This window comes from Astyanax mexicanus, chromosome 7 (assembly GCF_023375975.1).
Source record: "Astyanax mexicanus isolate ESR-SI-001 chromosome 7, AstMex3_surface, whole genome shotgun sequence".
In the NCBI taxonomy this organism is placed as follows: Eukaryota; Metazoa; Chordata; class Actinopteri; order Characiformes; family Acestrorhamphidae; genus Astyanax; species Astyanax mexicanus.
The window spans coordinates 8,544,597-8,616,685 of NC_064414.1; positions in this window are offsets into that span (position 1 = coordinate 8,544,597).

The window sequence follows — 72,089 nt, forward strand, 5'->3', positions numbered from 1 at the left end:
TATAAAAAACATACAGAAGTTTTGAGTTTGCTGTTCTTAAGAAGCATTACTTGATGTGAATCATGCCTCACACAAATAAGTTCGCAGAAGACCTACGTTCAAGAATTGTTAACTTGAACTGGATGAAGCTGGAAAGGGTTACAAAAGTAACTCTAAAAGCTTTGATGTTCACGTGTCCACGGTAAGACAGACGGTCTACAAATAGAGAAAGTTCAGCACTGTAGCTACTCTCCCTAGGCGTGGTAAAGTCCTGTAAAGATGACTGCAAGAGCACAGCACAGAATGATCAATGAGGTGAGGAAGAATCCTAGGTTTTCAGTTAAAGACTTACAGAAATCTCTGGCACATGCTAACAGTTTTGTTGACAAATTTACAATAAGGAAAACATTCAATAAGAATAGATTTTAATCGGAGGAAATCCCTGCTGTCCAAAAAAAACATTGCTGCAAGTTTGAATTTTGTGAAAGAGCACCTGATTTTCCACAGCAGTACTGGCTAAATATACTGTGGAGAGATGAAACCAATTTGAGTTGTTTGGAAGGAACATACAATGCTATATGTGGAGAAAAAAGGCACAGCACACCATCATCAAAACCTCATCCCAACTGTGAAACATGGTGGAGGGGGCATCATGGTTTGAGTCTGTTTGCTGCCTCAGGGTCTGGACGGATTGCCATCATCAATGGAAAAATGAATTCCCAAGTTTACCAGTACATTTTGCAGGAAAACTTAAGAACATCTGTCCACCAACTAAAGCTCAACAGAGGAAGGATGATGGAACAGAACAATGACCCAAAACATAGAAGTAAATCAACAACCGAACGGCTTCAACAGAAGAAAATAGTCCTGACCTCCTAAACCCAATTGAGATGCTGTTGTGACATCATGACCTCAAGAGAGCGATTCACACCAATTATCCCAAGAATATTATTGCTGAACTGAAACAGTTTTGTGCAGAGGAATGGTCCAAAATTCTACAGGAAACGTTTGGTTGAGGTTTGTGCTGGCAAAGGAGGGTCAACCAGTTATTAAATCCAAATATTTACATACTTTTTTCTACCCCTCACTGTGAATGTTGCGTTCAATAAAACCTTGCAAACATATAATTTTTTGTGTGTTATTAGTTTAAACAGACGGTGTTTGTCTATTGTTGTGACTTAGATGCAGATCAGAATACATTTAATGACCAATTTATGCAGAAATCCAAGTATAATCCCAAAGGGTTCACATTTTTTCACACTTTTTCTTGCAAATGTATGACTTTAAAAATCATTGTATTGTACCCAGAGCATTAACTGCTACTGGCTGAGAGACAGAATGCCCTCACACAGTACACACTGTGCAGAAGCAGCAGCATCAGCAAGGGGGGGTGGGGGGTGGGGGGTGGGGTGTTATACAGTGACTGCAGCTCGCTGCATTTATTACTTTCTTTCACATTAACTATTTTAATATACATTACTGATTGAAATGGGAAGTACATAATCAAATTAATCAGATGAAAGAATATTCTGCAGCACATTATGCATATGCAAATCGGTTTTGTAAATAGAGGCCATGGGGAGGGGGTAGATATTATATAGTGCTTGCCCCTCCCATCCCCCTGGCCCTCCCTTGACAATGGTGACAAGTGTATACAGGGTACCTACACATTTGAAATTTCACAGTTCCATACATTTTCCAGTCCCTAATTTTCAGACTTCGATTGATACGCCTAGTGTTGGAAACAAATATTTATCCATACAATATTTAAAAATGTCCTTACCTTTCTAGATCTGGAAATGTATATTTTTTTTTAAAGGAACACAACAATACTTTACCTTCTAAAGGAGATAAACAACTAATCTGGAAACTTTTAATACATTTGCTTTCAAATTTCCTACATAATTTCCCACCACTTTCCTCTGTCTGGGTCACTTTGGGCACAAGATAATGGTCTGTTTTTTTTCATCATTTATTTATATTTTTTTCCCATTTGCTCCGCAAATTACTAGGCCAGTTGTGCTCTCTCAGGGCTCTAGTAGCTGATGGCAAGCTACATAAACCGGATTCGAACCGGCAATCTCCTGATCATAGTTACAGCGCTTATCCTGCTGGACCATTTGCAGCCCCTATCCATCTATTTTTTTTAATGCTATTTTAACTTGTATGTAAAACTAACCACGATATAGCAAAGTAATAAATGAAACTGTTTTAAAAAAGTTGCACAAGTGTTCTAATCATGCAGCTCTGGAATTGTGCAGTGAGCACTGCGTACACATCATTACTTACTTTCTTACTATAGGGCCAATAAATTGGAGCTTTCTGAAGTGAGGAGAACAATTAGATGAGGTGAGCTAACTTTGGCCCAATGAGAAGGAAACATAATTCTGAACAGATTTCGCTCATTCAAACAGCCAGAAAATGTTTTTAAAAAGCTCCGTTACTCTACATAATAGGTTGACTGAACTATAATGAATGATAATGAAAAAAAAGAATTAAAACAAAAAGCTTTTCTGGCGTCCTTTAGTTTCCGCCTGTTCTCTTTTTTCCGCCCATTCCTGGGCTCCCGATCTCCTTATATGGGCGTTTTTTTCCCCAACCGTGTCCCAATTCACTGCATTGGAGCGTGACCCTGACTTTGCATTTACACTGCTCCGTCGCGTCAACGCACATGATCGCACTGCCCCCCTACAACTGGTCACATGTGGGCGTTACAAAGGCGTTCCCTGCGTCGTCCAATTAAATCGTTTTAATAAATGGGAAATGCTTTTATACAAGCTATTACTATTTCCTACAAAGTAATACATATAAATGTGTATTTATAGATATAAACATTTGATTAAGCTTCATTACACTGTCTAGTGAGCAGTATATAAGCTAACAAAAGCAACATTTTCCTTATAAAATAAAATATAAATATTTTAAAAACCCACCAGCGACCCCAACAATCACAGCAGCCTTTCTCCTCGCTGACAGGTTTTGTGGTGCGCTATCTAATGGCTTGGAAAATATCTGGCCCGCTGGCAAACTTAATTGCAGACCCCTGATATAGTAGTTTAAATCGGCATTTTATGGGCCCGATCTAATTGGAATATATTTTTTCCTTTGTCATATGAGTTCACTTCATGCGTTCCAAGTTGAACCAAGGAACCAAGTTCGGCCGCAACCCGAGACCGCTAGCAAGGGGTCTTGCTGACCGGGTAAGCAGTAGCGTGGCACCACGGGTAGAGGCGTGGTTATGGGTGTGGAAATGCAACACTTTCTGCACTGTTTCAGGGCAGCAGCGAGCTGTTCTGGTGCTCTGGAAACAATTGAACCCAATGGGGTTCAGTGTGCAGCGGTGCAGCTACTGTGTGCACTCTGAAAGCGCTTTCACACACCATTGCTGCTTCTCTGAGGCAGAATTTTACCACCTACCTGCTAAATACAGCAATTTGTGTTTAACAAAAAAAGTTTCTGCTAAAGCACTGCCTGAAAAAAAAACACTACTCAGCAGATTAAGAGATTCTAATTTTAAAAAGCATTGCAACTCCACTGAGATATTATAATACAATTAAAAAAGTTTACTATAGCCAGTTTGCAAAGTGTACCAGATGAAACATTTACATTATTTACTGCTTAACTAGTCTTTCTCCGTAACGGGCTGAATGTAAAAGAGTAAACTGAATTACAGGGAAAACAAAGCTTAAGAAGAATGTCTCCTTCTTCCTTTTTACAAATTTCACATTGATGTTGTGACTAAACACTAAATAAAAATCCAATTTAACAAATATATATTTATATACAGTGGTGCTTAAAAGTTCATTATCAGATTTTCATGTATGTCCTAAAAGTAGATAAAGAGAACCCAGTTGAACAAATGAGACGCAAAAATTTATACGTATTTGGGTGGCAAAAGTATGTGATCCTTTGGTTGGCATGGAGGAATTTTAACCCATTCCTATGTAAAAACAGCTTCAACTCTTGGATTTTGGTGGGTTTTCTTACATTACATTTCTGTTGGATTACAGTCAGGACTTTGACTTGATATTTAGAGCTTGTGTGAAAATCTGATGATGTTTTAGGTCATATTTATGCATAAATATTACACATTAAACATATGAAACAGTTCACAAACTTTCAGGCATCACTGTATTTTTGTTATATCTTTTATTTTACATTTAAATCTCCATTATTATAATGTTTGGTAACACTTGGATGGTCCATTTGACGGCCTCATTGATGCTCAATTGACATTCAACTAACTTCCAACTGAATTGTCTATTAACTGCAACTTAACCCTATGTTGAATGTAAATGATTCAAAATAGAACATTACCCTACACCCAACCCTAACCTTAACCCTTAATCAACCCAACAATTTAACCCTACACCTAACCTTAACCTAAGCTTACAATCTAACCCTAAAACTAATGCTAAAATGTTAAGATTAGAGTTTTGGTTAGAGTTGGATGTTGGGTTTCATTTGATAGAGAATTATTTAATTTCACCTTTCAGTTCAATTGCATTTAATGGACATGCAGTTGAATGTAGGTTGAATATCAGTTGAGCATCATTAAATGGACCATCCAAGTAAAGTGTTACCAAATGTTACAGTGAAGAATTAAAAATGTGATCAATTGTGATCAATTGTTGTCACAGCTAATTGTGAATAGTAATCTACAACCTTATGTTGAAGTAAACACAGGAAATAAAACTCTTCTTCAGTCCTCACTGAGATACCATCACAGTCCGTAAGGGAGTCCACGATGATGAATTCAGTTACAGTCTTCTGTTTACCCTTCTGAGCTCTGGACTGTCGATTTTGTGCCGTCAATCTCCCTCAGCTCTCTCAGGACACACGTCTAGATTAACACTTCCCTCCCTAAAGCTCCTCCAATCATTCTCAGACTTTCCCAGCTTCATTACTCTACTGGACTGCATCTCAATGAAGGCTTTAGTGTACAGGCATGCTGAGGCATGAATTATAAAAAACATGACTGGACTTTCAGCTGCTGGATTAATGGTGTCGCTGGAGGAAATGGGTGGAGATTTCGAGGAAACTGCCTGGACTGAGTGGGTGGCTAGTTAAACATAAAACACAATTATTTTCAGTAATTTCTTTTCTAAAAAAAAAATAATCCACTTTAAACCAGGGTTCTTCAATTTTGTTCCTGTTGCTCCTTGGCTTGCACATACAGGGGTTGGACAATGAAACTGAAACACCTGTCATTTTAATGTGGTTGGTTTCATGGCTAAATTGGAGCAGCCTGGTGACCAATCTTCATTAATTGCACATTATTGCACCAGTAAGAGCAGTAAGAGTGTGAAGGTTCAATTAGCAGCGTAAGAGCACAGTTTTGCTCAAAATATTGTAATGCACACAACATTATGGGTGACATACCAGAGTTCAAAAGAGGACAAATTGTTGGTGCACGTCTTGCTGGTGCATCTGTGACCAAGACAGCAAGTCTTTCTGATGCATCAAGAGCCACGGTATCCAGGGTAATCTCAGCATACTACCAAGAAGGACCAACCACATCCAACAGGATTAACTGTGGAGGCTGTAAGAGGAAGCTGTCTGAAAGGGATGTTCGGGTGCTAACCCGGATTGTATCCAAAAAACATAAACCCATGGCTGAACAAATCACGGCAGAATTGATGTGATAAGGGTGCCCATACTTTTGCACCGGTCAAATTTTGGTTTAATGCATATTGCACATTTTCTGTTAGTACAATAAACCTCATTTCAATCCTGAAATATTACTGTGTCCATCAGTTATTAGATATATCAAACTGAAATGGCTGTTGCAAACACCCAAATATTTAGAACTAAAAATGATTAAGACTAATAGGGGTGCCCAAACATTTTCATATGACTGTATGATATCTTCTCCAATAATAACAAACACTATATTAGTCTGGATTGAAATTGTACGGCCTGCTCTCAGTCCACTGCAGCCTGAGGGGGTTAATATGATCCGTGTTGGTTGGAGTGTGTATCTGGTGCGGTGGTGTAGAGACTGTGGGCTGAATAATTAGCATTTGCTAATGGAATCTAATGGAACAGCGTTACACAGTGGTTTGGCTCTGATGGACTGCTGTGGGTTTCCCTTACTCTGGCAAAGCATTACAGCAAAAGTGATTGGTCAGACTGTGGTCAGAGATCCCTGCATTGCACCAGCCATAACACGTGCGCACACACACACACACACACACACACACACACACACACACACACACACACACACACACACACACACACACCATGCTCACCTCATCAGTGAATTCTGGGTAGATCCCAGTTGGCGCCAATTATGCAGTCCATAGAACATGAGATAAGCATACTGTAATATTAAATAACATAAATTTGAGTTTTTTTTTGTTCTAATTATATTATTCTGGCTCTTTAGGGCCCACAGTGTAAATGCACAAAGTATATCTTATGAATATCTCATGTCTCAAGTCTAATATAGGATGGGTGGTCCTGAAAGTGGGTCAGGTTCACATCAGTTTACTTTTAGAAAATTAGACTGCAAACATGGATTTGAATATGAGCTTAAAGGAGAAATCTGGTGTAAAATGGATTTGGGTTGTAGTGAAACATGATAACTACAAAATTTTGTTGAATAGTCCACCTCCATTCACTCTCAATTTTCCAAAATTCTGCACTTTTAGCCGATGCTCCCATCAGATTACAATGTTATTAATAGGGGCATAGCATTGTCCATGCAAAGAAATGGCTATTTTTACAGAATTAAAAAGCTCAAAATAGCTCCACACTTCATTGGTAGAATTCTGAGGCCCCTGACTTTTCAAAATGAGGCACTGAAAGCTTTGAACGTGCATAGATAGATGATTAAAAACAGTGTTTATACACACAGTAGCACTTTGTGGAGCCTTCAAAAGAAGTTGCGATGAAGCATGTCAAGAATGTTGATTTATCTTGACTTTAATTCAAGGTGCTCTGTGTATAAACAGCGTTTTTAATGAGCCACAAACCTGTCTTCACTTCTGGATGTCCGGAACCATTTTTTATTTTTTTTTGCAAAAGGACGGTATGGATGTGGTGATTGACATCACCCACCCAGAGAGAGCAAGGCCAGTTGTGCTGTCTCGGGGCTTTGGCAGCTGATGGCAAGCTGCATCATAGTGGCAGCACCTTAGTCCACTGGACCGCAGAGAGACCCCTTTTCTGCTTTCTCAATATACATAAAATGTATGTAAAATAAAAATGATCTGTAATTAAACATGCAGCTGTTGCTGCTGGTAATTTGACTGAGAGTTGTTTTAGGAATGTTCTTCCTCGATTCCTGTCTGTGATTCCTTCTAATGCCCATAAAATGTTTTTCCTTGTGAATAATGGTTCCTCTGTGTCTATGCCTTGTCTAGGATCTGAGGATAGTTCTCCTTTTAAGTCTTGGTTCCTCTCTGTGTGTTTTTGTTTTGCACTCAAATGATAGTATTGTTTGTCTGATGGATTTTACATAGTAAAAAAAAAGCTGGAATAACACTAATTATATTCAGTGTTTGGGTTTAGTGTTGCTGATTGGATCATAAACAGCCACAGCAACTTAAGAAGAGTATAGAATGAGGGAATGGGCTCTATGTGTAGCACCAGGTGGTACGTGCAGGATTTGTCATCTTCCTGTATCATGTTACTTACATAGTAACAGGTGATGAACTGTATATTAGCAAAAAATATCCAATATGGAAAAAATGACATATCTATCAATATATATAATATTTATCAATATATATGAAATACATATGCCCGTATCTCTATTGTGTATCAGCCTGTAGTCTAAGGCAGTGAGAGTGCTATTTGCGCCCTTTATTTAGGTTTTATATTAACCTTTAGAATAACTTTTCATTGAGAACACGGGTTCCACTATACCAACATCTGTTAATGTCAGAAAAGCTAGACAGGACAGTTATTAAATGTATTTAGCTATAATATTTGCTTCAGTGTAAAGGTATTGGTATGTATGCTTATTGTAGCTTATTGTAGCAGTTGTGTCCAAGATCTTGGCTTATTTTTATTTATAATTAAAGCTTATTGAAACAATGCCACAGTAAATAAAGCTAAAGGTGGTCCAACTAAATATTAGAGTGTGTGACCTTTTTTTTTTTTTGGTGGTAATTTTTTTTTTTTTGGCCAGGCAGTGTATATTAGAGCTAATCCTGCCTCCATGCTCAGTGACCTCAGTTTGGGATATTGACCGTGACCTTCAAAAACGACCAAAGAAATGAAAGGTGCCGCCTCTGGGTCGCTTCACTGGTCTTTATCAGCACTTTAATGTGCGAACGCATGACTGGCTTTTAGATTTGATATAACCTGGTGGGCGCCACTCTCTCAGGCTCAACTCATGGCTGAAGGATTAAACTAAAATCACCTTCCCCTTCTCACTCTGGGGAAACACACGAGGGGACACCGTTGCCTTTTTAACGCCAGGGCCCTGTCAGCAGGCGAAGCCAGCGGAGGGTGAAGGAGCTCTTGGGCAAAACACTTTGTCATACCGTTTAACACACGACTTCACCTCCACCCAGCTTCGGCCAGCCTGTTCCTCAATTACCCCTTACCTCAACATCATTAACCCATACCCCCTCACAATCGATTCCGTAATTAACCTTCAGAAGTCATCATTACCGGCATATGGAGGTAAATAGAATTATGGAACTATTGTAATTCACTGTGTAAAAGCCTTTTCCTAGAAGCACATATCTAAGAAAAGTTGAGAACCTTTCATTTCATTTTATTAGTGTAGATTGTGTCCAGGATCAGGTTTTCACTGTATGAATTAGAGCCAGCCGTGCCCCGTCCGGCTCTCAGGGACAGGAAACAACCGCATTACCTCATGCTGGTCAAATGCTAATGCATTAATTCATACATCAATATGCGAGTACAGGAGACAACAGGGAGACAGACGGGGAATATAATTAGTCATTTTCTTGGTGTCATCATCTAGGTGACGTATGCTAAGGCCTTTTTTTTCAGATGCCTCAGACTGCAAACCAGCGACTTTCATCTAATTAATTAAGCAGAATTATCTAATAATTAAATTATCTAATAATTAAAACAGATTATTAATTGTTGATTGTAAATGTCACACCTTAGCCTGTGTCTGTCCTGTGTTTTTTCCTCTTTTGGTTCTATGTGCTTTTGCTCTCTGTTTTCCTGTGTCAGGGACAGACAAGGATGAGACTTGTGCGGATACAAGTTAAAGGCTTTATTAAAAAAACCAGTAGGAATCCAGATAAGCAGATACAATACCAGAGATATATAACGTAGGGAAACCATACAATAAACGAGAGACAGTCCAGAGTTCACACACAGGCAAAAACAGTCCAGGTCATACATGGAAATCCAATACACAGGCGTAGGCAAAAATCAAAGTCGGAAAAACACGAAAACAAGATCATACACGGAATAACAACAGAAGGCAAGAGAAACGCTTTGTAATGCAGGACGAACCAAACAATTACTCGGCGAGGTGTGAGCGTGAGCATGGTCCTTATATACTAAGGGGTAATCAATACTCGGGACTTCCTGGAGGTGTCATGTGATCGGGAGTGAGTGTGATGTCATGGTGTGGTGCGTTCTGGGTATTGTAGTCGGAAGCTTGGAAATCGCAGGTAGAGCTGAGTGTGGGGGGGGGACAGGTGTGCTTTCAGCACCAGACATGACATCCTGTCTTGTGTTCCCAGAAGAATTTGCTTCTTCTTTGGTCATTGAATTTGATTATTCTATTTAGTCTAACTTTCTCAGGTGTGTAAAAAATCAAGCACCTTCCCAACTAACAATTTTGCTGGGTAGGACCGTTTATTTCCTTTTCTTAAAACGCTTGTTATGTGACATGTTCTGCATGTTCTTAAAATATATTTATTTAAAGTAACGTACCTGTAACATCGCTTGTGTCTATGTTTTTATTTTTTAATTCTGGGAATGTTACTTTCAATGCTTCCATAATGTTAGTATTTGTCTATCTGGGAACGTTACGTTCGCTCATTGTTCATTTTGAGATATTTTTTTTGCTCATCACAGTTGAACAAATTGGTCATCTGAGTTACTGCAGCCTTTCTGTGAGCTCTAACCAGTCTGACCATGCTCTGTTGTCCATCTCTCTTCAACAAGGTGTTCCTGTTTGCGGAACTTCCACTCGCTGGATGTGTTTTCCTTAACCAATCCCAAGTGATGAGTAGTTTAAAATATACTCAAATCAAAAGATCAGATTTTGGGCTGTATCATATGTAGAGTAATAGTGACGGAAAGCTGAGGGGGAATGATATTTCAGTTAAAGGGGTCCACTCTGCCACACCCACTCTGTATTCATTTCAGGCCCTTCAGTTCCGGACGAAAATATTTTGCTGCAAAATGTCAAACCAGGTGAAGCGTGGAAATCCATTATGACTTAAATCAGCTGATCAATGTTGTGTCCAATGGAAATCTGGCCTGACACCAGAGGACCTGAGATGATCCCAAACCACAGTGCAGTGACAGGGATGTTCTTGTCCTAAGAGCAAGCTAAGCGGGCGAGAGAGAGAGAGAGAGAGAGAGAGGGAGAGAGAGAGAGAGAGAGGAAACTGGACCTCGCTGTGCTGTCTCAGGTTTCTGTAGATTAAAGGATGCAGAGTCTCATCTCTCCTGTATGGTTTCCTTACTCATCGTTTCACTTTGAGCAAAACTGCAACATCATACAGCCTCAGATGCTCCAGCTGCGTCTACTTTACTGCAGAATCAGAGAGAAATCAGAGAGGCTGCTCACATTCCTCCCATCTCATATTTCAGAACGGAGCGGTATATGTAATTAGTCCTGAGGGATCTGTTGTCAGGATTAAAAAGGACTTTTATGCATCTCACCTAAAGAAAACTGTACTGAATTAATAGAGTATCAAAGTTAACTATTTCAACTCAAATATATCCTAACAGATCCTTTTTAACTCTTTTATAGAATGTTGAATAATTTACAGTATACACTTTAAGATAAGGTAACATCACTACTTCCTCAAATAGCATTAGTGGTATTAGTGGAGGCACAGTGGCTTAGTGGTTAGCACCTTCGCCTCCCAGCACTGGGGTCTTGGGTTCAAGTCCCTATCTGGGTGGAGTTTCCATGTTCTCCCCGTGTCTGCGTGGGTTTTCTTCCGGGGACTCCGGTTTCCTCCCACAGTCCAAAAACATGGAGATCAGGTAAATTGGATACTCTAAATTGTCCAGAAACATTGAATACTCTAAAAATTGATCTGGTGTGTAAAGTGTGTGGTATGTATGTAGGTTTGTGTGTGTGTTAGTGTGTGTGTAAATGTGTGTGTATGACTGTGTGCCCAGATACGGATTGGCACTCTGTCCTGGGCGTATGCTGTAGTGCCCGATGCAGTCCTCCAGGTGGATGGTGGTTTCCGGTTGAGAGTACGCTGTGCGCTATTGGCTGCCGCTTCTCTCAGGTGTGTGGATGAATGTTGATGTGTAATGTGCTTGTGTGTAAAAAACGTGTAAATTGTAAAGCGTCCTTGGGTTTCTAGAAAGGCGCTTTATAAGTTGAACTTCATTCATTCATTCATGCATTCCTAGGGCATTATAAACATGGCTATAAATATTTATAAAAATGCATAACCCATTACAGCAATGTTTATTAAGCATTAAGACTTGTGATCATAGTACATTATAAGCTGTGCTAATAACATATATATGTTATATATAAAAAAAAATATATATATATATATATATATATATATATATATATATATATATAAATATCGTTAATAATCTAGTGCCACAAAGAAAGTCTGTCACTTTACTTAGAGCACAAAGACCTGTTATAATACATTATAAGTGATTATAACTAATATTATATTCAAGAATGGTTAAAAATACGTTTATAGGATTATTCAGGGTGTGTTTATAAGTTGAAAGCTTTTTTAGTCGTAATACAGTCTGCGAGCTGAGACTGACTTTCTTGGTATTGACGTATAACATACAGCTTATAAACACAGCTATTAATGCATTATAATCACAGTTAAAAACAGTTATAAACATGGCTATGATAAATTATACATTTTTATAAATATGTCTAGCCATGTTTATAATGCCTTATGAATGCATTATAATGTGTTATAAGTATGTTTATAGAGTCTTATAGAGATGACATTCATAGAAATTGTTACCAAAGATTTCTTTAACTAAATACAATTGATCAAACCCCATGCTACCCATTTAAGGTCTTTTGTGCACATTCCTGATATTGAACTCGGTCAGTGTCGTGTGACCTGGCCAGTCACAGCTCTAATTGGTCGGCTGGGCTTTGTGTTCCCGCCCACAAATTCCCGCCTTCATGGTTTAATCTGCAGAGCGACACAGAGCCATTGATACGCGCACGCAGAAGTATAAACAGGACTCTCGCTGGATACGCATAGGCTACAGGGTAGGTTCAGTGCAGAAGTATAAATTGGCTTTTAATCTTTATTATTTTCATTAAGTTAGTTTTTCCAATTTTCAGAAAATGGGGGACACACCCAGTATGGAATGAGATTGTGCCAAAAGCCAATGGAAAAGAAGCTGTCAATGGCAACAAGGCTAAACTTTATTCTAAGTTGATTCAATTGAAAAAATGTTCACCTAATTTATAATACTTGAGTAATGTTTGGAAATATCCAATTTTACATAAAACTAACATAATTTGTTCGAGTTCAAACTAATTGTGGGTTACCAGTGTGTTTTTTCAATCTGAATTTTTTGGAAAAAGAAAAAAAAATGACCTTTACTAATTTCTTTATTTTTAAAGACATTATTCAGTTCTTTAATCATTTATAGATATTAATTTCTGAATAATTCATAGGTACTGAACAGTTCATAGTAGATATATATATATATATATATATATATATATATATATATATATATATATATATATATATATATATATATATATATATATAAAAGTAATTATTATTATTTAAAATGTATATTTAATATATTTAATTTCTGAATTACATGGTTAATGTTTAATTGACACTAATTAAAACATTACTAAACATTACTAAATGTTAATGCTTAAGAATATTGTAAATAATTATGAGACTTTAGTAATAATGAGATATCGATATTACTGAATTATTAATTAATATACTGTGAAGTACTGTGAAGTGTTGCCAATTATACATTATAGATAATGAATAACTAATTGTGAATACTGATTAATTGGACTCTTTGAAATGACAGAAATATAAGTTATTATTAGTAGATTGTAAAAAATGTATTGTCATTGCATTGTCATTATTGAGTAATGCCTAGCAATTAATAAGATTCACATTAATTTTGAATAATCTGTGTAATAAGGTTAATAGCTAAGTAATAATCCTGTGATTAGTGAGGCTAAATAAAGCTTAATTTCAGCAGATGAGTTTTTCACTGAGTGAGTAAGTGTATTGTGTAGGGTTGGGTGTATTGATGGTGTGTGACAGATCTGGCAGTGTTTTAATTACACTGAGGCTAAATGATTCAGCAGTGTTTTAATGAACTCAGCGATTCTCAGTCCTGAAGACGACTGGAGAACTTCACTCTGCTCCACTGAATGAGCGGTGAGGGTGTGAGGAGCTGGGTTAGGTCAGATTAGGAGTGTTACAGCAGGGACAGGCACTGCTGGTTCCAAAATATGATCCTGAAGAGGAGAACTGCTAGGACAGATGTTTATATATATATATATATATATATATATATATATATATATATATATATATATATATATATATATATATATTATGCAGTGGCATGATGTAATTTTCATGATTTACCGTTAAATATATCATATAGCAGATAAACTCTTCCTATAGCTTCCAATAATGACTCACTGATTCTTGAACAACTGCTGATTTTGACTAAAATCCATGTGATCCTCAACTTTAACAACATTCCCAGTACCTGCACTGATCACACAGCCCCACAGCATGATGATAGAACCACCACCAAATTTTACCACCACAAAAGGCTTCTTCTGCATTCATTACTCTCCCATACAGCCTCTCCTTGTGCAAAGTGCGCTGAATAGTGAATAGTGAACAATGCACAGTGACTCCATCTGCAGCAAGATGATGCTGTAGGTCTTTGGAGCTCTGGAGGTCTGTGGTCTGTTGACTACGACTGCTCTCACCATCCTTCTCCTCTTATTATCTGAGATTTTTCTTGGTCTGTCTCTTCAGGTCTTAACTAGAACTGTGCCTGTGGTTCTTCCATTTCCTCACTATTTTCCTCACAGTGGAAACTGACAGCTGAAATTTCTCTCATCTTTGTGTTCCAGTATTTAGTGCTAAAGGTATTCAAATCAATAAAAGTATAAGGGAGCCCAAATTTGTGCACCTGCCTAATTTTGTTTAAAGAATTATTGCACACTTTCTGTAAATCCTATAAACTTCATTTTATTACCTAAATATCACTGTGTGCCTGAAAGCTTGAAACATCTGGCCCATGAGGTTGTTTAAACTGTAATTAACGCCCATTCTTGGGCTCCCTATCTCTTTATAAGGGCATTTTTTCCCGGACGTGTCCCAATTCACTCTTCTTGGGTTTACCTGCTTTGAGATCAACTCTTCTGCAATTGGGTTCAACAACCCTCTGGGCTGGAGAGCCACTAGTCTGTGGCACTTCATCCCATTACACTTCATTTTCCAAATCAGATTTTTTTTTTGTTGCCTGCCACGTAATGGATTGGACAATTTCTGGCCCGCAGCCAAACTTAATTGCAGATCTCTGTCATATACAATATATTTAACTGAAACTGCTGGTCCAAACAACAAAAGATTTATAAAAAAATATCCTGAAAAAAATTATTATGGGTGCCCAAATATTTTCATACCACTGTACTCTGCACATGCTCAGTTTGACACTTAAGTTGAACAGGGTCTATGGAGCAATTATTCAGGGGTTCTGAGCTGTTATCTCTGTTTTCGCATACAATTTAGAATTGAAAGTTTTAGGTCTAATTTATTACTTCAGCTTATTTACATAAATTCGAGTCATCCATGCTTACAGTGAATAAAATTTTTATATGAAATTCAAAAGGCACGTTATGTTCTGATCTGTAGAAGAGATGAAGAGATAAAGAGATAAAGAGATGAAGACCTCACACCGGCTTCGTCCGGCCGGTCAGCTCTAAATTAAGTGGACGACTAGAACAAGGTCCCGGGGCACAGCTGACAACTGCAGAAGCCCTCGCTGCCGTCATTCTTCCTGCCTGTTTATTGCTCATATTCATCACACAGTGCAGACTGTGCTGAGCCACACAGTGTCATTATAACTCTTCCTCTCTCGCCCTTGTTCTCTCCCTCTCTCTTTCTCTCTCTCTGTCTTTATGACTCTCATAAAAACATTCATTTCAGGTTCAAACTGTTGTTTTCTGTATCGCTCCATCAGTGAGCACTCATGTATAATTAATCATTAGTGTCAATTCTCATCCTCTCTCTCATCCTCTCTTTCACAGACAAGACGTCCATCTTTTTTTACAGTCTCTTCTACACACTGATGGTGAGAGTTAGTCAGAAACTGTTGGACACACCCAGTATACAAATATATTGTGACAGTAGCCAATGGAAAAGAAGCTGCCAATGACAACAGACTAAACTCAGTTATTATAAGTTGGTTCAACTCAAAGATCTCAGTTTGAATGTACAGTATTTGTGCCCACAAATGTTCAGCTAACTCAAAATAGTTGAGTATTGTTTAGAAATATCAATTTTATGTAAAGCAGACTTAAATCATTTTAGTCCAAACAACGTATGGGTTTACAGTGCAGGATACAATTTTTGATAATTCTGTGTACGCAGCAAAAGCTTGAGTATCAATCTTTTTAAACAAGTATTGCTCAATACCTATACCAGCATTGGTATCGATATTATCGATATTTGGATCGATCCGCCCACCTCTAATGTGCAGCATTCACTGCTCACAGCCGCAAAAACATCTGTGCTGCATGTCCCATTGAAAAAACTGTGTTTAAAGGCGCAGCATCAGATTTTCAGTTTTGTGTGTTAAAGCAGCTTCACACTGCACAGATACACACTGAAACACATAATCTCCTTACTCTATTTATATTTCTTGCTCTTGCGACAGAGAGCTCTGACCAATCAGCGGAGACAATGTGCTCGCGTTGTGTGAAACCAAACCAAACAGATGGAGAAAACCAAAAAAATCTAAACAAACTCATTAACTCATCAACAGACCATAGAAACCAACTACAGGTGTAAAAAATGCTCATTTATACTCAGCTAATTAACAACAAGCAAGTTTCCTCTATCCATTTTATTATGCATTCTTTATTGCAGCTTTCCTATGTATGTCATACCTGACTGGGATCAGGCAGAGAAAGAAAAGGGAGACACTGCTGGGATGGGATACGAAGCAGTTGTGTTTATTCAGAAACACAGGAAAAAATTATAAAACTCAAAAATGGAAAACAAATTAAAACAAGGAATATGCAACAATAACTATACGGGAAAACTAGAATGTCACAGTTTAGCCCATGTCTGTCTCCCTCATTTGGTCTCTTGTGCTCCTGCCCCTCTGTTTACCTGTCATGTGTTCCCTGCCATGTGCTTGTGTTGTGTTTTTGTACCTGTTTCCGCCCTAGCCCCGCCCTAGTCCCGCCCTAACTATTAGTGTTCTCACCTGTGTCTTGTTTGTAACCCTGCCCCCTCGTTATCCAAGCCCAGGTGTTCCTCACTCTCCTCATGTATTTAAGCCCCTCTGTTTGAGCGTTCAGTGTTGAGTCTTTTGTATCCTTGTCCTCTGTATGTAAGTGGTCCAAGTTTGTTCAGGTTGTAATCTTTGTGTTCTCAGGTTGTTTTATGTTTAGAGTTATATTCCAAGTTTGTTCTGGTTGTAATCTTTGTGTTCTCAGGTTATTTTATGTTTAGAGTTATATTTAGAGTTTCATGTTTCCTCAGTTTTTCTAGTCTTTGTCTTAGTTAGATTTATATCCTTATCTTGTTTTTTTGAGTTATTGCGTTACCCGTGTTTTGTTTTCTGTTTTTATAATCAAGTTTGTTTAAATAAATATTGTGCGCTTACGTCCATCCCTCCATCCTCATTCGTGACATAAGACTCAACCAAAATATGGACGTAGCACAGTGGCATGCTACTCGGAAGGCGGACCTTGAATTTCTACGGCTCCTCGCCGAGCAAATCCGAGGAGATATTCCGCTCCCAGCGCCTTTCCTCGGGTTGGAACCCTCCGAGCCTGCCCAAGCTGCACCCGCCGCTGCCCCAGCTCTGCAGCGAGCTCCAGCAGCACCCGCTGCCCGAGCTCTACAGCCGGCTCCAGCTCAAGCACCAGCAGCTTCCATTGCTCCAGCTCAAGCACCAGCAGCTTCCGCTGCTCCAGCCTCAGCTCCAGCTCAAGCACCTGCAGCTTCCGCTGCTCCAGCCTCAGCTCCAGCTCAAGCACCAGCAGCTTCCGCTGCTCCAGCCTCAGCTCCAGCTCAAGCACCAGCAGCTTCCACTGCTCCAGCCTCAGCTCCAGCTCAAGCACCAGCAGCACCCACTGCTCCAGCCTCAGCTCCAGCTCAAGCACCAGCAGCTTCCACTGCTCCAGCCTCAGCTCCAGCTCAAGCACCAGCAGCTTCCACTGCTCCAGCCTCAGCTCCAGCTCAAGCACCAGCAGCTTCCACTGCTCCAGCCTCAGCTCCAGCTCAAGCACCAGCAGCACCCACTGCTCCAGCCTCAGCTCCAGCTCAAGCACCAGCAGCACCCACTGCTCCAGCCTCAGCTCCAGCTCAAGCACCAGCAGCACCCACTGCTCCAGCCTCAGCTCCAGCTCAAGCACCAGCAGCACCCACTGCTCCAGCCTCAGCTCCAGCTCAAGCACCAGCAGCACCCACTGCTCCAGCCTCAGCTCCAGCACCTGCTGCCTCAGCCTCAGCTCCAGCACCTGCTGCCTCAGCCTCAGCTCCAGCACCTGCTGCCTCAGCCTCAGCTCCAGCACCTGCTGCCTCAGCCTCAGCTCCAGCACCTGCTGCCTCAGCCTCAGCTCCAGCACCTGCTGCCTCAGCCTCAGCTCCAGCACCTGCTGCCTCAGCCTCAGCTCCAGCACCTGCTGCCTCAGCTCCAGCACCTGCTGCCTCAGCCTCAGCTCCAGCACCTGCTGCCTCAGCTCCAGCACCTGCTGCCTCAGCTCCAGCACCTGCTGCCTCAGCTCCAGCTCCAGCACCTGCTGCCTCAGCTCCAGCTCCAGCACCTGCTGCCTCAGCTCCAGCTCCAGCACCTGCTGCCTCAGCTCCAGCTCCAGCACCTGCTGCCTCTGCTACAGAACTTGCTCCAGTGCAAGCAGTGCCTGCCACTCTTGTGGTACCCACTGACTCTTTGCCCGCGGCTCCGGCCGCCTCTGACCCTGTGCCCGCGGCTCCGGCCGCCTCTGACCCTGTGCCCGCGGCTCCGGCCGCCTCTGACCCTGTGCCCGCGGCTCCGGCCGCCTCTGACCCTGTGCCCGCGGCTCCGGCCGCCTCTGACCCTGTGCCCGCGGCTCCGGCCGCCTCTGACCCTGTGCCCGCGGCTCCGGCCGCCTCTGACCCTGTGCCCGCGGCTCCGGCCGCCTCTGACCCTGTGCCCGCGGCTCCGGCCGCCTCTGACCCTGTGCCCGCGGCTCCGGCCGCCTCTGACCCTGTGCCCGCGGCTCCGGCCGCCTCTGACCCTGTGCCCGCGGCTCCGGCCGCCTCTGACCCTGTGCCCGCGGCTCCGGCCGCCTCTGACCCTGTGCCCACTCCCAGAACTTTGTATGCCCCCAGGCCTATCCCCAGGTCACGGGCTCCTAGGCCCGCCCCAAGGCCCCCGGACCTCTGCCCAAGAACTGTGCCCAGGCTGGCCCCTCTAACTACCCCACAGACTTTAGCCAGTCCTGGGCATCCCCAAGTTTTGTTTGTTCCCATGTCTCTCCCTGTCCTGGTCCCAGTGTCTGTGTTTGTTCCCATTCCTGTCCCCGGTGGTTTTTCTGTTCCCATCCCTGTCACCGTATTTGTGTCAGTCCCAGTAAGTGTATTTGTCCCGGTTCCATCGCCCTGTCTTGTCCAGACCCAGTTTGTCCAGCCCAAGTCCTCTGTCCAGTCTAAGCCCCTAGCCCAGTCTATGTTCTCCTCCACAGTCCAGTCTCTGTCCCAGTCTAACGTCCAGCCCCCTGTCCAGTCTCCGTCCCCTGTCCAGTCTTTCGTCCAGTCTCCGTCCCCTGTCCAGTCTTTCGTCCAGTCTCCGTCCCCTGTCCAGTCTTTGTTCATGTCCCCTGTCCAGTCTCAGTTCTCGTCCCCTGTCCAGTCTCAGTTCTCGTCCCCTGTCCAGTCTCAGTTCTCGTCCCCTGTCCAGTCTCTGTTTTTTCCACCTCCCCAGTCTCCATTCCAGTCCCAGTATGTTTCTCCTGTCTAGTCTCCTGTCTCAGTTCCTGCCCCTGTGTTCTTTCTCTGGTCTTGTCTAGCCTTGTCTTGTTTTTCTGTTCCCTCTCTCTCGGCGCCTCTGGTAGTGGCGCCGTTGAGGGGGGGTAATGTCACAGTTTAGCCCATGTCTGTCTCCCTCATTTGGTCTCTTGTGCTCCTGCCCCTCTGTTTACCTGTCATGTGTTCCCTGCCATGTGCTTGTGTTGTGTTTTTGTACCTGTTTCCGCCCTAGCCCCGCCCTAGTCCCGCCCTAACTATTAGTGTTCTCACCTGTGTCTTGTTTGTAACCCTGCCCCCTCGTTATCCAAGCCCAGGTGTTCCTCACTCTCCTCATGTATTTAAGCCCCTCTGTTTGAGCGTTCAGTGTTGAGTCTTTTGTATCCTTGTCCTCTGTATGTAAGTGGTCCAAGTTTGTTCAGGTTGTAATCTTTGTGTTCTCAGGTTGTTTTATGTTTAGAGTTATATTCCAAGTTTGTTCTGGTTGTAATCTTTGTGTTCTCAGGTTATTTTATGTTTAGAGTTATATTTAGAGTTTCATGTTTCCTCAGTTTTTCTAGTCTTTGTCTTAGTTAGATTTATATCCTTATCTTGTTTTTTTGAGTTATTGCGTTACCCGTGTTTTGTTTTCTGTTTTTATAATCAAGTTTGTTTAAATAAATATTGTGCGCTTACGTCCATCCCTCCATCCTCATTCGTGACATAGAAACAAACTCAGAAACTGACAAATAAGATTGGACTGGGCAAAGTAAAGAAAATGCTGAAAAAACGGGAAAAACGAAAAACAGCCAAAACAATAAAACCAGGAAGTGGCCAAAACAATAAGACCAGCGCGTAGCGCGGTACAGCGGGGAAAACGGGACAACTAGGCTAACAAACGAGAACAAAAAACTACTAAGCAGAGCTTAGGGAAAACGGCTAGACTGAGAAAATAAAACTGGGCAAATAAACAAAATAAGAAAATATAACAGAAAATACTTAGGCAACGGGGAATCCAGGGAAACGGGAAGACAGGACCGTCAGGGAGAACGCTTTGTACAGACAGCTAACAGGCTGGAACCGCAGGGAAACACAGACCATGATAGTGACCAATACTCGGCTTTTTAGTAACATTACTTTACCTCAAATTAATATTTAAGTAAATTCAACTTATCCAGGCTTACATTGTATTTCTTTATCATTGGATTAGTATAAATAAATAAATGAAGAAATAAATGAATTATAACATAACTAATATAAATATAGATATATATCCTTCACACCCTTGCCAATCATTGGCAGGAGGTACATTCACTATAAACCCTAATCAGTAAAGTCTTCTTAAATCACTTGAGGTAATTTGTTGCCTCAAATCAATTAAGTTTTCAAAACCCAGTTCTTTAGTAATTTATAATACTGTATGGATTTGAACAGATGTTCATCTTTAAGTTCAACAGAAAAACCACACGAACTTGACACTTGCCAGAAGCCAATGGAAAAAGCTGCCAATAGCAACATACTAAACTAAGGTTATTATAAGTTGGTTGAACTCAAAGATCTCAGTTTGAATGTATAATATGTGCCCATAAATGTTCAGCTAACTCAAAATAGTTGAGTGATGTTTAGAAATCTCCAATTTTATGTAAAAGAGACTTAATTTATTTGAGTTCAAACTACGGTACCACTTTAAAATAAGACTACCTTTATAAAGGGTTTATAAATGGTTTACAATTAGTTTATTAATGTTAAAAATTAGGTTGTAAATGCCTTAAAAATCATTAATAATCAGTTATAACACATATGTAGAAAGGGCAACAATATAGATGGCTGTGGGTTCACTATTTGGCAAACAACAGGTCATTGTTGCCCTTTCTACGTATGTGTTGTAACTGATTATTAATGATTTTAAAGGCATTTACAACCTAATTAGTAACCATTAATAAAGTAATTGTAAACCATTTATAAACCCTTATTTTAAAGTGGTACCCAAACCAGTGCAGGCACATTTAAACATATGCTCTTTGGATATGCCATTTCTCCATCACTGAATTTACAACCAAAGCATTATAAATATAAACCTTTATCATTTTTAGCTCAAATTCTGTATGAATAAACACATTTACTTTGATATGTGGTAATGACATTGTGAAAATAGTGAAATATTGCAGATTATCTTTTTAATTGATATAAAAGTAAAAACAGAAAAAGAGAAATCCTCAGTTTTGATTGAAAAGGGATGTGGGATCAGTTAAAAGGCTTTAATTAAACTCATTTCCTGCATTGCTGTTTCTAATTGTCTCTCACTACAGATCCTGTTTATCAAATTTTATGCGTAGAAGAGAAATTTCCTTCTGATCTAATGTTTAAAACATAATGTCAGCCAAGAGCACTCAAGCTCATCTACCCAGGCTTGCAGTTTTCTCCAAATGCCTGCCCCGGCTCTCGTTCACGCCACGGCTTCTTCTGTGGAGGGGCTGAGATTATTAGTGAAGACAGATGGAGCAGCGCGTGGTCTGAATAAATGTCCTGCAGTGCAGTGATTAGTCTTATTCTCTGTTTACATCATGCGTTTAGCAGTTTTAAAAACGTAGGTAAATGTTGCGATGGTAATTGCAACATTACATCACACAAACTGTTTTATTTTTACGCTTTGCGCCTGCGTCGTTTAAATAAAGTAACAAAGCTTGTGAAAATATCTACATGGATGAGTGTAGTAGTCTAAAACTGAAGTGTATTCAGGTATGTTTCTTGCATATTGCTATCTTAGCAAGAGAAAACACAGGTGCACCACTGACTGAAAACAACAAAGACAGACGTCAATAATCCAACATACGTTCATTGCTATCTTGGCAATGCAGGAGTACCGAGTACATGATTAGTGCGTGCACCCCCACACTTGTTGCACAAACATGAACATGCAGCAGCGCACAAACACAACTTTTGTCGACTAATTTGCTAATTATTTGTTTGATTAGTCAATTAGTTGATTAGTTGCGATTATTTTTTGTCATTCCCTCTTTTTGTAATTCCTACTGGTGAGGACAGCTAAACATTTAGGCCACAAAACCAATTTTACAGTACATTTTGATAGTTTGACCTACTTATATTAAACAGAAAAAATTATAAAGCATATTATAGGAAATATTCTCGCAGGCTGGATGTTTTTTTTTACATTTTTCTTACTTTTCACCAAGGAGATACCTCCCTGAAATTATAGTTTGTCTAAGAAAATAACAGTGTTTTTTTTTTTTTTTATTAAAGTCTGTAGTTACTATAACACATAACGGTAACACTTTTTGGTAGCACTTTCTATAAATGTCATCTTTATAAGACTCTATAACTACATTCATAACATATTATAATGCATTCATAAGGCATTATAAACATGGCTATACATGCAAAAAATGCATAACCCACTATAGCCATGTTTATTAAGCATTAGGACTTGTGATCATAATACATTATAAGCTATGCTTATGATATACATGTTAAAATAGTATATATATATCGTTAAAAATCTAGTCCCACAATGAAAGTCTGTCACTTTACTTAGACCGCACAAATACCTGTTATAATACATTATAATTGACTATAACTAGTATTATATTTAAGACTATAGAGAGTATAATTCATGAGTGGTTAAAAATATAATTATAGGATTACTGAGGGTGTGTTTATAAATTGGAAGCTGGGACTGAGTTTCTTGGTACTGATGTATAACATGTTATAAACATAGCTATTAATGCATTATAATAACAGTTCATGATAAATAATAAACATGGCTATGATGAATTATAGAGTTTTATAAATATGTATAGCCATGTTTATAATATGTTTATAGAGTCTTATAGAGATGACATTCATAGAAAGTGTTACCCACTTTTTTATTAGGAACACAAACTAGGCGCTTATGAATGTCTTATTATTTGCTTAATAAAGCCTTAATTAGACATTTGTAAATGATTTATTCGCTACTTATTAGGCTTTATTCTGTGTTATTAAGTGTTATTGGTGCTTAAGTAGGGGTCTGTTATGTGGAAATGATTAACAATGGCTGTATTAGTTCTTATAGGGCACTATAAACAGTTATGGTAGCACGCTGTTATTGGCAGGTTATTAAGCATTAATTATTAGCTAATTCTACATGTTATTAGTGTTATTAAAATTGGCAGCAGTTTGATCTATGTGCGTTTGGCAAGGTTATGGCTGTGCTGGAGTTTATTGAGTTAATAAAGGGTTAATAAGGGCTTAATAAGTCACTAATAGATCAAGATGTGTACCATATTCTAAAGTGAGGTTCTGTTCATCACTAATTACACACTAAAAAGAACTGAATAAATGTTTAATCAATCACAGAATTAAGCACCAATAACACTTACACTGAATAAGGGCTAATAAATAGTGAATAAATCATTTACAAAAGTCTAATTAAGGCTTTATTAAGCAAATATTAAGAGATTAATAAGTGCCTAATTTGTGTTCCTTAAAATAAATATGTGTTACCCACATAACTTTTACATTTTAATGGAGTTAAAGTGCACTCTCACTCTATCACACTAACAATGCATCAACAATGAAATTTTACATCAACAATTTTTTATAGTCATAATAAAACTTTATACACAGTAAAAAAAAACATTTCTGTTTGCATAAATGATCTCTTCATGCACTTTTACTGAGTAAACTCGCAGGTCAGTTTGCTCTGCTGAGAAGTGCAGAAGCACTGCGCCATTAAAATAGCAATCCGCCAAAGTAAGAGTGCACTTGGCTCTTAAAGGGAATGACAATTAGCACACTGATTGGTTTATTGCACGTTACAAACAAAACATACCAATGATTTTTTAATAGAATTAGTACATGCCTTTTTTTCATTTCCAGTTGAGCAAGGGGTACTTTTCCCGTCGTTACGATAGCAAAGCCACACTGACATACTCTATAGATCGCTAAAATAGGGCCCTGAGCCCACTGTTCCATAAAATGCCCTCAGGGACTACTTTTTATGGTACTGTACCTCTTGGTTAGAGACCGTTGACTGCTAGATGACTCTACAACACACCATATTAGACTAAGAGAAGCAGGATGACCCTCCATCTAGTCTGTTCATCAGCCAGTCACTGTTGCCTTTTTGTTGCATTTCTCCTGTGGAGTGTCTCTAGAATGCAGTGGTCAGTACCTATCAAATGTACCTACAATGTTCTATGGATGGATTACTGGCGAACTGATGTCAGGGTCATGGGTACCCAAGGCACATTGATGTGATTTATTGAAGGCCACACAGGAAGTCTTCAGAGGGCTTGTGGAGTCCATGCCTTGGATGGTCAGATCTGTTGTGGCAGTTCAAGAGGGACCAACTCTTGAAAATATTTGGCAGGTGGTGTTAACACAAATGGTTTTGAATGGCAGTTGGTTTAAAAAAGGAAAATATGATGGTATGACCCAGGTCAAATAAGTTTTGCATCTAAACATGAATGCTGAATGAATGTTTTTCAACCCAAATAAATGAGCTTTTCACGATATTAGACACTATTAGTCTAATTCATTCATGTTCAAAGCTCTGCAACAAGTAGTAATCTGGCATGGCCACACCCACAATTAGAGGAGGAGTAAAAGCTCACACCTTTGCACTGGGTCCTGGGACCATCGTTTTGCTTATTGGGCACATCTTTCCATTTCCTGACCATCATTGTGTAGTCTTTCCCCTCCAGTTATCTATTTTTTCTCCCTCTTTCTCTTGTTTTTTGTCTCTTTATCTTTATAACTAAATATGTTATAAGTTATTAACAGGAATGGCAATGTCCAATAAAGAAGGCCAGAAACCAACAACAGTATCAATAATAATTTGAAGTTGTCTTCACTGACCGTCTCCTACTTATCTTTCTTTATTTTGTTCATTCTTTCTATGTCTATCTCAACAAGTTTCACTTCCTTTTCTGTCTACACTCTCTCTTCCCTCTTTTTCCACTCTCTATTCTCTCTCTTTTTCTTTATCTCTGTGCATCTCACTCACTTTATCCCTCTCTCTCTCTCTCTTTCTCTCTGTTTGTCATTTGGCAGGGCAGTAAGATCTATGGAGTGGATATAATGGCCGGTGGAATGAGGAACGTGTGAAGGTCTTGCGGTCATCATGCTGATAGAGGAGATGTCCTATGCATATTGATAGGAGTCAGGCCTTGTCTAACACACACACACACACACACACACACACACACACACACACACACACACACAAAAACACAAACACACACACACACACACACACACATTGAAATTTAGAATGAAAGTGTCCATATCTGAGTGAAAAGCTAATACTACAATAAATTTAAACAACATTAAAGAGGACATATTACTAAACCTGTTTTTACACAAGTTAGAAAAGGTCTATAACGCCATGCTGGCCACGCCACATATACGCTGAGCATTAACTACACGTTAATGTTAGCTTGTGCTAAAGGGCAAAGCACAAACAAATTAGCTCATGCTTAACTGATATTAACAGATCCCTCATCTGCTGACTTTCCCAGACAGTGGGTATAGATTCCTCCTTCAGACAAAGCACAGTTAACCCAGTGGAGCTAAACTACATTTCTTTAACTGATCTAGTGGGTTGGGCTCTGGTGGGGATTGAAGGGGGAGGGGTGGTGCCAGAATGGTTCTATGCAGGTTTTTTAATGTGTGGATGTTTTTCGTGAGTGTTTCTAGATGCAGTTGAGACAAATACAAAAGTGCAAATCCAAAAGCACACAAAATGTGAGATATGCATAGTATGTCCTCTATACCAGCGATTCTCAACTTTTGGGTTGCGGACACAGTCTGGGCGGGTCATGGACAGCTTCTATCTATCTATCTATCTATCTATCTATCTATCTATCTATCTATCTATCTATCTATCTATCTATCTATCTATCTATCTACACTCATATGAAAAAGTTTGGGCACCCCTATTAATCACCATTCTTCTTCTCTGCCTTTCTGATATTTTTCTTGGCCTGCCACTTCTGGGCTTAACAAGAACTGTCCCTGTGGTTTTCCATTTCCTCACTATGTTCCTCACAGTGGAAACTGACAGGTTAAATCTCTGAGACACCTTTTTGTATCCTTCCCCTGAACAACTATGTTGAACAATCTTTGTTTTTTAGATCATTTGAGAGTTGTTTTGATGAGCCCATGATGCCACTCTTCAGAGGAGATTCAAATAGGAGAACAACTTGCAATTGGCCACCTTAAATACCTTTTCTCATGATTGGATACACCTGGCTATGAAGTTCAAAGCTCAATGAGGTTACCAAACCAATTTTGTGCTTCAGTAAGTCAGTATAAAGTAGTTAGAAGTATTCAAATCAATAAAATGATAAGGGTGCCCATACTTTTGCTCCGGTCAAATTTTGGTTTAATGCATATTGCACATTTTCTGTTAGTACAATAAACCTCATTTCAGTCCTGAAATATTACTGTGTCCATCAGTTATTAGATATATCAAACTGAAATGGTTGTTGCAAACACCCAAATATTTAGAACTAAAAATGCTTAAGATTAATAGAGGTGCCCACACTTTTTCATATGACTCTATCTATCTATCTATCTGTCTGTCTGTCTGTCTGTCTGTCTGTCTGTCTGACCAATTCATGTGTTGTGAAGTTAAGTGATGACCCAGCTGTGTGACAACACACCAGTAAAAACAAGGCAATTAAGCAGCAATCTATAATATGGATGCTACATTTTTCTTTTTATGTCATGTTCTGTCCATTAATGTCATGTAGAAAGCTCTGAATGTCAGACACCTAAAATAATAATAATGATTTTCCTATAATAGCACCACTTCTGCCACTCCTGATACTGACATCATCATGTTGATGATGATGACAAAGATAACTACCCACCCATTAATGTCTCTTGCTTTCGGCCATAAATGACTAAATGGATTGCGCTGCCCTTCTGTCATCCATACAGATGTAAATAACATAGCCTAGTACAGAACAGAACAGGAATGTAGTATACGGCAGATGTTACAGGATGGCTTTAAAGAATAAGAACTTCGGTGTAAAATGGACTTTGGTTGTAGTAAAACATGATAAAATGTGCTTACCTTTGATGAATAGCACACCTCCGTTCTCCCACAGCATTTCGAGATCCAGAAATTTTAACAGTTTGTCCAAAACACCCTTCAGACAGGGTGACATGGTGCATAATTTGCCCCGATAAATCACTTTTTCCACCGTTATCCAGCAGTTCAAAGTAGCTCCACACCTCCTTGGTAGAATCCTGAGAGCCTTGACATTTAAAACGAGGCATTAATAACTTAAAAAGTGCATGAGAAGCTTATTAAAAACCACTGTTACATCCCGTCTAGATAGCTTTAGCTCCGTGCGCCGCCATTACTTCTGGCACCGGCTGCTACGCTATACGAAATCTATGTAAGCGCCAGAAGTAATGGCGGCACACGGAGCTAAAGCTAGCATTATAGGATGTAAACAGTGTTTTTTAATAAGCTTCTTGTGCACTTTTTAAGTTACTAATGGCTCGTTTTAAATGTCAGGGCTCTCCGGATTCTACCAAGGAGGTGTGGAGCTACTTTGAGCTGGATAACAGTGTAAAAAACTATTTATCAGGGCAAATTATGCCCCGTGTCACCCAGTCTGAAGGGTGTTTGGACAAACTGTTAAAATTTCTGGATCTCAGAACGCTGTGGGAGAACGGAGGTGTGCTGTTCATCAAAGATAAGCACGTTTTTATCATGTTTTACTACACCAAAAGTCCATTTTACACCAGAGTTCTCCTTTAAAGCACAGAGTAACATCCAAACAGTTATTAATTAATGCAAACATTTAATATAAATTACTACTTAGATACAAACAAGTGAAAAGTACTGTGCAAGGTGACAAGATTCAAACTTACAATTAAGAATAATTGCTTTAATACTGTGAATTAGAGCCAGTTAATCTCTTAACAGTTAACAGATGCCACCTTCCCCCCCCACACACACATTTATATTACAAACAGTATGTTTGGCCAAGGGCTAATAAACTAATAAAAAAAGAGTAGCACTTTTTAAAAGAAATGGAACATAAGAAAGGTAAAGGGCAAATATTAACCATGTAAGCTGTTTATATTGCTTGCAATTTAGGTGAAGCGAGCATGTGTAAAGCATTTTAATGTAAAACTGCTTAATTTTGCTGAATTAAATACAAGTAACAAAGTAAACGAGTAACAAAAATATGAACACCACACAAGGGTTAAGAAAGCCTATAGGGAAATGACTACACACTGATGATGACTTTCAGTGACAGGAGAGAGCTGTATAGACACTCCTGATTAATCGATGTTGATCATTGATCAGTTGAATATTGTCATGATTAATTGGATCATTTTTTTTATCCATTGACACCACTATTAAAAATGCTTGTTTTGCTCCTGCTCTCAGCTGTTTATCCTGTTTCCAGGTTCCTCCTCTGCAGGCAGCCAGGTAAATCAGGTTCTGCTCATTTCAGCTCTTTGCTCTTTTTAAATTGTGTTTGTTGCCGTGGTGGAGGGTCTGTTTTGGTTGGACGCTCATCAGTAACGGGCTGTGAAGGAGGAGGGTTTGGGGCGAAAGCGATTTACTGAAGCAATTACTGAAAGCACTCTAAATCTGGTTTATTTGGCTTCGCTGGGGAGTCATCGTTAGCAGTGCTGTTTATGTATTCTGGACCAGCTCAGAATACCAATGCTTTAGCCAGCGGAGTGTAAACTGAGAAGAGCTGGCTGCCTGATAACAGAACAGTTCATTCTGCTCAATACGTGAAGGGATTAAAGAATTTATTAGTTTATGAAATTTATGAAACATCGACTAACTATCTTATAGCAACTTTTGCAGCAAGTTTGATCATTTTTTTTGCCTTCTGTGGTCTGTAAATGGTCCACTCTTTCTGTTTCTCTGCTTATTGTCTTTCTGCTCTCTTTTTTTTTGCTTTCTTAAAACGTCTTTACACAAGTGCTCATTAGTGAGGCTATAACCAGAGTAGGACTCTCCAAGAAAAACTTTATAAATGGCTACATAAATTGCCTGTAACGTATGTCATTCCCCAGCCTTTCAGTAATATAGTTTTTGATTAGAGTATAATAAGCTTTTGTGTTCGACCATGCTAAGTATTCAGGTTAATTTAAGTTCATAGGTCATGCTAATCAGTCTGGTTGACCACGTTTTTCATGCTAATTATGTGGTCAACTATATGTATGTGGTCGACTATATGATATTGACATTAGGGGTGCACCATATCGTATCATATACGCAATAATATCGCCAAAAATGTTAAATATTGTGAACGATATTATACCCTGAAACATCGTGACATATCACCCACCCCTAATTATCACATTAAGGTGCTACTTTTTTACTGTTTTTAGCAAAAGAAAAATTCACACTGTTCTCATTTCCTATTATATAGCTTCTAGAGACAGATTATATCTGTCCAGTATAATTAATTTTACTTTAATTCTGAATATATGGAGATATTTGGAGTGCATTACTAGTATCATGACATTCTGGATTGACTTCTGTTACAAATCTGATAAAAAAAAAAAATTTAATATCTCAGTTAGCCATATCATATTGCTGTAACACAGAGGAGGCAGGATGCAAATGCAAGTCTGTTTTAGAACAAAACACTAGGGACTAAAACAAAGACTTAAACAAACAAGCAAAATAAGCAAACAAAGAAACAAACTAAAGAAAACAAACCAGAATACTGTAGACAAAAACTCGGCAGGTCTGAGGCTAAACAAAACATATAAACACGATCTGGACAGAGTAACAGGACACAGTCAAACAAAAAGCACGACAGACAACAAAGGAGCACATGAGGTATTTATGCACAGGCACACACTAGGGACACCTGTAGAGGTAATGAGGGGGCGGAGTTACAAATGAGACACAAGGTGATAACACTAATGACTAGGGCAGGGCTAGGGCGGGGCTAGGGTGGAGACTGGACAGTAACAAAACAATGCCATGTGCTCAAAAAAGCACATGGCTGGGAACACAAGACAGGAAAACTGGGCAGGAGCACAGAAAACCAAAAGAGGGAAAAACACAGACACAGGCTAATGTGTGACAATTGCATGCAAAAATAAAATTCTAAATATTTTTTTCTAATTTAGTGTTTTGTCATATCGCCAAAAGTATCGTTATGGTGAAAATACCATGAAATATCGTGATATTATTTTAGAGCCATATCGCCCACCCCTCGTTGACATTCTAGTTAACCACCTTGGTTTTGCTAAAACATACCAGTTGACCTATTTGTTCTTGTTAATCATTTTAGTGTCCACCTTGGTCATGCTAAACATTATGGTCATGGTACCCATGGTACCCTATTTTTACCATAACAACCTTGGTCTTGTGAATCATTCTGGACAACAAGCTTGCTTATGACAGTCAATATGGTCGAACACATTGGTCATGATAATTAATGTAATTCACCACCTTAGTCATGTTAATCATGCTGGTTGGGCAGCATTGCCATGGTCAGGTCAACATACTGATTAGTGTGACCGAGATGGTCAACCAGCATGATTACTGTAGCCAAGCTGTGACCATGCTGGTTGATGGCCTTGGTCATCATACTGAGTAGCCTGACCAATCGTCAGGTTGTTAAATCAAAAGCATGTTTATGCCACTATGCCGAAAATGTGTCAATTATGAAAATACACTTGATTGATAGGCACTCATCATCCAGTGTATTGATCTTTCTTGTTTCTCATGAGCTTCTTTGTTTTTCTGAAGTGCTCCACCATGCATTCCTGCTGCAGTGTGATCTGATGGTCAGTGAGTAGCAGGTGTTGTGGTCACAGAGTTCAGACTTATCTTGGTTTCTGTCACTGTGTTGGATCCCGTAGTGCGGAGGAGCTGTGATTGAGTGAACTGCAGTTCGCTCTGACAGACGTGAGTAAGAGCTCCATCGCAGCACTAAAGGCAGAATTAGCATAATAATGGTGTCAGAGCGTAAGTGAGCCGTGCTACCTTAAGCAAGGCTCTAACAAGGTCTCCGTAATCAGGAGCTCTGACTTTGCTGTAGTGCACAAATAATTCTTAGCCATCAACAGAGCAAAGACACGCTTAATTAAAAAGACCTTTAAAAAAAAAAAAAAAAAACATTTAGGAAACATAATGAACTGAAACAAATCACCAGCACTTTTCACTCTATTCAGAAACAGTTTGTCCTGAAGGAAAATTAAACGTTTTTTTGTGAGATATTTAATCATAATAAAGCATGTCTGTCCAAATCGGGAACAAATGTACAAGGTAGGTGTTTTCAATAAATTGGCCAGTGCGTGGAAGCAAAAGACAGTAGGGTGTTTCTAATAAAGTGGCCAGTAAGTGAAAAAACAAGATAGTGAAAGGGTGTTTCTAACAAAGTGTCCAGTAAATGAAAGCACCAATTTAGGGGCCATAATAAAGTGGCATTTGTAAGGAAGTGTCCAGTAAGTGCAAGCACAAGGTTGTAGTAGGGTGTCCCTAATAAAGTGGCCAGTGACACAAAGCACAAGGTAGTAGAAGTAGCTTGTTTCCAATAAAGTGGCCAGTGATACAAAGCACAAGGTAGTAGAAGTAGGGTGTTTCCAATAAAGTGTCCAGTGTGTGAAAAGCACAAGAAAGCAGTAGGGTGTTTCTAACAAAGTGCCCAGTGAATGAAAGCACCAATGTAGGGGTCATAACAAAGTGGCATGAGATAGATGTTTCTAATAAAGTGGCCAGTGGGTGGAGACACAAGATAGTAGCAGGGTGTTTCCAATAAAGTGGCCAGTGAGTGGAAGCACAAGGCAGTAGTAGGGTATTTCTAATAAAGTGGCCAGTGAATCAAAGCACAAGAGAGTAGTAGGGTGTTTCTAATGAAATGGCCAAAGATTCGAAGCACAAGACAGTAGTGGGGTGTTTCTTATAAAGTGACCAGTGAGAAGAAGCACAAGGTAGTAGTAGGGTGTTTCTAATAAGGTGTCCAGTGACTGGAGGGTGTTTCTAATAAAGTGGCCAGTGAGTGGAAGCACAAGGCAGTAGTAGAGTGTTTCAACTAAAGTGGCCAGTGAGTGAAAGCACAAGACAGTAGCGTGGAGTTTCTAATAAAGTGACCATTGAGTAGGGGCACAAGGTCATAGTAGGGTTTTACTAATAAAGCGTCCATTAAGTGAAAACATAAGATAGCAGTAGGGTGTTTCTAATAAAGTGGCCAATGAGTAAAAGCACAAGGTAGGTGTTTCTTTCAAAAAAAAAAAATGGGTTCATGATTTACTTACATTTTTCGTTTTCATTGTGAAGTAGGTTGAATTGAAACTTTATACAAGAAATATCTCATTTGTTATCGACATATTTAAGCCAAAATATAATTTTTGGTGCATTTACTGAAACGATCGTATGCATTAATACAGCGTGGGAAACCAGCAGACTCCTAATGACTGCATTAAAGCACTAACTGATATTTCCTGATATATTTTAGCCACTGCCCACCGCGAGATCCCCTTAACTCCAGAGGCAATTCTGCAAGTTCATTAAAGCATGTACTAAAAAAGAGCTGTGAGTGTGATATAATTAAGATAAAGCAAATTTTATAGCGTCATGTTTCCCTTTAGACTCGTTCACTGCGACAATTAAAACGGCCTTTGATGGCATTTCTGGACACTGGAAACAGTAAAAGTGTCAGATATGGCGCCAAAAGAGAGAGAGAGAAAGAGAGAGAGAGAAAGAGAGAGGAAATGGAAGAGAAAATGGAAAACTAACAGTATATAAAAGTAAGTGTGTGCTGATGGGAGTAATTGTGGTTTATTGGGCTAAGTTACTGACACCCCCTGGTCTAATAATACATACAGTTGATAATTGTATAAGTATAAATAAGACACGCCATCTAGCTATTTAATACACAGCTACTGTTTATTACAGTAGTTTATTCATTTATTATATATTTTCTGTAATTGTACCACTTTTTCTCCCAAATTTATAACTCCAATTACTCTACCCATTCCTTAGCCCCCCCCTTCCATCACTAGGAGGATGAAGACCAACACATGCCTTGTCCGCTACCTGAGAAGTCAGACTCCTCCTCTTTTTTAGAACTGCCACAGATGCAGCAGTAACCAGTGCCCTCAGAGGAAAGCGCAGGATGCCCAGCTCTGATTCATCAGCTAACAGACACCAGTGCTGACCAATTTCATCACTAGAAGTGATGAGGGGGGAGCGAGAGCAAGGCTTATTGTGCTCTCTCGGACTCCCACTGCTGATGGCAAGCAACATGATTCGGGATTCGAACCAGTGATCCTCTGGTCATAGTAGCGGTACCTTATTCTGTTGAGTTTCGATTCTCTGCCCAAGGCTGGGGCAGAGATTTCCCACTTTCCCACGTTTTTAGCGCTATTTTTATTTACAGAAAAAGCTATGGCATTATAAACAAAATAACTACAAAATAACTGTACTTAAAATATTGTAGTATGAATGCTCTACTTGCAAAAGAAATATTGGGTTAAATGAAGCCTGGGCTCATAATGCCAGTTTAAGAGTCCGGTAGGCTCCGGTAGGGTTGGGCTGGACTTTTTTAAAGTGTAATCTAAGCTCTAATCTGCTGGACCACCCAGAACCCCACTGTTTATTACAGAATTTAAAATATTGGGATAAAAGGAAAAAAAAAAAAACTAAAACTAAAATAAAACATGAAAGTATAAATAGAAAAAAATACAAACTAGAAAATAAACAAGGAAATATAAAACAAAATGAAAAAAATGTAAACATGACAAAATATATATTAAAACACAACAAATATACAAAATATAAAACAAAACATAAAATAAATAAACATAAAAATGGCTCATATTATGAATTTCACAGAGCAGCTCCCTCCTCCCTGCACCCACACCTTAAGGCTTATGTTCCCTCCCACCCGCTGCGCCCCTCCAATGAACGTCGCCTCGCTTTACCAAACATTCACACAAAGCAATTCAGACTGTTCTCATACAGAGTTCCCCAATGGTGGAACAAACTACCTTCTACTACCAGATCAGGAGAATCTCTCACTATCTTTAATAAACTCCTGAAGACAGAGCTCTCACTCTCCTAACACCTCTAAAAACATACTACTTCTAACCTCATTTAGGCCCTGCCTAAAATGTTTTTGCTTGGAACTTCTGTGTCCTCTATTGCTAATGGATAAAAGCATCCGCTAAACGTAATGTAATGCATATTATACCACACTTAGTTCCGACCTTGCAATGCAATTGGCTGAAAGGCATTTTATGAGTGACATTATCAGCCGGTAATGCACTGTAACCGAAGCTCTTCATGTATTACTCCGCCACATACAGGTAACCTAGCAAGGATGCACCGCTTACAAACCAAACAGCGCAGCTACAAACAGAGCAGCAATGAAACTATTTTAACTTGCAGTTCAAAATCTTTTAATAAAAAGTGATAATGGAACGGTAAAATCGCAATAATACACTCGAGGTTCGTGCTATAACGTGTAATAATGGCACTGCTCTGCATGCAGCCTCGTGCCTACAACTGCAGCACAGCAGTGCCAATGTTACATGTTATAGCACTCCCTCTCGTGTATTATTGCTTAATCATACAGAATCTACCTTGCTTCTTTTTATTATTGTAAGCATATTATTAAACTGCTGCACTGTTTAAGGTGGAATAGCTAGAAAATTTTGTTTTGATGAGAATTCCCTGAACATTTTACTCCAATAAGAAGCTGTCAAATAAGGAGCCAACTTCATCCTTTGCTTAACATAATGGCCTCTAAAGTCTCCCCAAAAACACAGCTTTTTTTTTCATTCCAAGTTTTCCATTCATTGAGGGTCATTGCTGACACTTTTGTTCACTTTTTGTTCTTGTTATCTGCAGTAAGTTTCATTTTCCAGAACGCTTTGTTCTGAAGCTGTGAACAAATGATTTGTTTAAGTCCACTGTGTGAAGAATTCTGCTCTGAAACCTGTACTCAGGGTGTCTGAATGACTAAAAGTGTCTTCCGGTTATTAATGGCTGTGTTCATAAATGAGGTTTCAGATAGCTTTATGGAGCTGTTCTGTTCTGATGTCAGTGATTGGGTAAATGATGAGTGTCAGGTGAAGAGGGGCACTACATCTTATTTTAATGTGACAACCGCCCAGACCTGGCCTTAAGTTCCTGCCAGCCAGCAGCACACATCATTCACTCAGAATGAAGAGCTCAAATATGTGGGTGTGATGCTTTCTGATTGGAACAGAGTGGATGATGGACTGAATTAAGTCTAAATTAAGTTTAAAAACTCAACTTTAAAAAAACATAAAACTGATTTCCTTGCTCAGTAACTGCCTGCATAATGCCATCCAAAGTCAACGGATTGAGATCAAAGTCACCTACTTCAGCACAGCAAGCCCCTCTTTCAGCATTAGTTTTTTTACTTCTAGAATTGGGTAGCTTAGCATTTTTAGTAGGCTCTTCCATATTCCATAGATAAGCTTCCTCATGTATTTTAACTATTGAGGAATATTGAAGACGTTTGTTTCTAACCCACCCTCTAAGCTCTCTCAATACGTTAACTCATTCCAAAGCTGATCAACAGAGGTTCATCACTTTATCTCAGCCCAAAGATGTTCAACAGAGGTCCATTACTTCAACTCATCCCAAAGATATTCAACAGTGGTCCATCATGTCAATTAATTTCAAAGAGGTTCAAAAGAAGTCCATCCCTTTATCTAACCCCAAATCTGTTCAACAGAGGTCCATCACTTCAACTCATCCCAAAGTTTGTTAACACTTTATAATATGGTTCTATAGTTAAGATGTTCACCAGAGGTCCATCACTTGAATTTATCTCATAGAGTTTCAACAAAGGTCCATCCATTTATCTCAACCCAAAGATGTTCAACAGAGGTTGATCAGTCCAACTTATCTCAAAGTTGTTCTACAGAGGTTTATTACTTCAACTCATACCAAAATGTTCAACAGAGGTCCATCACTTTATCCCAATCCAAAGATGTTCAACAGAGGTCCATCATTTCAACTTATCCCAAAGATGTTAAACAGAGGTCCGTCACTTTAACTCATCACAAAGTTGTTGAACAGAGGTCCATACCTTTATCTCAACCCAAAGATGTTCAACAGAGGTCCATCAATTCCACTCAACCCAAAGTTGTTCAACAGAGGTCTATCATTTTTAACTCATCCCACAGCTGGTCCATCACTTCAACTCATCCCAACTTTATTCAACAGAGGTCCGTCAATTCAATTTATTCCAAAGATGTTTAACAGAGGTCCATCAATTCAACACATTCCTAAGCTGTTTAAGGTTCATCACTCAAAACATCCCGAAGATATTAAACCATCCCATTATCTCTACCCAAAGATGTTCAACAAAGGTTCATGAATTTATCTCAACCCAAAGATGTTCAACAGATGTCCCTTACTACAACTTATCCCAAAGCTGTTCAACAAATTTCCATCTCTTTATCTCAACCCAAAGCTTTTCAACAAAAGTCCATTACTTCAACTCACCCCAAAGATGTTCAAAAGAGGTTCATCACTTCAACTCATCCCTAAGCTGTTTAACAGAGGTTGATCACTCCAACTTATCTCAAACCTGTTCAACAGAGATCCATCAATTTAACTAATCCCAAAGCCATTCCACAGAGAATAATCACTTCAACTCATCCTTGAGCTCTTCAACAGAGGTCCATCAATTCAACTCATCCCAAAGCTGTTTAACAGACGTTAATCACTCCAGCCAATCTCAAAGATGTTTAACAGAGATCCATCAATTCAACTCATCCCAAAGATGGCCAACAGATGTCCATCCCTTTATCTCAACCCAAAGATGTTCAACAGAGGTTCATCACTCCAACTTATTCCTTTCCTTAATCCATTCCTTTATCTTAATCCAAGGATGTTGAACAGAGGTCCATCGCATCAACTCATCCCAAAAATGTTCAACAGAGCTCCATCAATTCAACTCATCCCAATCGTGTTTAATGGAGTTCTATCAGTCTACCTTCTACTTTTATGTAACGTTGAGTAAGGCAATGGGCCAGTCTCCAAAATACAGCAAAAATGATTAAACTTTCTCTCTTTCTCTTTTCTCTCGAACTCATTTGCATACAGGCAAACCACATAGTGCAACAGTCTTGATGGACAAGGACGTGATGAAGAAGAACAAATTTACTCTGCGTCTGACTTGCTTGTGCAGCAGGACCATGTAAAGATTGGTCTGATTGTGCAGCGTCAGTGTGAGATAGCGGCTCCTGCGCCGGACGGCTATCGTTCTGAATTGTTTATATGGGGACAGCGAGCGGCGATGAGGATTGATTGGGGCTGTGCTGCTACTAATGAAATGCTATGGATTTTCAATAAGGGCTGGAGTCACACTCGGAGAACAATGCTCTGAACGAAGACCTTATCTTTTTTCCCACATACGAGGCCTTCTGAGCGTTCACACCAAAAGACAGTGTGGATGGTTTATCTAGTAATTAGTTCAGTCCAAACAGCAGATATATATTTTAGTGCCTTTCCAGTCTTTCTTTTCTTTTTTTCTCTTTCACTGGGTCCTCCTATCTATCTCGGCCACACCTATGCTATTATGCTATTTGTTGTGAGCGGCTGGAGTGAAATGACCCAGCATTTAAACATGAAAGATAATGTCGTGATTGCTGTTTTACTGTATTGTTTAATGAATTAATTATGTGTGATTACACTAGTGTCATGTCCAGAGGTGTCAAGTTACAAATTACAAATACTTTGTTATCTTACTTAAGTAGAACTTTAACTGGAGTAATTATTTTAAAATATTTTTTTAGGACATCGGTGGGGTAGTGCACTTTAGGACCCAGTGGCATGGCCTAAGCTTTTGTCCTTAATGGCATTTTTCCCCTTACATCCTTTAAGTGGTTTTGAAAGCAGTATGTTTGCACTTTTACTTGAGAAAAAACCTTGAGGTAATACTTTTACATAAGTATTTTTAAACTCTACACAGTAAACCCACAATTAGTTATAAATAAAGGTATAAAAAAATGAAGTCTGTTTTACAGGGGCTGGACAATGAAACTGAAACCCCTGTCATTTTAGTGTGGGAGATTTCGTGGCTAAATTGAAGAGCCTGGTGGCCAATCTTCATTAATTGCACATTATTGCACCAGTAAGAGTAGTAAGAGTGTGAAGGTTCAATTAGCAGAGTAAGAGCACAGTTTTGCTCCAAATATTGCAATGCACACAACATTATGGGTGAAATACCAGAGTTCAAAAGAGGACAAATTGTTGGGGCATGTCTTACTGGCGCATCTGTGACCAAGACAGCAAGTCTTTGTGATGTATCAAGAGCCACGGTATCCAGGGTAATGTCAGCATACCACCAAGAAGGACCAACCACATCCAACAGGATTAACTGTGGACGCTGTAAGAGGAAGCTGTCTGAAAGGGATGTTCGGGTGCTAACCCGGATTGTATCCAAAAAAAACATAAAACCACGGCTGCCCAAATCACGGCAGAATTCAATGTGCACCTCAACTCTGCTGTTTTCACCAGAACTGTCCGTCGGGACAATAAATTATTGTGGTCTAAAACCAGGTGTTTCAGTTTCATTGTCCAACCCCTGTATGTATGCGTTTTATGTCAACTTTACTCAACTATTTTTAATTAATTAAAAACTAAATTGGAATAATCACACCAAAATCCTGTGATTAATTACACCTTATATTCTTTTACTAGTGGATATTTTAATATAACTAAAAAAAAAACAGTGTTAGATTGGCAAAATAAAATTAAATTGGTATAATTGGCTAAACTCATGATTAATACTTTGTAAATGCTAGTATTACTCATGCCAGCTCCATATTCCACCTTCAACAACTTGCCAGTTGCAGTGTATGTGCGCGCGCGTCTGTGTGTGTGTGTGTGTGTGTGTGTGTGTGCATGCATGCAAATGTGTATGAGAGGGAAACAGAGAGAGAGTTTAATCCATATATTAGCATAAATCAAAAAGCAATCTACCTTCTGAACTCAGCAGAAGCAAACAGCGCTCGGTCTACAGATAAAATATGCCACTAAATACAGCTTAAAGAAATACGCTTATATGTTGTGTAACAAGCTCTGTTAACTAAACTAAACTATCAACACATATTATTATATTTATTACTACGTAAAATGGGCTAAATTAGAAACAGATGCAGCAAATCAGCTGCTGAGAGGATTTTGGAAGAGCCTGTCTTATTTAACCCTTGTGTGGTTTTCATTTTTCATCAAATGATACTAAAAAAATATTTTTTATAACTCAAACTCATTGGCTCATTCTTTGTGAAAAACATATATCAAAACACACTTCATTTGTAAATTTGAAACTAAACAAATTTTCTACTCATATCTTGAGTTTAATTCATTTTCTTTTACATTTTATTAAGAAAACTAATAAAAAAAGAGTAGCACTTTTTGAAAGAAATGTAACATAAGAAAGGTAAAGGGAAAATATTAACCATGTAAGCTGTTTATATTGCTTGCAATTTAGGTGAAGCGAGCATGTGTAAAGCATTTTAATGTAAAATTGCTTCATTTTGCTGAATTAAATACAAGTAACAAAGTAAACGAGTAACAAAAATATGAACACCACACAAGGGTTAAACTTCACGCATTAGTTTGGTTTGATCTTGATCACCTTAATTTTATGTTATAAACTGATTTTATGTTCCATATTAATTCATATTTATGAATCTATTTGTGTTTGTATACTTTACTTTATATACTTTTTTTTCTTTCACAGTTTTTCTTTCTACGTTTCCACTTTAATCAATTGCATTACTTGTTTTTTTTTTTATTTTGTCAGGCTTAATCCTTCAAATATCATGTTTTTTGGGTATAGTGCAAACTGTGTAGTGTAAACAGAGCTATGCCAAAAAATAAAATTAAAAATAACTTTAAAAGATAAAGTCAAACATCAACCTAACCCTGTGTTTTTAGGCTAATTACAGCTCTCTGCAGCTGTGCAGGGATCAGTGTGTCCACTTCTAACATGGACAGAAGGCTCTTGCCCGGCCGGCTCCGAGTTAAAAAGCAAAATCATGTTCTGTTTCCTCGGCTGCCATAAACTGTGACCGCATTGATTGTCAGGAGAGTAAAGGACAGCAGGAACATCCTCCTGATGTGCCCAGTGTACTTTTGGAAACATTAGGCAGCAGAGTGTCATTCACAGGTCCAGAAGGCCAGGAGGTTTAAAAGTTAAAAAGTGTCCTGTAGATACATTTGTGGGGTCAATCTATTAATCTATTAATAATCACAATATTCTGAGATTAACTGTGATTAATTGCATTTGTTCTTCTTAAGACACTAGTTTTTATAGTGGCTATTTACTGTCAATGTAAATAAAAGAATGAATGTGAGACATGTAAAATGCAAATATATTTATATTAATGCTTTCAATTAACATTCTAGTATACAGGTCTGTAAAAAAATGAGACCATTAAAAAATGATGAGTTTCTTTTATTTTACCAAATTGAAAACCTCTGGAATATAATCAAGAGGAAGACGGATGATCACAAACCATCAAACCAAACTGAACTGCTGGAATTTTAGCACCAGGAGTAAAGGCATAAAGTTATCCAAAAGCAGTGTTTGTACACTGAAAAAAAATGATGAGTAAAATTTACTTTAAAATAAGTTTCAAATTTTTTTGCATTTGCTTTCAAGGACTAACGCTCACATACGGTGCTGGTCAACGAATTAGAATAATTTGAAATAGTGCAATCATGAAATTCTTTGAATGCATTTTTTGTGCAGAAAGCAAATCAGGTGTTCACCGCACCTGTCCTACTCGTTAGACTAATCACAGAACTCGTTACCTGGAAAAAAAATTGCTCAGCTGAGCTTTCCAAAAGGCCCATTTAGGCCATTTAACTGTGACACTGTTGTTTTATTGAATTAGAATAATGGAGAAACCGTTTCATTGAATTAGAATAAATGCTCGAATTTTTGTTTTCTGTGAAGAGTGTTCACTGTGCAGTATAAAGTCAGGGTTGAGTAGAATTTCTAAGTTGTAAAATCAATCATGGGTAAGCAGCGCGACCTCTCAACCGGAATAGTGGCTCAAATTCAAGCCCTTCGCCAACAAGGCTTGACCCAAACTAAAATTGCTGAGCAGCTCGGCATCAGCCAGTCTTCCGTCTGCAAAGCTCTCAAGAAAAACTGCAGCAAGCGCACCAACTGTTCCGGCGTCCGAAAAACTTCTGCTCGCGACAACAAGCAGCTGAGAAAGATCGCAGTCAGCAACCGGTTCAAGTCCACTTCCGAGCTCACCGACTTGTAGAACAAGCAGACCGGCGCTGACGTCTCCAGATCAACCACTTACCGTCGTCTGCGCGAACTCGGCTTCAAATCTCGCGTTCCAGCAGTAAAACCGATGCTGAACAAGAAACAAATGGAGAAACGGCTGAAGTGGGCCAAAGAACACGGCGAGTGGACTGTTGAAGACTGGCAGAAAGTGGTCTTCAGTGACGAATCACGCTTCTGCATCTCCTTCGGTGACCAAGGTCCTCGTGTCTGGCGTCGTGGTGGCGAAACCTACAACCACGAGTGCGTGAAAAGATCCGTCAAGTTTCCCCAGAGCGTTATGGTCTGGGGATGCATGTCCGCTCGAGGTGTAGGGAAACTCTGCTTCCTCAAGAAGACTGTCAATGCTGCCGTATATCAAGATGTTCTGGAAACGTTCCTGATTCCGACTGTTGAGGAACAGTTCGGCGAAGAAGACTTCATATTTCAACAGGATCTTGCACCGGCTCATGCGGCAAAGTCGACCAAAGATTGGTTCACTAAAAAACAGCTTGAAGTTTTGGCATGGCCGGCCAACTCGCCTGACCTCAATGTCATTGAAAACCTTTGGGCCATCGTCAAGCGGAAAATTCGCGACAGAAAGCCTACTACGCTGGACCAACTGAAGCAGAACATCGCCACTGCCTGGGAAGCTGTGAGTGCGGAAACGTGCGACAAGCCGGTCAAATCGATGCCGCGGAGACTTCAGGCAGTCATACAAGCCAAGGGGGCAGGCACAAAATACTGAGAAAGTGATGATTGTAATTATAATAAAAATTATTCTAATTCAATGAAACAGTTTCTCCATTATTCTAATTCAATAAAACAACAGTGTCACAGTTAAATGGCCTAAATGGGCCTTTTGGAAAGCTCAGCTGAGCAAATTTTTTTCCAGGTAACGAGTTCTGTGATTAGTCTAACGAGTAGGACAGGTGCGGTGAACACCTGATTTGCTTTCTGCACAAAAAATGCATTCAAAGAATTTCATGATTGCACTATTTCAAATTATTCTAATTCGTTGACCAGCACCTATGCTAAACATTCCGCTCTGACTTGTCAAGTCCTCGCTATGTTTCCCTGCGTTTTCTCCGTTTTCTAGTGTGTTTCTCCAGTAGTTTTCCGTCACATGTGAGTAATTTGTAGCTCCGCCCTTTCCCCAGGTGTTCATTGTTTCATGTTAGTATAAGTAGTACCTGTTAGTCTATGTTTGCTGTCGGTCTTTGCACCTTCCTCTGCCGTTTGTCTTGCCACGTTTCTAGTAGTTTATCTCCACGTCCCATAGTTCTTTGTTTATTAGTTATTCTCTGTTTATTTCTCTAGTTTGTTTCCTTGTTTATTTCTTGTTTAAATTTACATTTATTTTCCTTGTATATATTTCCCCAGCCCTGTTTAGTTATTATCTTTCTAGATTTAGTTCTTGGTTTGTTTCCCTGTTTGTTTATGTTTTCATATTTTCTTGTTTATTCCTTATTTGTTTGTTTGTTTGTTTGTTATTTAATAAATCTTGTCTTACCCGCTTTTACGTCCGCCTCCCGTCTGCTCCCTTTCGTTACAGGACTGAGCTTGTACCGTTTTGTTCAACTAAGCTCGTGCCCTGTTCAACACAAACACCCAGTGGAATAAAGCATATATTTAGCTAGAAATAAATCCTACCATTTTTAAAAACTGCAGCGTCATCGCTCTCTGGTGAGGATCTGTGATCAATTGTGGAAAATAATAACAATAAGTTTCTCCGCATGATATGAACGCATGAGCTTGAAAACAATGTTCTGAATCAATGAAGACCAAATAAATATATATAAATTTTTAATATAGATAAACCTAGTTTTAAACCATTTTTTTGTCATTTGTAGTTTGAATTTTAGTTTGAATCGTTTGAATTTTAGTTTGAATCGATTTTAATAAAAAATATGATTTTTTTTGTGAAAAATCTTTTTTATTTTTTTTTAGGCCATAATTGCCCAGCACTACCTTTTATTCTTAAGTGGATACACTAACATACATTAAAAAGTTAATTTATTTCTTTTCCTGTAGAGTTGCCTGTAGAATTTTGGAGATGTGGACATTTCGCGTGACACACAATTACAATCATGTGTTGCCTAGTCGTGCTGTATGAATAATGAATGAGCTGCATTTCTATTTTGTAGGTGTGCTACATCTCAATCCCGGTTCGCTGTTCTCCGCACACCTCAGTGTTCTTCATAATACGACCTCTTTATATAGCTGCCACCTCCATCCCCGTGCCTGCAGGCTCTGTGGAAAGGTTATGATGTATGTGGAGATATTTTACTTAGCCTCTGAAAGTGTTTTTCACGCACGGTCAGTTTTGAACGGGCTGAGAATTAATCTGCTGTAAGTCACCGATGGCATTACCTCACCTTTTAATAGTTTAATCAATTATGCTTTTAATTGGCAAAGCCATTTAAGTTATGATGGCGTTTAACCCTCTGGCAGACGTGTGTGAGGAGATTAGGCCGCTGATGAATGCAAGCGAGAGGTCCTGGACTAGAGAGAGAGAGAGAGAGAGAGAGAGAGAGAGAACAAGAAAAGACGTTAGAATCGTTCACCAAAGAGCTTAATCAGCATGTACCCTTACTGTGTAAAGTGGCCAGTGAGTGGAAGCACAAGATAATATAGTGTTTCTAATAAAGTGGCCAGTGTGGGAAAGCACAAGCAAGTAGAAAGATTACGCAGCAATAAAATTGCAATTCTGCCTTTTAAAATAAACTCCCTGTGAGTTTAATCAAGTCATTATGAGTGTATATCTGTTACTATAAAATAGCCCTCACATTTTTTAATACATCAAAAAAAAGAACGGAGTACCTGCAGTCACATATATGATATAAAGTATATATTGTGTACTTTCACAAATGTTTTGGGTTTTGTTTGACTGCCTCTGACCTTGGGTGCTTAAACTGCGTAGGGCCAATGCAGTGTCAGAAAGCTGGGTTTGCATCATAGGTCATGGGTCTTCCAGCAAGACAATGACCCCAGACATACTTTAAAAAGCACCCAGGGATCGACGAAAATAAAGTGCTTATTGAACACCTGTGGAAAGATTAAATTTGCTGTTGAGTGAAGGTGCGTCTTAAATATGAGAGACCTGGTGCAGTTCACAAAAGAAGAGTGGTCCAAAATTCCAGTTGAGCGGTGGAAGAAGCTTGTTGACGGGTTTAAGAAGAGATGGATTTCAGTTATATTTTGCTAAAGGGTGTGCAATCAAATATTAAGTTGAGGGTGCCAATAACGTTTTAATACGTTTTGCTTGAAATTATGTCAATTTTTCTTTTTTTTGAATAAAAGTGTATAACAACATGCAATTGTAATCTTTTTTTTTGGCTCCTCCTGTTATGTTCCTGGTCAATTTGACCCATCTTATAGTCTGAAGATCTAGGAAAAATAGTTGAAAGTATTTTTTCTCTATAAAACTTCTTCTGCTTGCTATTAATTAGTGTAATCAACATATAATATAAAAATAGCTCATCTCACATATTTGCAACCAGCCCCTGCAAAAACCAAAACTAAAACAAAATTGCAATGTTATGTTTCAATGTAATGTAAAACTATTGTTTTATATGTTGGTCTTTTCAAAAAGTAATAAAGTAGTGAAACATTAAAAAAAAACATTTTTTTTTTAAAGAAAAATGAGTGAAATATCTTAATTAATCCATTAGCTGTTATAGATAAGGAACACCATTGCACTAAATATTGATAAAATAACTATCAATGAAGTTAGTAAAACATTTACACTGCTTGTAAGGATTTTTTGGGGGGTTTCAGACATCTTTTGGATAATTAAACACGTACCGGGTCAAATTAACCCTGAAAACACCATTGCTGTTCCTGACAAATGAAAATAATAGGAGGGTTAATACGAACGTGAATTTCAGTGCCAGATGTTCAGGTGTGAAAACACTCAAAATGGACAGTAAGTGGAGGCACAATGTTGGCGTTTCTAGTAAAGTGTCCAGTAAGTGGAAGTACAAGCTGATGTCTCTCAGAATCTTTATTTGGAAAGTTTTAGAAACATTTCGCTGCTGTCGTGCTGTAGATGATTTATCCTCCCTAAACTGATGAACTACAGCGCCAAGGGTGAACAAGGGTGTGCTATCTGGGCGAGATCCATCTGGCAGACGGGCAAAGGGGAGGAAATATTTATCAGGGAGTGTGTACGTGCCTAGCGATCAAATTCTTTAAAAGGTAGCAGAGCAGAAAGCAAGAGAAAAACAGCAGAAACACAGAGCAACTGAAACAATAAACCCAACACATTAAAACATAATTACACACGGCCAGATATTGATTTAATAATCATTACAGTACATTTATTATCATCCTCATAAAATACAGTACAGTGTATTACTGCCAACACCAAAGACAGCTTTATACTCACTGACCACTTCATCACAACCACCTTATATCTTATACTTATACTCACTGGCCACTTTATTAGAAACACCATCAAATATCCTTTGCTTTAACTTGCTGGTTGTTTTATTAGACACTCAACTATCTTGTGCTTCTACTCACTCGTCACTTTATTAAAAAATGCCCTCACTGGCCACTTTATCAGAAACACCATCAAATATCTTGTGCTTCCAATCACTGGCCACTTTATTAGAAACACCATCTAATATCTTGTGCTTCCAATCACTGGCCACTTTATTAGAAACACCCTCACTAGCCACTTTATTAGAAACACCATCTAATATGTTGTGTTTCCACTCACTGGCCACTTTATTAGAAACACCCTCACTGGCCACTTTATTAGAAACACCCTCAAATATCTTGTGCTTTCACTCACAAGGGTGGGTTTCTGATAAACGGTATGATAGAATATAAATCAGTTTGTCTTTTTTAGGATTATTTTTGGGTGGTTTCTTATCAATATTGATTGATCAGCCTCAAACTGAAGCTCAGTTGTTCATTGGCTTCTCAGACACCAGCCTGTGGGAGGAATGTGAAGAAGAGTTGAGTCCTCTGGAGACAGGTTTGTGTGAGAGAGCGGAAAAGGCTATGAATTATCCTGATCCTGCCAGACATTCATTTTGATAGCGTCATGAGTCCATGGAAGGAGCCATGCATCTTCTGAAAGCTCGGCAGACCTGCATACCTGAGCTTTGTGCATCGTATATTTTTGGGCTTTTGTGTACTTTTCCATAACTCAGGCCTACGTTTTGTCACTATGTAAGTAAGTATTTCATTCCAGCCTGGCAAGTCTCTGATTTAGAATACTATCGATTGGCTCTGGAGATGAAGAAAGTGTTGCCAAGTCTTAACAAAACCCTGACATTGACTGAATGTCTGGAGTGGCAACAACATTTACTTGGAGTTTGTCAGAAGAAAGGATTCTCTGTATTCTTTGGTCTCCCGCTTTGCAAAAACAAATATTGCAGTATAACTAGTGCTGTCATTATTAAGGTTAATGCGTTAACACAAACTTAATATATTTATTAAGTTTGCCCCAGCTTGGGGGAGTAGTTTTACTGTTTAACACTAAGGGCCCTATCGTACACACCCTGCGCAAGATGCGTTACGATGCTCTTTGCTATCTTACACCCCATCAACAGTCTTTTTTTTAATGCCTTGCACCCACGCCATTAAAATAGCATCAGAGTTAAGGAATAAATCTACTCTGATAGGCGAGGTGATCAGAAAGTGAGGCGTGTTTCTAACAGCAGCAGAAAACACAGGTGCACCACTGATTGAAATGAACCTAGACAACTGTTAATCATCAGAGTCCATTCTTATAGGTGCTTCCAGCGCTTGTAAATACATACACACAAACACGCTGCAGAACACAACCCCAAATTTTAACTCAACAATAAACAGAATAAAGAATAAAATGCTGTTGTACCTTCACACCGCACTGTTAAGATACGAATGCGCCAAAGTCAGAGCTCACCTGCCTCTTAAAGAAAATGATGACTGGCACACTGATTGCTTTCTTTCATGTTACACCCAAACCACACCCATGATTAATTGAAAATAATTAGTAAATGCATTTCGCACATTTTGAGCTGCCCAAGGTGTATTTTTAGCACATTCACAATACCAAAGACACACCAACACGCTCTAAATTGAGCTGCGCAATTCTGCAATTGACTGGTTCGCTATAGGTCACTAAAATAGCGCACTAAGGGTAATTTCCTCAATTCACTTTTCGAAGTACGAGCTTCATTGTGTTTGATGCTAAAGCTTTTTGTTCAACAAGGCACCACACACTACACTCTACACAATTATATTTGTCTCCTAAAGAGATACCAGCATTTTAAACACCTTGTCCTCTTCCACCTTCTGCTTGAGGATGCCCCACAGGTGCTCTATTAGGTTTAGGTCTGGAGACATACCTGACCAGTCCATTACCGTTACCTTTAGCTTCTTGTGCAAGACAGTAAAATTGATAATTTTACCAAGTTTGCCCCAGATTGAGGGAGTAGTTACAAGGTTACAAGGTTATTCCTATTCGAAAGGTGGGCCAATGTAGTGTTAGGAGTCTTGCCCAAGGACTCTTTTTGGTGTAGCACATCATTCAGTCACCCAGACTATGACAGGAATTGAACCCCAGTCTCCTACATGATAGCTTACTGGTAGGCGGTGGTGTTATTCACCTCCCCCACCAACCACTGCATCCAAGCTTCAACTTGTTTGAAGCTAAAGCTCTCTGTTAAACCAGCAGATCACAGATCATGCTCTGCTTTAGAATGTCACAGTTAATGCAAATTAATATTTTTTACTGCTTAAGGATGCCCCACAGGTGCTCTATTGGGTTTAGCTCTGGAGACATACTTGACCAGTCCATCACCTTTATCTTCTGCTTCTTCTGCTTCTCAAGATGACAAGTCAGTTGTCATCTTGGAGCTGTGTTTAGGGACATTGTTATGTTGGAAAACTTCTTAGTGGTCCAGTTCCTTGAGCTAACAAATGATGCTCTGCTTTAGAATGTCATAGTTAACACAATTTAATATTTTTTACCAAGTTTGCCTCAGCTTTGGGGAGCAGTTTTGCTGTTTAACACCAATGTTCATGTCCACGTCCTTGTCAATACATAGCCTTATCTTTTACCAGGGCTCATTGGTAGAACCAAACATTGGGATGGTTTCATGTGGCCATTTTTTTACCTTCGTAGGTTGAAGAATTCAATCATTTTTGCTAATAAAAGCTCTTCAATCTCTAGATTCCAAGTTCGTCAAGTGGTTCTTGAATGATGTACCCTGAAATCAAGCCTTTTTCATTGTCTTTTATGCAACATTTGTGCTCTTTCAAGTGAGGTTTAACATTGACAGTTTAATTTCTATACTTGATTGTAAATTGTTGAAGGTTTAAGGTGTTCAGGTAGAGTTAAAGTGTGCGTGTGAGGGAGATAGATGGAGTGGAAGCCCTTGCAGTTCTCAGCAAAAAGCTGCTGAGATGTTCGATCTCTAAAAATAATGGAGCTGCATTATTCATGTTGCAACCTGCACCATCATCAGAACGGTGGGAGTATCTCTCCATCACACACACACACACACTCTCACACACACTCACACGCAGTTTATTTTATTCCTCATAAAACGCACATCTAGTATCCCCGCTGCTCATAACTTAACACCCCCTCTATCTCACGTGAGGGTGATGGAGTGCTGTTTATTCCTCCCCTCTCGCACGCTCCACGCTGCACTTCCTCCTGATACGGCCGTAAATCTGCCTGCCACTCCAGCGGCAGAGAAATCTTAAAATCACGTCGTTCTCGCCGAGCTCCGACTCAATCAGCGCTGATGATCCCTGTCGGCCTCAGCGCCGGGCGAGGGAGCCGCCTGTCACCTCCACTTACGCCGTTTAGCAAAGGGCGGAACTGTCCCCGCCACTCAATTCAGGCACCAGGCAATATAGTCACCAATACTGTGCACTTCACCGCTAGTGCCTACATAATAAATCTATGCTAATACAGTGATGTTCACATTCAACCTAGCTAATGCCAACACTGCAGAATCTTTATACAGTAATAAATCTAAAATACGACAGTCAGCACATCAGCATACTGTTCTAGTGCTTGTAGAGGCCATGCAGTAGATGTAGAGTGGAAGAGTGGTTACGTTTACATTAAACACCTTGGATTAATTCTCTTATCCAGAGTAAATTACACCTTAATTATACCATTGGAGCTCCTTTAGCTTTGATTGCGTCACACATTCACTGTGGCATTGTTTCACTAAGCTTCTGCAATGTCACTGTCACGTCATGGCCTTGTTTCCTGTCTGTCCTCGTGCCTGTGTGTTCCCCACGTGACCTGTGCCCCTGTGTTCTGTCTCAGTACTTTTCCACCTGTGTCAATTTGTAGCTCCGCCCCCTAGCCCCAGGTGTCTCCACTACCCGTGTGTGTTAAATAGTCCTCCTGTGTCAGTGCTTGCTGTCGGTCTTTGCACCTACTCCTGTTGTTTTTTGTCTCTCAGCGTTTCATTGTATTTCTCAACTCTAGTTCTTTGTTCCGTGTTTTTCTTAGTTTAGTATTTATCTTCTTGTTTATTTCTTGTTCTCACGTTTATTGCCTTTGTTTTCTCTCCTAGTTTTTCTCTGTTAAATTCTTGTTTGTCCTTTCTAGTTCCTGGTTTATTTTTCCTTGTTCTGTTTTGTTTACTTTATCTAGCTTTTTGTTATTAGTTTGTTTCTAGTTTATTTCCTTTGTTTTTGCCCAGTTTAGTTACTTTAGTCTTGTTTCAGTTACTCCTTTGTTTTTTTGTTTAGCCTCCCTGTTGTATGTTATCGTTACCCCCTCGTTTGTTTTGGTTTGTTTCTTTTTTCCGTGTTTACTTGTCTCTTTGTTTACCTGTTATTTATTTAATAAATATACATATTTCTCTTTACCTGCGATTACGTCCGCCTCCACATATTCCTGCCTGCAATTCCTGACAGTCACAAGACTTATTTCAATCCAGTGTTGCATTCATTTTTCACCAAGATCTTGTAGCAGCATTGATGATGGTAGAGTCTGACCACTGCACAAAGCCTCTCCAGCACATCCCAAAGATTCTCAATGAGGTTAAGGTCTGGACTCATCCTGATGAACAATCCATGTGTGAAAATGATGATCTCATGCTCCCTGAACCACTCTTTCACAATTCCAGCCCCATGAATTCTGGCATTGTGAGTTTAGAGCATTAAAGCCTAAAGACTCTAACTGGTGAAGATTGGTGTGTTTTCTATCTTGTCAGGAAATCGAACCATACTCTAAAAATGTAGTGTATGATACACTATAAAATAAATCTTAATATTAAATAAAATAATATTTTTATTACATTTTTTGAGAAAAAGCCTAAACAAAGCAGCACAATTGGGTCCAGGTAAAACAGGTCTAGCGAAGCAGGGGTCGGCAAGTTATTAAGTGGCAGCCAACAAAAAAAATATTCTGTTTTGGAAAATGAAGTGTAATGGGATGGAGTGCTACAGACTAGTAGCTCTCCAGCCCAGAGGGTTGTTGAACCCATAGACTGTATATAGCTGGACAGAGTATCGTCTCTCAAAAGTGAAGCCACCACAGGTCGGGCGCCCCCTGCTGTTCGGTTGCAGAAAGCTGTGTAACCCCACCCATTCCCATAGATTTCAATGGCAAAACAGACAACTTTCAATCACGTTTTTTTTCCAATATACTGTAATTCTATGGATGATGCAACAGGATGATGCAACAGGACAACGACCCAAATTCCTCCTGACCGTTGTGCAGGTCTGATCTGCAACTTCAGGAAACATTTGGTTGAGGTTATTGCTGCCAAAGGAGGGTCAACCAGTTATTAAATCCAAAGCCTCACATACTTTTTCCACCCTGCACTCAATAAAAACATGCAAACATATCATTATTTTTTTTGTGTGATATTTATTGTTTAAGCAGATGGTGTTTGTCTATTATTGTGACTTAGATGAAGATCAGAACACATTTAAGCAGAAATCCAAGTAATTCCAAAGGGTTCACATACTTTTTTCTTGCAACTGTACTTCTTTAATCCCTTTATCAGGGATTATCCTTTCAAACAACTGATCACATGTGCTTCTTCTTAGTTAGAAGTAAAATAAAAACCAACATCCAAGTTTTATAAGCAGACATAACATTTTTCAGAAGTACCTGCACATTTGGTGGAGCCAAATTGCCATGATTCAACCCTGGTGGGGGTCAGAGTAGATACATGACCCCAATTAGATCACACTGCTGCGTTTAGCCCAATGTGGACCACTGCGGTCCCTCTGTACAGGTTTTATCATCTTGCTGGAGATAAATGACATTAGGGACTCTGGTTCTCTCATCAATCTCAGCGAGAGGCTTATTTATGTGTTAATGATGCTACGGGAAGATTGTGCACTCCGAGGGGCCAGGAGCAATCAGTCTTATCTAAGTTAGTGCTTTCAAAGCATTCACAGAGCCTTTCATTTAAATGCTGTTTGATTAAGGAACTCAAAATGCAGATGCAATGCTAAATCAATCTGATGTAGAGCGTAAATTATCAGGGAAAACTAGATAGAGAGCATCTATTGCATTCCAATACTTATGGGAGTAAATGAAAGTTTAAAAAAATGGATTATACATTTGGAGTTTACGAAGAAGCATCGTAACTTTAAGGTTTTGAGTAAAATAAATATAATGATATTGTAGACTGTAGATGTATAATAAATGTCCTTCAATTATACCTCCCTTGTGATTTTAAATATTATATTCCTGCAGATTTTTAAATTAGGGATTGGTCAATGCAGCTGGCCATAGCATAGGATCTATTCCTTCTGAAAAGCTCTTGATACGACAGCAGCATGTGGGCGAGCATTGTCCTGTTGGAATGGCGCACCATATGGTGTAAGGTCAGGAAAGGTAGGGCCACTCATTGCAGGACTTCATTAATGTAATATTGGGTTGTAAACGTGCCTGTAATGAAGACCAAAGGTGTTCTGGAATCATAAAGAATTGCACACCACACCATGATACCAGGCTTTTTGGTTGTCTCTGCTAAGACAAAAGTGGGGCTCATCACTAAAACCAGTGGCTTGCAGTGAATATAGTGGGTACCCCTTTTGCATTTTTGATGTCATCAAGGAGGAAGGAAGAAGAAATCACGTAGTAACCTAAAAAACTTAAACAAACCAAACCATACTTTGTGAAGCATTTAGGGTCTCTTATCTGGGCTTATATTAGCTGTTAACTTGCGGTATCTGAGGATGGTAACTCTGATGAACCCTTCCTGTGCAACAAAGGTTACTCTTGCTCTTCCTTTTTTTTTGGGGTGGTCCTGATGAGAGCCAGTTTCCTCAAAATGTTTTTGATGGTCTTTGCATGGTCTGCACTTGAGGATACTTATGTATAAAAGTGCACTAATACCAGCAGATGATGGACATGTCTCTCCAAACCATCACTGATTGGTGGAAACTTCACACTAGACATCAAGCAGTTTGGACTGTGTGTCTCTCCACTCTTCCTCCAGACTCTGGTCCCTTGATTTACAAATAAAATGTAAAATTTACTGATGATCAGTGATGGTTTGGAGAGACATGTCATCTGCTGGTGTTGATCCACTGTGTTTTATTATCAAGTCTAAAGTCAGTGCAGTTTTGTTTTCCCACAAAATCTTACAGCACTTCATGCTGAACCTCTGCTTTTTTTTGACAACTTTTATGGAAATGTGGATTTTATTTTCCAGCAGGACTTGGCATACTGCCAACTCTACCAAAAGTACCAATTGGTCTTTTATAATATTTTAATTTTCTAAGACACTGTTTTTTTGATTTGCACTGACTGTAAGCCATAAAATAAGAAATAAATGCTTAAAACAGATCGCTCTGTGTGCAATACATTTATATAATAAATGACTTTTACATTTTTAACTGAATTACTGAAAAAGTAACGTTACTAAAGTAACGTTTTTAATGATATTCTATTTTTTGAGATGCACTAGTATATACTAGTGGTTCTCTATTCAATGGGAGACACTTTGACGAACATGAAGCTGAGTGTTGAAGGTTGATGTATCAAATGAATTAGAGCACAGCTGCTTTATTAGCAATAAACCTTTACACACAGCTGCTTTATAGGAAAATAAAATCTTTCTGTAATCAGTAATTTCAAAGATTTCAAGCAGGAAGTGATTTTTATAGCACCGTTGTATTTTAATTTCACTGAGATCTACATACGAGACTCATATCCATCAGAGTGGGCTCACAATTGGAAAAGCTATAGAAATTAATGGTGTGTGGGTTCACGACTGTAGCGATGGTTTCTTGTTTCTCGCGTAGACGGTGGCTTGACTGGCCAATTGGAGCGAATGTGCCGTTTATGAGCAATATGTTTAATACTCCGTCTCTCGCGGCCCTGCCTGAGATGGAAGGCAGAAGCGAGGCTCGCTTGGTTTGGGTGTAATTGAAAATAGCCGCGTACACTCGGACAGTATAGAACATCATCTTTATAGCACCTGCGAACTGCCTGCCGCGCTCCATTAAAGCTCCGGCATGTCCCCCGACCGGCCCACCCGACATATACTGCTGTAAATGAAGATGCTGTAACCAGCCTGTGGCAGAACAGCGTCCACCGGCCAGGAGATACCTCATATCAGTCGATTTCCAATCTTACGCTGCTTATTAAAACCAGGAGCATCCCCACAGGTTAAAGGGGACGACATAACCCGTAAAATACAGGGCGGCGTGCGTTCGCCCGAGGAAAATTAGACATGGAAATGGTGGCAATCAACAGCGTGGAGATGTAAGAGATATATGGAGTGATGGGACACTGCTGTGGAAATTAAATAGAGATCCTAAGGCACGGAGAAGACAAGGACATGATGATACTCAATCAAAACCAAGGCTACTCGACTTTACACTACTCTATGGGATGTGTGTGTGTGTGTATATGTGTGTGGGTTTTCATACCTTTTCAGAACACAAAATGTGTTTTTTTTCTGGCAGGGTTGTCCTAAAACACTAAAAAAAAACAAAAAAAAAACGAATTAAAATTTACCTTTAATTCTTTAAATGCGATTTTATCTTCCAAAAATATTAAATAAAAAAACTATTATCAAGCTGTTAACAACTTTCAATTGACCTACTGTATTTTTCTTGACTAAAAAAATATATATACCACATTAACTCAAGAACCACTGGTCAGACAATGACTAACAGAAAATGTTACAAGAATGTTTAACAGTGTTTTGTAAAGGTTCGAGAAAGGTTAGCTTGTAATAATGTGCCAGGAATGTTCTGAAAACATAATGACATAATAAAGGTTTTGCATCACAATGTTATTAGAATGTTTCTCACATAATGTTCCAGGCTAGATGAATATCAACATTATGGACATGTTAAAAGTTACATTCCCAGAGGTGCTAAGTGGTCGAGTGGTCTAAAGCACTGCCACTATGATTGTGAGATCGCTGGTTCGAATCCTGGTCATGCAGCTTGCCACCAGCTGCCGGAACCCCGAGAGAGCACAGTTGGTCTTGCTGTCTCTGGGTGGGTACAGTAGATGCCGCTCTTTCTCCCCTCATCACTCCTAAGGGTGATGTCAGTCAGCACAAGGCTGAGTCTGTAAGCTGATGTATCAGAAGTCGCTGCGCTTTCCTCTGAGCGTTAGCGCTGTGATGCTACTTGGCAGTGTTGCATCAGCAGCAGTTGGAAAAGAGGCGGTGGCTGACTTCACATGTGTCGGAGGAGGTATATGCTAGTCTTCACCCTCCTGGTGTTTTGGGGCAATTGGGTAATTGGCTGTGTAAATTGGGGAGAAAGATAGATAGATAGCAATTTGTGCAACTTAAATTACATAAATGAATTCATTAGAAAGGGTGTCCACAAACATTTGGACACACAGCACATATCTGACCCCACGTCCTCACAAAGAACAAAAACAAGCCAGTGTATGTGTGAGATAGAGAGATCAATTTATAGTGATAGAATCTCGACCCCAGATTGATCAAGGCTCAGTTAAAGGCCTGTCCTTGACCTTCACAGCCTTCTAATATAACGTTAAGGTGTGTGTGTGTGTGTGAGAGAGACGCCACATGCATGTGTGTGAGCATTTGTGGGGTCAGGGAGCCGGCGTTCATTCTAACACTGCAAAATACTGACCACCCTCTGACCCCACTCTGGTCATTTCCCATGATCACATGTCAAATGGAGGAGGAGGTCAGAGTGATGGAAGCCCATCTGAGATCGTTATATCATCACTGACCTCAGTGTCGTCACTGCCACGTCCCATCTTCTAAAAGAGATGTCCTTGATCAGATGACTGTGTGTGTGCAAGTGTGTGTGTGTGTGTGTGTTGATTGATTGATTGATTGAAGTCTTATATGGGGCAGGAAATGAAAACATCTCCAAAACAGTCAATCTGAAGGACAGGGATGATGAAGATATGGCCTTTTAAAATTAGAAATCCACAATTAAAAAAAAAAAGTCTGCAGGACCAAAGGCCCTATATCATATAAAACAGAATGTTCTTAGCTTTGGATCCAACATTCCTGTTACAGTGAATAACTAAGTGAGTTGAAGATAAAATAATCACCAACAGTCATAAAGTTAAAGATAAAAACAGTCTTTTCAACATTTTATAAAGCGTAAAGAGACAAGCGTAAACATAGTTATTGCGACAGGCAGTGGCGTGCACAGACATTTTGGGGGGCAAGTGCTCAGGGGGGAAAAAGGGCACTTTTTAGCACATGTGGAACACTTCATTATAAAAAAAATTACACGCACATGTTGAATGAAATTTGACTTTTATTTGTAACATTCTCTAAACGTGAGTTTTCAATGGAAAAATGTCACACCACCAACTGATAAAATACATATACAATATCAACTATATTACCTCATGCAATTTAAGACAGTATCAATAGCTTTGCTGTCATCCTTCATGTACAAATCAAGCCCTGAATATATTTCTGGCTTGAGCGTGAATATCAACACGCCCACTTAATTTTACTGCCCCCCCCAAGCAAATCAGTCCAGAACCGGGGCTGTATGTGGTCGTCCTCACGTTATCTATCATTGATTTGGGCTAGAGCGGCTAGTTTATCTGGTGACCAGTCGGCTAAAGATGCTTAGTAGTTTTGGTGCTGTGTGAGACATTTTACTGCACAACAAAATGATTTCACGTTGGGCTTAGAGGGCAAACGGTAGGATTTTACTTGATGTGTATGTTATCTGGCTGGTGGGACACGGGGGAGAAGAAGCCTATCTGTTGCCGTGTGTACTGTGCTGAAGACTCGCTGAACTGAACTGCTGCTGCAGCGCGACCGCGCGGGGTCACGTGACAGAGGAAGAGAGAGGTCGGGTGTGTGCGAGCTGATTTCAGGGCATTCTGTTTCACTCGTTTTTAATCGCTCAGGTTTTCAAAAGATCATTTCAAACCGGCCTCAGTAAAATCTTAATAAATATAATAATATATATATAAAAAAAAACGAAGTTTCAAAAGGGCACTTTGGTTGATAAAGGGCAGAGTTGGCAACAGGCCTACTCTCCATCTGTTAAGCATGGGGGTGGATGCATCGTGCCTTGGGCTTATGTTGCAGCCAGCGTCAAGGGGAACATTTCACTTGTACAGGAGAGAATGCATTCAATTAGCAGACACCACCATTTGTAAACAAAAAAAAGTTTAAAGGTTGAAAAAAGGAAGAGCATAAAGAGCAGGATAATGAAACAGAACAATCCTGAAAATCCACTTAACTAAACAGACTAAAGAGAAGCAAACTACAGATATTACAGTGGCCCTCACAGTCTAGCCCTCAACTTTAGCATGATCAAACATTTGTAGATAGACCTTATAAAAGAGCAGACAATCAATATGAACCAAGGATCTCTGAGAACTCAAAGTCTTTTACTAGAAAAAAAAAAACGAAATCCAAAAATCCTGAAAACAAGAACTGAAAGATTCTTTAGCGCTTGGGCTGAGAACCAGTGTGGACCCCGTTTCCCACAGGAGGATCATTATGTTCTGGTGGCTTCTGGGAGGAATTCCCAGAAGTGTATGCAAATGTCCTCGAGATTCAATTTGATTTCCCTTAAATTGATGAGTGGAGCTGCAGAGTGAGCATCAGCGTCTCTGAAGTGGAATATACTGTTGTTTTATGGGGGAGAATCTGCGCTAAGAGGCTGTTGGCTCCTCGCGGTTGTGGGAGATTTATGGGCGTGGTGAGCTTGCACTTCACGCGGTGGAGTAAGTGACTGACTCTGAAGATCCCGGGGGAGCTATTTACATACAGAGCGACTAGGTGGTATCAGAGGTTTCTGAAGAGAAGAAGAGAAATGGAGTGGAGTAATCATACAGTACAATCATAAAGAGAGAGAGAGAGAGAGAGCAGGAGAGGTCAAACAGATTAGAGAAGAGATAATATGATGGACAGAGATAAAAAAAGAGAAAGAAAATGGAAAGAGAGATAAGGGGCCCAATTTTAGTGATCTATAGTGCACCAGTCAATTGCACTTCGCACAGCTGTACTTAGGGTGTGTCTGCGTGTCTTTCGTATCGCGAGGACGCAAAAAATACACCTTGCGCGTCTCGAAACGCTCAAAAGGCATTTACTAATTCTCTTAATTAATCATGGGTTTGTTTTGAGCATAACAGGAATTAAACCATTTGTCTGTTTGCCAGTTGCCATTCCCTTTAAGAGCCAGGTGAGCTCTGACTTTGGCACGTTGATATCTTAACAGCACAGTGCTTTTGTGCGTCTCAGCAGAGACAGATACTGACCCGCTCGTTCACCTGCAAAAAGGCATCCCGCCAAACTGTCAACATTCTACAAACCAATCAGTGTCAAGTATAGAGAATAATAAGAATAAATATATTATATTGAAATTGAATGTGAAAGACCAACACAAAGTGGTATACAATTGGGAAGTGGTAGGAACTTTATGCATGATTCAAAATATTTTTTACAAATAAAAAACTAAAAAAAAGTGAGGTGTGCAAAAGTATTCAGCCCCCTGAGTCAATACTTGGTGGAACCACATTTTGCTGCAGTTACAGAGGCAAGTCACTTGTAGAATGTTCCAGATGTTTCAGATGGCGTAATGTGTTACGGTAACAGGACTGAGTGAAACTCAGGGATACAACTAAAATGATTATTATTATTATTATTATTATTATTATTATTATTATTGTTGTTGTTGTTGTTGTGAAAAAAACAAGCATAAATGGGATTTGAAGGATCTGAAGGATTTCAATAATTATATTTCATGGTAAAGTTCATAATTAGAGAGTGGAGACAGGTAACAAATGCTATTTTTTCAGTGTTCTAAGTAGTTTTTTTTTTATTTATTATTATTATTAATATTATTATTATTTATTTTTTGCAATTAGGTCAATGTACAAGACGCTATGCTTAGTAATAAAATGTATTTTACAGTTATTTTGTTTGACACATTTATACATGTAATTTACTGGGGACAGAAATGCCACCGGTTCAGTGAAATATGAAGCACAATCGAACATTTATATTCATAAATATACATTTATATTTATTATTTTACTGGAAATAAAGCTTATATAAACCAATTCCCATTTATTAATACCATTTAATTGGACGACACAGGGAACGCCTTTGCAATGCCTGCATGCGACCAGTTGATGCGACCAGAGGGGGGCAGTGCGTTCATGTGCGTTCATGTGACGGAGCAGTGTAAATGCAGCGTAAGCCATCTAATAATTCAATTATCCATCAAGCTTCTGTTACTGACAACATAACTGACAAAACCCATTGTTCTGGTAAGTAGCCAGCAAAGCTGTACATCAGAAGAATCCTCAGATCACTGGATCACTTAGATTAGTTTAGTTTAGAAGATTTATTCATTTCATTATAAACAAAATACAATTTTACAGAAGAAAAAAATATATACAAATCACAAATAAAATGAAAGGCAGCAGAAATCCTTCTCAAACAATTTATATAGTTACACATTATACTATTTCATTTTTTTATACAGACCAGCTTTTATCATTTTTTTAAACACATACATTGATCTAGCATTTTTAACATCACTCTCCAAATTATTCCATACTCTTTTTCCTTGAATTACAGTACACCACTCCTTCAGACTAGTTCGAAAATTTAGGTTTTACAAACATCTCTATCCCCCTTAAGATTATAACAACTTTTTCTCTTCACAAAATTTAATTGAATGTTTGAACTTAATATTTTTTGTGAGCCTTATACATAAATAATAAAATATAAAAGTCAACTAAATCATAGAATTTCAATCATTTCAACTGATAAAACAATGTATTTGATGGATGACTCTTATGTTTTCTTGTGATAATTCTTACAGCCCTTTTCTGTAGAATAAGAATAGAATTCGTAATTGTTTTACACACTTTTCCCCAGACTTAGATTAAGACATTAGATATTTAAATAGATACGAAGGCAAATTCTTTTGCACTTTTACAAACAAATTTAAATACATAGTTTTTGTAATTCGTCCACCACTAAACACACCTCATTTGAAACAGCTTCTGGATGATCATAGAGAGGCAACGCTTCTCTAGAGTTAGATCATCTGGAAAATTGTAGTTTCAGCGTTTCTGAATGAGGGTAGGATCGCCCTCTTTTCCGGAGCAGATGCAGTGATTAGCTGAGATGCTAATCACTCAGTGAATGAAGACGCTTTTGTCCAGTTTGTATTAGTGAGCTCAATATGCAGAACAGGGTCAGTCAGGCATTATGCCAAGGTTAGCTAATAACACTAAGTGCCGGTCAAGGAATGAGTTTTTATAACAGGCAGGGGTGGCGTGCTCTCTCGAGAGGGGCTGAAAAACATTGGTATTGCCTCTGTGCCTTAAGCAGGTCTGTTGTTTGTTTCTAAAGAGATAAAGGGACATTCCAGGATTTTGGTACATTTCAGGGGTGGTCACTTCTGAAAATTTGATCTTCAATTTGATCATTTTTAGTCATATATTTATTAAATACAGGTAATAGACTATCAAAAAGTTTGATTCGTCAAGCTCAGGTATCAAAGCATTTTTTTTTTATTGGATTATGCAATATATTTGGCAACTTACAGTAACAGGGTTGCGAGTAACAGGGTTGCAAATCTAGGCTAAGTTGTGGTTTACCCCAGGAACAGATGCTAACTGTAAAATGTAGCTATGTATACAAGATCAAGGATCAAGATCAAACATGGTTATATAAGTATATAAAGTAAATATTGACTCTACTCATTATTAGTCTTACAACATGAGTAACAGGGTTGAGTTCACTGAGTGACACACACAACTTGGACAAACATATTTGAAAACAAAAACTTGAAAATTGTTAGAGCACTTACTCTTGGTCTTGCCATGTGGGCAGAAAATGTCCTTGTGATGTCACTTCCTTTGTGCCAGTAGACAACTATTTTTAACTCTTTCTCTGCCAGGTAAAATTCCTTATGGTAACAGGGTTGAGCGCATGTTGTGGGACACGACTTAATAGCATAAAAACTGTAACATGCAAAACAATGTAGACCAAAGAAGTTGTTTTAATAAGTAAAGGAGATGCATATCAACAATATACAAGAGGAAGTAAAGTTATTTAGAGCTTATTTTAATTGTTAAATTTGCCAAAGAAGTTGGTCACCCAATTTGTGGGACAAGAGAAAACGGCCATTTTTTGAGGTGGTCCAAAGGTATTTAGTCTTTTGAATAATATCTAAGGCTGAGTTTATTTTTCCACCATATTTTACAGTTTGTCTTATAACAAGTAAATTTTTCACAAAAAATAGTCCAGATATTTTGGATATGTACATTTGAAATTTAAGTGGTGGGACAGGAAATGTACCAGAATCCTGGAATGTCCCTAAAAACATAAAGAAGGGAAAACTTTATGAGTGGCAGTAAAGTGATTTTCAAAGCCATGCTATAAGCAATGCTATGTTTGGAGAAAAAATTGGAACAGAATTTAGTAGAAAAAAGAAGACCTCTCCAGCTGTTAAGCATGGGGGTGGCTGCATCATGCCTTGGGCTTGTGTTGCAGCCAGTTGCACAGGGAACATTTCACGTGTACAGGACAGAATAGGTTCAGTTATATATCAGTAAACTCTAGAAGAAGACACCACCACCATTTGTAAACAAAAAAAAGTTGAAAAATGATAAAAGGATGAGCTTATAGAGCTGGATAATGACTCAAAACACATCTAAAAATCCATTGAACTCAATGGGCTAGCTACCTTAAGAGAAGCAAACTGAAGATTTTGCCTTTGCCCTCACAGTCCCCCAACCTGAGCATCATCAAACACTTGTGGATAGACCTCAAAAGAGCAGAGCAGCAAGATGATTCAAGGATCTCGGAGAACTCAATGTCTTTTACTGGAAGAACTGAATCCAAAATCCAAAAACCCTCCAAACAAGAACAGAAAGATTCTTTCGATTTTGGGCTGAGAACCAGTGTGGACCCTGTTTCCAAAAAAGGATCATTCTGTCCATGGACTTTTAAACCCTTAAAGTTTCTGAAGGGATAAAAAGCCCTTAGTGTTGCTGAAAAGAAAACTTTACAAGTAGCAGTAAAGACCAATTGCAAAGTCATACTTCTTCTGAAGATGCCAAGTTTAAATGATGCCACAGGGCCCAAAAACAGCTAAATTATGTAACTTTACAGCCCATTCTGGGCCCAAAAGTGCAGTTATAAAAATCATTTTTAGGAGGAGGACCATGCCTGAAGCTGTCTTTCTCCCAATCTAAAACCCTATACATTCCCATCTCATCGCTACCCTCCATTGCACAGACCAAGGTTTCACAACCTACCATCCAATTACCTCCCTTTAACTCATCAGTCATATCTTTTTGTTCTGTCGCCATCGAACAGAGGAGGGTCTGGCCTTTTAGCCCATAGCAAATTCCATCAAAAATCCAGATTAAAGTTCGGAAGGTCTTCTCCACTTTTACAGTCTCCTCCCACATTAATCTCAATAAGATCTAGAAATCCTGACTGCTGGTGCAGACAGTAAGGTGTTTGACAATGATTTGATGATTTGTCTTGACGATTATGGCTTAAAGCTAATGAAAACCCAAAAATCAGTCTCTCAGAAAATTAGAATATTATATATTAAGACCAATTGGTACTTTTGGCAGAGTGGGCAGTGTGCCAAGTCCTGCTGGAAAATGAAATCCACATCTCCATAAAAGTTGTCAGTAGCAGAGGGAATCATAAAGTGCTGTAAGATTTTCAGAGAAAACACTGCACTGACTTTAGACTTGATAATAAAACACAGTGGATCAACACCAGCAGATGACATGTCTCTCCAAACCATCACTGATCATCAATAAATTTTGCATTTTATTTGTAAATCAAGGGATCAGAGTCTGGAGGAAGAGTGGAGAGACACACAGTCCAAACTGCCCGAGGTCTAGTGTGAAGTTTCCACAATCACTTCATGCTTCCCTCTGCTGACAACTTTTATGGAGATTTGGATTTCATTTTCCGGCAGGACTTGGCACACTTGTCAAAAGTAACAATTGATCTTATATAATATTCAACATTTCTGAGACACTGATTTTTGGCTTTTCATTGGCTGTAAGCCAAAATCATCAACAATAAAAGAAATAAACAATTAAAATAAATCACTCTGTGTTTAATACAGCTATATAATATATGAGTTTCACATTTTGAACTCAATTACTGAAAAAAAAAAATCTATTTGTCACGTTTTCATGTATTTCGTCTGTTTATTTACTCTCCTTGTGTTTATCCTGTGTCTCCTCCCCTGTGGCCTACCTGTTTTGTAGCTCCGCCCTCTCTTCCCAGGTGTTTCCTGTTTCTAGTCTGTGTCCGTTGGTATAAATAGTCCCCCTCTACTGGTTACCTTCGTCCGTGATTGTGCGTTGTTGACGTCAGTCAGGTTTCGTGATCCCCGTGTTTTCTCTGATCTGTTTCTTGTTTTTTCTTTTATGTATGTTAATAAATGTAACTCGCACTTGCGTCCGCCTCTGCGTCCTCTCCCTGTTCCAGCTCCTGACAGAATCACGGACCAAAATATGGATGCAGCGAATAACTCTTTCCTGGGTTCCAGGTTAGCGATCCGGCGGATCCCTCTCTCCTCCAGCTTGCAGGTGGGGTGCCCCTCTTTAGAAGCCTCTACCAACCGTGGCCGGAGGAGGCGAAGAGGACCGCACGTTCCGGCTCTACCTGCACCGGCCGGCCCTGTACCAGCGGCTCTCACCCCGGCGGACGGCGGCAGCTCAGCGGTTCTCGCCCCGGCGGACCACGGCAGCTCAGCGGCTCTCGCCCCGGCGGACTCCGGCAGCTCAGCGGCTCTCGCCCCGGCGGACTCCGGCAGCTCAGCTGCTCTCGCCCCGGCGGACCCCGGCAGCTCAGCGGCTCTCGCCCCGGCGGACCCCGGCAGCTCAGCGGCTCTCGCCCCGGCGGACCCCGGCAGCTCAGCGGCTCTCGCCCCGGCGGACCCCGGCAGCTCAGCGGCTCTCGCCCCGGCGGACCCCGGCAGCTCAGCGGCTCTCGCCCCGGCGGACCCCGGCAGCTCAGCGGCTCTCGCCCCGGCGGACCCCGGCAGCTCAGCGGCTCTCGCCCCGGCGGACCCCGGCAGCTCAGCGGCTCTCGCCCCGGCGGACCCCGGCAGCTCAGCGGCTCTCGCCCCGGCGGACCCCGGCAGCTCAGCGGCTCTCGCCCCGGCGGACCCCGGCAGCTCAGCGGCTCTCGCCCCGGCGGACCCCGGCAGCTCAGCGGCTCTCGCCCCGGCGGACCCCGGCAGCTCAGCGGCTCTCGCCCCGGCGGACCCCGGCAGCTCAGCGGCTCTCGCCCCGGCGGACCCCGGCAGCTCAGCGGCTCTCGCCCCGGCGGACCCCGGCAGCTCAGCGGCTCTCGCCCCGGCGGACCCCGGCAGCTCAGCGGCTCTCGCCCCGGCGGACCCCGGCAGCTCAGCGGCTCTCGCCCCGGCGGACCCCGGCAGCTCAGCGGCTCTCGCCCCGGCGGACCCCGGCAGCTCAGCGGCTCTCGCCCCGGCGGACCCCGGCAGCTCAGCGGCTCTCGCCCCGGCGGACCCCGGCAGCTCAGCGGCTCTCGCCCCGGCGGACTCCGGCAGCTCAGCGGCTCTCGCCCCGGCAGCTCAGCGGCTCTCGCCCCGGCGGACCCCGGCAGCTCAGCGGCTCTCGCCCCGGCAGCTCAGCGGCTCTCGCCCCGGCAGCTCAGCGGCTCTCGCCCCGGCAGCTCAGCGACTCTCGCCCCGGCGGACCCCGGCAGCTCAGCGGCTCTCGCCCCGGCCGTTCACGGCAACTCAGCGGCTCTCGGCCCGGCGAAATCCGGCGGCTCGGTTTTTTCCGCATCGGCGGGTGCGTGCGCTGCGCGCGCTCATGGACTATTTCACAGACCATTTGAACTACCCAGGACATTGCCTAGGATGGCCCCACAAACTGCTAAAACTTTTGCCAGTCCTAGCCTTCCCTCCATGTTGTTTGTTGTTCCTATGTGCATTCCAGTGTTAGTTCCTGTTACTGTTAGTATTCCTGTACCCCTGTCAAGTCATGTTATTGTGCCCATTCCAGTCACCGTGTTTATATCTATTCCTGTTAATGTATTGGTCCCGGTTCCCATGTCAAATCTCCTGTCAAGTCTTTTGTCCTGTCATTAGTCCAGTCTCTTGCGCTGTCCCCGGTCCCGTCCGTTTTTTTTTTTTTTTTTTTTTTTTTTTTTTTCAGGCCTCTCTCTTCTGCCGGCTCCCGGGGTTTGGTTTTATGCGCCTCGGGAGCTGCGCATTAAGGAGTGGCTTCTGTCACGTTTTCATGTATTTCGTCTGTTTATTTACTCTCCTTGTGTTTATCCTGTGTCTCCTCCCCTGTGGCCTACCTGTTTTGTAGCTCCGCCCTCTCTTCCCAGGTGTTTCCTGTTTCTAGTCTGTGTCCGTTGGTATAAATAGTCCCCCTCTACTGGTTACCTTCGTCCGTGATTGTGCGTTGTTGACGTCAGTCAGGTTTCGTGATCCCCGTGTTTTCTCTGATCTGTTTCTTGTTTTTCTTTTATGTATGTTAATAAATGTAACTCGCACTTGCGTCCGCCTCTGCGTCCTCTCCCTGTTCCAGCTCCTGACACTATTGATATTCTATTTTTTTGAGATGCACCTGAATGTATATATTCTAACTGTGGCATGAGCTCTTTGGCTTTATTCAGTATTGGCCTTAGGATAAAATTAAACAGCCTGCCCCAATAATAGTCTCATACTGAAATCCAATATTTAACACAATAAATGTACATTTTATGTTGACTTAAAAATGAGAAAAAAGTTGAGAAGATGTCCAAAATGAAGATGACCAAAAAACTCCATAATCCATATTATGAACATATTAAGAACTACTCAACTAAGTAAAGAAAAAAAAAAAAAAACGTTAAGAAATGAAGGTCATTCAATCCGAAAAAGTATAAGAATTTTGAAAGTATCCTCAAGTGCAGTCACAAAGACCATCTAAAACATTATGGTGGAACTGGCTCTCATCAGGAACACCATAATTCATACCGGAGGATTAAAAGAATTCACCATCTGTATACACACTAATTATAGCTGACTAAAAAAGCACATTTTAATCTGTTTGTATCTCACAACTGCCATCACTGTTGACTGTGGATGGAAGTTACCAATGATTTTTTTATCAAAACGGCAAAAAAATAATATTGGTATTAACATTTAAGTTCATCCTTTAAATAATTATCAAACAATATTTTTCAAGTTATTGAATCAGATAATTTAGCTCGCTTCAAGAAGTACTTATTTACAAAAGCTAAATTATCGGAAAAATCTTCAATTAATCAAAATTATCCACCGAAGCAATGAGACCATTTTAGTAGATAAATCACCCAATTCAAAATAACAATTCAATAATTCATTGTATAACACTTGTGCAATAATAAAAAAAAAAATAGATATTTGAGATTGTACTGGTTTATAACATTAGGCAAAACCAGAATTAAGTAATGTTTAAATTGGCAAACAGTCTAAAGTGATATTGCCCATGTTAATGGAATTCTTTTGAGATTTTTTGAGATTGAGTCTGGTGGGCAAAAGTTTTTTTCTGAGTTCTCCTGAAGAGAAGCGTCCTGCACCGTGAGTAGGCAAAACTCATGAAGGTCACCTGTCACACTGAGGCATGGTGATGCTGAAGGTTTGGTAGCAGATGATGGATGCTCCCCGTCCAGAGCTGTGCTTCTGAAAGCTTATCACGGGATATGAAAGGATTCACAGGTTGCCAAAGATTTATATATAAAGAAAAAATGTCACAGTAATGACAGTGAGTGATACGAAGAGCTAACTCAGAGTGTCAAGTAGCCTCTGGACACAGGCCCCCTAGTGGCCATACTCTCTGCAGACTGGAAATATAATTGAGTTACTTTAGTTACTTTATTTTGAGTAATTCAGTTCAAAATGTGAAACTTATATATTATATAGATGTATTACACAGAGAGTGATGTATCTTAAAGGAGAACTCCAGTGTAAAATGTTGTAGACTTTTGTTGTAGTAAAACTTACTTACAAAGTACTTATCTTTGATGAATAGCACACCTCCGTTCTCCCACAGCGTTCTAAGATCCAGAAATTTGAACAGTTTGTCCAAAACACCCTTCAGACTGGGTGAGACAGGGCATAATTTGCCACGATAAATCGCTTTTTACACCAATATCCAGGCTAAAAGTAGCTCCACACCTCCTTGCTCCTTGCATTAATAACTTAAAAAGTGCAGAAGAAGTTTATTAAAAAACTCTTTTTACATCCTATAAGGCTAGCTTCAGCTCCGTGTGCCGCTAAAACTGAACTAAAAATTGACACTAACATTGACATATATATATATACATAGACTCCAGCGGCACTCGGAGCTGAAGCTAGCAGTATGGGATGTAAACAGTGGTTTTTAATAAGCTTCGTGTGCACTTTTTAAGTTATTAGTCTTCAAAAAAAAAATTGAATATTATATAAGATAAAATTGGTACTTTTGTCAGTGTGGGCAGTGTGCCAAGTCCTGCTGGAAAATGAAAGCCGCACCTCCATAAAAGTTAGCAGAGGGAAGCGTGAAGTGCTGTAAGATTTTGAGGAAAACTCTGCACTGATTCTAGACTCGATAGAACACAGTGGATCAACACCAGCAGATGACAGACATGACTCTCTTAACCATCACTGATTGGTGGAAACTTCACACTGCTGAAGAATAGTGTCTGCCAGTGTTTTATGAGACAGATTCGGTTTTATAGATCATTTTTATTAAGAATTGTTTTTTTTTGTCAGTGTGCTCCTGGTGCCCCTGCAGCAGGTGCGGAGCGGTCAGTGAGGTGGCCGAGTTTGTTTAGCAGTTTATTTAGTTTGCTCTTCTCAGTGCAGCCTCTGTTCCATGCTGGGGCTGTACACTGCTCCAGCCTGATTACAGATGTTACACAGCATGATGCTCTCTCTCTCTCTCTCTCTCTCTCTCTCTCTCTCTCTCTCTCTCTCTCTCTCTCTCTCTCTCTCTCTCTCTTTCAGTCTCTCATCTCTCATTTTTGTCTGTCTTCCATTTTATCTGTCAATCATTTTACACAATTAATCATTGTCCTGTTTAATGAATAGTAAAGTTGCAGTTCTCTACCTATATATAGAACATTGCCTGCCTATAGATTTCTTTCAGATAAACAAACAGATATTTGAAGTGAAATGAAGATTATAGGATAATGCAGGTCCATAAATTTGGCCACCCCACCAGAGAAATTACGTTAATATTTAGTATGTAGATCCTCCTTTTGCAGAAATAACAGCATCTAAACTCTCCCTATAGCTTCCAATCAGAGTCTGGCTTCTGGTTGAAGGTATTTTGGATCATTCTTCTTTACAAAACATCTCCAGTTCAGTCAGGAGGTTTGATGGTTTCTGATCATGAACAGCCTGCTTTAATCTAATCACACCACAGATTTTCAATAATATTCAGATCTGGGGACTGAGATGATCATTCCAGAACATTGTACTTGTTCCTCTGTATGAATGCTTTAGTGCTTTAGTAGATTTTGAGCAGTGTTTAGGGTGTTTAGGGTCGTTGTCTTGTTGAAATACCCAGCCTCAGCACAACTTCTCTCAACTTTCTCACTGATTCTTAAACATTGTTCTCAAGAATCTGCTGATTTTGACTGAAATCCATTCAACCCTCAACTTTATCAAGATTCCCAGTACCTGCACTGATCACACAAAGCCGCACAGCATGATGGAACCACCATCAAATTCTACTGCGGGTAGTACTGTAAGTGTTTATCTTGGAATGCTGTGTTCTTTTTCCTCTATGCATAAATAACCACCCTCCAAATAACTCTAATAATTTTAGTTTCATCAGTCCACACACAGTCCACACACCTTATTATAAAATGAAGCTGGCTTGTTCAAATGTGCTTTAGATTTAGCATACCTCAAGCGACTCTGTTTGTGGCGTGTGCTCAGAAAAAGGGCTTCTTCTGCATTCCTTGCTCTCCCATACAGCATCTCCTTGTGCACTGAATAGTTGAAGATGATGTTGTAGGTGTTTGGAGCTCTGGCGGTCTGTGGGTTGACTATGACTGTTCTCACCATCCTTTTCCTTTGATTATCTGAGATTTTCCTTGTTCTGCCACTTCAGGCCTTAACTAGAACTGTGTCTGTGTTCTTCCATTTCCTCACTCTGTTCCTCACAGTGGAAACTGTTAAAACAGCTGAAATCTCTGAGATTTTGAGCGTTTTGTATCTTTCCTCTAAACCATGATGTTGAACAAGCTTTGTTTTCAGGTCATTTGAGAGTTGTGTGTTTAGAGGCTCACATGTTGCCACTTTTCAGAGGAAATGCAAAGAGGAGAAAAACTTGCAATTGGTCACATTAACTCTTTCTGAATATTGGATTTACCAGTGTATGTAGGTCAAGGGTCAATGAGCTTACCAAACTAATGTTATTGTGTTCCAATAATTAGTGCTGTTGAAGTTATTCAATAAATTAATAAAAAAAAACAAGGATGCCCACATTTATGCACCTGCCAGATTTTATTTGAATAATTATTATTGCACACTTTCTGTAAATGCTATAAAATTAATTTCACTTATCAAATATCACTGTGTTCATCTCATCTAAATTATATATTTAACTAAAGTTACTGATCAAGTTACTGATCTGAACAACCAATGATTTGAAATAAATGAAAATCATAAAAAAAAAGATGAATCAGGGGTGATTACTTCATCTGCAGTTCTTCTGTAAACCAGAAGAGGGGGACAGAAGCTCAGCAATACTGGGGTCCGATGCCTGCAGACGGGGGATCGAGGGCCTCGGCAGCTCTCCCACCTGCAAGAAGAACAGTCATGACTCCATCACCCACCACGCAGCCGGCTGCTCCAGGCCGAGGGGTCAGGTCCTCAGATGTTCTGGCTCTCTTGCAGTGGTCAGAGGGCAAAGGTGGGACCAGCAGGTGGGTGGGGGTGGGGGGGAATCTGCTGCCTGTCAAAGCCCCCCTCTAAACAAAGTAGAAGCAGCTGTAGAAGTCAGTAAAAGAGAGAGAGAGAGAACGAGAGAGAGAGAGAGAGAGAAAGAGAAAGACATATACAGTGTACAGTAAATCTTACAAGATAAGCAAAAGCGTAGAAGAGCGGGATCCTCTTCAATGTAATTGTCAAAAAGGCCTCGTTTGCTTCGGCCGCGGATGAATTAAGAGCACGTCCAGGAGAGAGAGAGCGTCCCCTACAACGGATCCCCGCGTGATTTAAGATACACACTTGTCAATGAGAGAGATTGGGAGGCTTAAACACGGTGATTGCAGCAGAAGGAACGTCGAGGAACATCGACGGCTTTGTTTAACCTTGCCTGGATTTATCTGCTGGAATATAGGAAGAGTGGAAGAGTGGAACACGTCTGATCTTGAGATACGGTGGAGACGTTCTTCAGAAAATAAAGGATGTGTACAGTTGAAACCAGAAGTTAACATACACTATAGAAAAAAGACACAGAGTATGCATGTTTTCCTCACTGTATGATTTCAAAAATCAAAATAAACCATTTCATTAAAAACATTAATATTTGGTTCCCATCTTGGGTCAAACATTTTGGAGATCCTTCCACAAGCTTCTCACATTTCTTGGCAGGAATTTTGGGCCTATTCCTCCTAACAGAATTGGTGTAACTTTACCATGTTTCTAGGCCCCATTGCTCGCACCTGCCTTTACAGCTTTGCCCATACATTTTCAATAGGATTGTGATCAGGGCTTTGTGACGGACACTCAAAAACCTTGACTTTGTTATCCTTAAGCCACTTTGTAGCCAGTTTGGCAGTATGTTTCGGGTCATTGTCCTTTTGGAAGGCCCATTTGCTCCGAATCTATAACTTCCTGGCTGATTTTTTTGTGATGTTTCTTCAATAATGCCACATAATGTTCTTTTCTCATGATGCTATCTATTTATTTTGTGAAGTGATCCAGTCCCTCCTGCAGCAAAACCACCCCACAACATGATGCTGCCACTCCCGTGTTTCACAGTAAGGATGGTACACACAGATTCTACTATAACCAGTATATTACCACAGTTTAATGTGTAGGTTCAATGTTGTATGTCCATTTTCTTCATAACAAGCATAAAACATTGTTAGTAGTTCATGTCAGTAGCTAGATCTAGCTAGCTAACTTTATTGTTCCACCTTAAATAATGCAAAAGGCAGCAAAAGCTGCACTTAAAGTAGAATGGAAAAATAAAAGCTAATGAAAGCTCATATCAGGAATTGAAAAAATGGACAGTAAATATATATATATATATATATATATATATATATATATATATATATATAATTTGCTGCACACTACAATTCACACAATATTTTTTCAATGTGACCCATATTTTACATCTTTCTGAACAGTGCTCGCTTTTTATAAGTGACAATCATGTGTGACAGAGCAATGCTTCATGTTAAGTTTCACTTTAATCCTTGTTTTAATCAAGAGCTATGAACAAAAGTGTGCAAAAGTGCCCAGGAAATGCATGAATTCCAACTGCTGCTGAAAATATCTCTATAATATTTATGCATTTCCATTCCACTACCTCAGGGTACTTTGGGTATAAACAGTGTTTTTAATAAAATACCTGTGCACTTTGGAATTCTACCAATGAAGTGTGGAGCTACTGTTGTTAATGGTGTAAAAATAGGAATTTCTTTGCATGGGCAATGATATGCCTCTATCAGTAGCATTGTAAGACTGTTGGGAGTATTGGCTAAAAGTGCTGTATTTCAGAATGCTGGGATTAACTGGAGATGGGCTATTTGACAAAGATTCTTAGGCTACTTTCATATTACAAGCCACATTGCTCAAATCTGATTTTTGCTCAGATCGGATTTGGCTATCTTGATGGTTCACATTCACAAATGTAAGTTAGATGTTTCTGTGTGTAATATTTGAGAGTCGACTCGTAGCTTTATAAAGGAAAATAAATTTGTAAGCAGCTCATATGTGGAGCATCTTTTGCTGGAGTGGAGAGTAAACAGCTGGTCTGAAGTACATGCTCAGGTCGAGGAGGTGAAAAAAGGCCAGGTGGTTTGCTTTTGCTGTT